The 63209-nt window shown below is 38.1% G+C and overlaps 2 protein-coding genes across 15 annotated transcripts; one reads left to right on the forward strand and one right to left on the reverse strand.

The window, feature by feature from the left end:
* The first annotated feature begins 2066 nt into the window (after positions 1 to 2066).
* LOC105038754 (protein-L-isoaspartate O-methyltransferase) lies at positions 2067 to 16076 on the forward strand. 6 transcript variants are annotated; one of them, XM_019848780.3, is made up of 5 exons: positions 2069 to 2220; positions 6376 to 6499; positions 10941 to 11211; positions 13367 to 13531; positions 15517 to 16076. In XM_019848780.3, the coding sequence occupies exons 2-5, from the start codon at positions 6395 to 6397 to the stop codon at positions 15765 to 15767; spliced, it is 792 nt and encodes a 263-aa protein (XP_019704339.2). In that variant the 5' UTR covers positions 2069 to 2220; positions 6376 to 6394; the 3' UTR covers positions 15768 to 16076. The 6 variants fall into 6 exon arrangements, with proteins under 6 accessions (XP_010912937.2, XP_019704341.2, XP_019704339.2 ...); XM_010914636.3 differs by lacking the exon at positions 2069 to 2220 and adding an exon at positions 2255 to 2390; XM_010914635.4 differs by lacking the exon at positions 6376 to 6499 and having other exon boundaries at positions 2067 to 2390.
* A 6984-nt stretch (positions 16077 to 23060) lies between these two features.
* LOC140850922 (E3 ubiquitin-protein ligase RGLG2-like) lies at positions 23061 to 37775 on the reverse strand. Of its 9 annotated transcripts, none has more exons than XR_012142652.1 (13): positions 37409 to 37775; positions 35859 to 36216; positions 34255 to 34339; positions 34051 to 34191; positions 33844 to 33957; positions 33559 to 33755; positions 27473 to 27552; positions 27101 to 27206; positions 26879 to 27006; positions 26585 to 26768; positions 26114 to 26170; positions 25379 to 26019; positions 23061 to 24955 (listed from the first exon to the last, which is right to left on the reverse strand). XR_012142652.1 is itself a non-coding variant. In XM_073260803.1 (12 exons), the coding sequence occupies exons 2-12, from the start codon at positions 36201 to 36203 to the stop codon at positions 25939 to 25941; spliced, it is 1518 nt and encodes a 505-aa protein (XP_073116904.1). In that variant the 5' UTR covers positions 36204 to 36268; positions 37409 to 37774; the 3' UTR covers positions 25171 to 25938. The 9 variants fall into 9 exon arrangements, 1 of the variants encoding a protein (XP_073116904.1); XR_012142651.1 differs by having other exon boundaries at positions 23061 to 24890; positions 35859 to 36268; positions 37409 to 37774; XR_012142648.1 differs by having other exon boundaries at positions 23061 to 24901; positions 35859 to 36268; positions 37409 to 37774.
* Between the last annotated feature and the right edge of the window lie 25434 nt (positions 37776 to 63209).

Genomic DNA, 63209 nt, shown 5'->3' on the forward strand with positions numbered 1-63209 from the left:
CCCTATGGTTGGAAAAGTCCACAAGGAAATGATTCCTACCAATCTATTTAAGTTCCCGGTCGTAGCTTGAGAGCAAGGAGAAGAGGCCTCTGGCGAGTTGGGTGGTGGAGATTTTCCTATTGTTGGTATGCTGATTTCCTCGTGTATATTTTCTAAATTTATTGTTTGCGATGGAACTTACATGCTCTAATAAACATCAAGTGTTCGACATGGATGTCATTTGCATAATATTTGATATAGATTCTAGTATACTAGATATGAGTGTTGAGGGTAACCGAAAGGAAACATGAGAAGTGTTCCCAAGTCCATGGGTAGCTACCTATACACAGGAGTGTAAAAATATGGACATTGAGAGCAAAATATGTAGTAGTGAGATCTTGATTTTTTTTTTTTTTTGGTAGAAGTGAGATTATGTGGTTAATGACAGCTTATGATGAGCAAGAAACAATATTGGTTGAAACATTGCAGAGCCACCACAAAAGATAGAGCTAGTGTTGGGCTTGCAAGATTAGATTAGAATAGATTTGGTTGTTATTCAATTCTAGATTTTTTTTTCCTTTTTTTTTTTCTTTTTGGTTGTGGTCGGGGTGTTGTTACTCAATTTTAGATTTTTTTTTCCACCTCCCAATAAATATGGATAGGTTTAAATGATTTCAAAATCCCAATCATTCTACTTAAGTCAAAGTCCTTCGCAAGGGTCTGTTGATCAGAAAGGTAACTACCAACTATTTTTGAGTCCTCCTCGACAATTAAGCTATGGGACCTTTAGGACTGTGATCACGTAAGGGCTCCCACGGTTAGATTGGTTGATAGGTAAGAGGGATGGATCAAGGTCAAGAGATGTTGACAGATGATGAGGGAGGCAAAGGTGGAGGATGCTCAATGATGACAGTATAAAAAAAGTATTATAGCAGATGCTGCAAAATATATACTAAAATCAAGCTACTAAAAGCTATTATATTTTTATCCTTAGCTTTTTCTTATCATAGGACCATTGATTTAGCTAAGAAAATTGACACAAAACAAAACCTAATCCCTACTCTCCACTTATTCTAATGACCTAAATCCAGCTCCTTTTTTTAAGTTGACAATATATATATATATATATATATATATATATATATATATATATATATATATATATATATATATATATATATATAAATTAATGACAAATTATAGGAGTATCCTCTTAACTTTAGTCTAATTTTATTTACACCTCTTCGATTTTAAAAATTTCTAATTAATTCTTTAAATTTTCAAAATATTCAAAAATAATCTTATCTTTCACTTATCAATAAATAGTATTGGCTTATCATTTCAATAGATGAAAATATCTTTTGCTTATATAGAAAAGATTATCGATAAAAAAAAGAATGGAGGTAAAAGAAGCCATCATGGAGGGAGAGGATGGAGTCACATATGTTGACATGGAGAGAGTCACATACGTTGACATGGAGAGAGGATTCATAGGTAGGCTTGGAGAAAAAAGATGACTTGACAAGAAAGAGGAGCGGTTAAGGAGGAATGAGAAGAGAGAAAAAGAAGAGTCGCTGCCAAGGAAGGAGCAAAGCTAGAGGGAGCTGTCATAGAAAGGGAGAGCTCATTGGTGGGCTTGGAGGAGAAAGATGATAAAGAAAAGAAGGAAAGAAGAGAAAGAGGAGGGATCGCCCGTAAGGAATGGGAGAAAGTGAATAGAGTCACTGTAAAAGGAAAGGATTTCTGGGTAGATTTGAAGGAGGAGAATGACAATGATAAAAAAGAGATGAGAAGAAAAGAAAGAGAGGACTAGGATAAAGAAGAAGAGACATCGATAATAAAATAAAAAGAGGGCAATCAAAGAGGAAGGAGGGAAAAGGTGAAAATAAGGATAATTTGATCATTTGATAAAATGATGATATGATATTATGGTTATATAATATTTAATAAAATTAAAATAAAAAATATTTTTAAAATTAAAAAAATTAATTTAATATATTTTTTTAAAAATTGAGTGGGTATTGCCGTAATTTATCAAAAAAAAATTAGTTGTGAAGTACCCAAGAGTCACTTATCGACCCACGGCACACGTGCGAATCCCAGCCGACTCGCACGCCCACGCACTCACCGGCGCCGAGCGAGGCGCCCACCCGTCAAGAGGAAAGCCCCAGAAGGTGGGAGCGAGCCGGCGAGCGATGAAGCCCATACCGATTTTAAAGCCAATGCCCTTACTCCCGCTAGGTATTCCCCGCTGCTACTGCTTTCCGCCCTCCTTGCTCCGCCGGTGTTCTCTCTCCGGCTTCTTATTCTCTTCCGCCTCTTCTCCCTTCCCGTCTCTTCCCCCTTCGTGTTCCTCCTTTGAGAAGCTCCTGAGGCCCTGCCCGGGGTTCTACTCTCTCCCAAGAATGGAGGTACTTCGCTTCTTATCGTTTGGTCCTTTGACGCCTTTCCTTCGTGCAAGTTTTCTTTGGTTTTAGATTCGTATTCCGTTTCTTGCTTTCTCTTGGTGTCATTGATTGGAATTCAGGGAGAAAATTGAGATCGTGTTTGTGTAAAAGGCTGGATTTTGGAGATGTTGGACTGGTTCTTGACAAAAGCTTGGTTTTTAATTTGTTGCTAAGGGATTACGAGATTCAAATACGTTAGGGTTATAGGATTTCTTGGCGGGGTGAAAGTTGTAAATTAGCAGAAGCTGAAACTTTTTTGATTAATTATCTTTAATTTGATCTGAAGCCTTTTCTTTCTGATATATGATTGACTATTTACCGCTAACTTGGACACATCGCATCATATATCAATTAGACACATATCATTGACTAAAGATTTTACTATTTTCTAGATACTTTGAATACTTCGATCGAATTTTCCAGAACACCGCTTCTTAATTCTGAACTCTGCAAAAAAAGGACTTCCTTTGCTTCCAACTTCTATTAGTCATAGGTAGCGTTCATTTATTGAATAAAATATTCGTACTGAACACCTCTTTCTTTCTTGCCAATGACTTGACACCTTATTTACAAGTCCTAACTTTCAGGGTTTTTGACTAGTTATTTACTTAATCTGATAGAGTTGATTGTTGACTCAAATAATCGGGCATGATATTTTTGGATGATCTATGGTTGTATGAAAAATTTATCATTTTGTGAGTTAAGACACTGAAATGAAGCATTATATTAATGTTAAAGAATACACTTAATTTACTTATCTTTCAAAATTTTTTATTATTTCTACTTTTGGTAACTTTCATATTTATGAATTTCGTTATTTTTTTTTCAATATTTTTTAGTAAAATTTACTTTAGTGCCCACCGAAGTGTACATGTGGTACCTCTGAATACCACAATAACTTCCTTTTAGAACGTTTGACAAAAGATGGAGAAGTGTCTCATACAGTCATGTTCGACAAAGCATACTACTGGAGCAGGAGCATCCAGTGTGGGCATTCATTGTGAATCCCATGACAACATAGCCTCTTCGTTATAAGTAATGAATAGATTGAGTCTGAAGATGTGAAGCATCCCTGGACATGCAAAATTTGTTCGTTTCAAGAGAAATACTATAGTTATTGCATGACTTTGTTGTTTGTGGAAAAAGACTGTGGAGCCTCTTGTGATGGTACAACTTGCACTCAAACTTTCCTGGAGGAATGAACAAAGTTCCTTTGTCACCTAAGGAATAGTTCCTTGGAAATAAAGACTGCAAATTTGCTTTTTCTGAAGAAGTTTGCTTTAGAGTTTACATGCATGATTATACAAAAGGGTTAATCCTATACTTATTCTAAAGGTACTGATGCAAGAAACTAAAGTTCTTCTCAAATGGCTATTGGAATGGCTTCCTTGTGTTATGTCAATAAATGCTTTTGATATTGTACTAGGTGCAAGTTTCATAGATCTCCCTAACTTCTATAGGAACCTTGAACTTAAAATATATAGCATGAGGAAGCATAAAGATATCTTGAAGGTACTTGTTTATCTGACTTTGGAACCATGTATCCTTGTACATTGCTGCCATAGCTTACATTGAAGAATGACTTCGACGATATGTTGGGATAGCTGTGTCATCAATAATAACCACAGGACATATGTGTTCATCAACAAACTCAAAAACAAGTAACATTTTCCATTAGAATGATTGGAAGAATATTATGCAAGCAAACATAAATTTAGCTTGATATATAGCCTCAAATATGAAAAATGAATAACTGTTGTTTGTGTTTCTGTGTTCATTAATGGCCATCATATTATGCTTACCCTGTCGTGCCATGCCAACTATTGAAACATTTGCAATTGGGAAGTTAACATTCTAAGTCATGCGATGTGTGGAGGTTGTGGACTCTCTATAACACTGGCATTGTCTTATCATATTATGAAAAGAGAAGTTTGGGCGAACCCATTTCTCCTCTAAAATTTATTGATTTCAGTTGGATTGACTAGTACATTCATTAATACATTAAAGATTCCAATTTTTCAACTAGTTTTACTCAAATCAAATATCAAATGGAAAAAATATATTTTGCAAGATAGAGTTCTAAAAATTGAAAACCAGAAACCATCTTGGCTCTTTTGATGTTTTCTTGACCTTTGATTCAGCATTGAACAAAATACTTAGAAAGCCTGCATTGAATTCAGAATTAGCTGGGGGATTTGTTGGGGATGGGCAGTGAAGAGAAGCGTTTGTGGACCATAGCAAATGAAATACATGGAGTTAGGTTAATCAAGATAGACTTAAATGGAAGTACCTGACCTTTAACATATGACAATATCAGTATATTGCACCAATACTCTACTTTAGAGGCTGCTACTATGGAATATAAGTTGACATACTCACATACAGAAAACAGAATAATGCCCTCTTATCATTTTTTTTAAAAATTAATTATTGCATTTTATTCTCGCCAATGTGCAATCACATCCTTATATATTGTACTTTTTGGTCCTTCCGGAGTTAGATGCCCTCAAATGGAATCATATGAGGCAAACTTTATAAGTTAAATTTGATTTCTCTGTTGGAGTTCACAGTAGTTTGTTTATGTTTTTCAAAGATAATTTGGGATAAAGTTTGACTCCAGATTTGATTTTCAATTTTTATGTAGTCAACATGGTGACTCCAATAATATTTTAATAAATTAGTAGGAGTTGCAAAGCGATTATATTCAGGGATATAACAGGATCTTACCTGTAGTTCTGATGAATAACTGACATCAATGAAGAATTGTTTTGATGGATTATTTGTCAAGTAAGTGGACCACAACGCTACAGCACAATTATGTGCACAATTAAGTAGACGCTAACACTGAGAACATATGATGCATGTGAGAACCTTAATGGATGGCTGTGAGATACCACGTTTTTTGAGCTGGATTACAACCTAAAATCATGCTATCCATCTTTTGGATGGTTCCTTTCTCAGAAGTGAATTTCCTGTTTGAAATCCATCAACTACAAACAACGGTATAAGGTCTATCAGTGTTAAAGCCTTTCCATCATTTCATTTTTGTTGGCTTCCTGTCCTTATGAAACCATGCTAGAAGGATGGTCCTCTGTCCAGTTGGAATCTTCTTTTAAGGTTGCTGTCCAGTGTGGTGTGATTTCAGGATTAAGACCTGCACTTCCAGTTTTTCTAACGCATTTCTCTTGTTTCTCTCTCTCAAACCAGGAGGAAGAGGGAAATAAGCTAAGGTGGGTATATATAGCAGACATACATATTTATGATATTCCCTTATAGTTGTGGAAAGCCATTCGACAGCTACTTGCATGTTTGCCTGATAATATACTAGATTGTGCAGTGGATTATGCAATTTTTTATTCTCCAATGATTTTTTTTAAGAGACTTTTTCCGTAAGTTACCGCAATTGAAGGGATCTTATAGTTCGTGTGCAGTAAGTCAACCTCAACGTGAAATTGAGGGTAACTGTGGAGGATTTGTCACATTACTCCATGTAAAAGTCCATTGAGACAATTTATAATGCAGTTATTTTCCTTTTTTATTTTCTCACCGACATCACCATAAATATTAGTGCTATCACTAGTACTTGGACTGGTGTCTGCATTATTTCTGCATCACTGTAATCTTCTTGGTGCAACAGTAAAAACTACCATGGGCAAAATTTTTTGAAATACCCTTTTGAACATTAAACCACTCGAAAATCTTCTGCATGAATGTAAAAGAGACCTACAGGGATTTTCCTGAATTATTTCAGATCTGCATATTGTAATTGGGAAAATTAATGAGTTCATGTGATCCTCTCAGTTGACTTTTGATCAATCTATAGTTGGAACTTTGGAGCTTTCCACCTCAAGGCTTTTTATATTTTAACCTTGATGGATCTTGTAGAGCTGATGCAAATCCATGAATTTTGAAGTCTTTTGTGATATCTTTAATCTACTTTCTGCTGCAGGAAATGATCTAGAACGGAGATGGATGCCAAGATCTTGGTGGCTTTATTGGCAATAGTGTTCCTAAAGTTCTTTTGGGTTGTGCCAATTTGGACTGGAGGAGATTTGAAAAATAAAATATCTTGGGTGAATAAAAATAAGAATAAGCACTCTCTCTTGCAATTCTTTATTATAGACCTTATGCTGGGGTGATTAGAATTGTACTAGTATGTATATTACCATGCCTCATGTCTCTTGAGAAGGTTTAAGAGAAAATAAAAAATCAGACAATAGACTTGCATGACCTTGTACAATAATATCCAGATACTCAATAAAATTTATGCATGATGCATAAAACTGATTTTCATCTTTTGTTGTCTTACCTGTGTGTTGCATTTTTTTCGAATGATAACATTTTTGGATTATTTGTACATTACTCATATTTATTTGGGGATCTATGTAGGACTTGGTGGGTTGAAAATGATCCCATGGTATTACATTACATACTGGACAATGAGTTCTAAACTGATTTCATGTGATTTGAGAATATTTATGCATGGCTTTGTTCGTTGTGGTCAACAATGGATTGATTTTGTGGTTAAGGTTCCTTACATTTGCGATAGGCCTGTTTGAGGATGATGGAAATGAGGAAACATATGATATCAAACCCATAGAAGTGAAAGCAATTTGATGTCAAAGTCCTAGGCTTCATGGCAAAGAAGAAATTTGCTCTCAGATCAGTGACATATATATTGCATTTATTCTCATTGAAATCTTCAGTCTTATTTGAAAGTTATTTTGACATTTACATGAGGGATTGCCATATCTTGGAACATCATATTTTTCAACAAACTCATGTTTTTGTTCTCACAAGTCTTGTAGCACAGAAGTAAACATTATCAAGAATTGGGCCGTCGAAGTTTAGAGCAATGTTTTAGGATGTTCTGTGATGTTTGACCTTTACTCCTGGCTCTACTAAAGGGTATGGCATTGGCTATGATGCCAATCTTAACAGCGTTTCACAGGACTGCCATTCCTGCTTGCTGCTATTGCTGTTGTGGCTAATATTCTATCAGATGGACATGCAAGATTAGTTAATGGAAGAAATGCAGGCTACCACCTCTTATAAACCTTGCTTCAAAACCTTTACAAATTTCTTAAAGTTTTGTTGTTTCCAAGGTTTTAAATGCTGTGGGATGGGGCTGCCCTGGCTTTTTTGTGTAAAGGAGCATCCTGTGTCCTGACACTCCACTTGGTAGATGTCTCATCCAGTCGCATCTTGTCCTGGTTCATTTCCCTACTCGTCCTGTCTTGACATGGCACAATGCCCCATCTGACACTTGGGGTGGTGGGTGCCCCACCACTGACCAGTGTTTGCCTTGGTTGTCTCCAACACATTCTTTTGCCTTGAACAGACTCCTAATGTTTGATTGGAACCTTTTGTTTCATCATTCTCAAGAATTAGTTCCATTAAGAGCTCAACATTGTTTGTGACATCGATATTGTCATGCTAATGATGATGCTTCTGTAATCTTGATGTAACTCTGGCAAAAGGTTACATTTTTTTTGTTTTTAGTGATAGAAATTAGGTTTTGATGAATTTTGGGGCTACCATTGATTTCATTTAGGTGGTGACTACTTTGTGTATTCTGGGGTGAGTGAGATTACAAGTTTCCTGATAACTTTTGTCAGGTGGAATAAGGTAAAATAAGTGGAAGATGAAGATAATGAATAATAAATGGAAGAAAGAAAATGACGATGGATCATGAAAAATGCCTTTTGTTGTTTTGTTGACAAAATAAGCTACTATAGGAAGCTGGTTTCTTTTCTAAGAGTAAAGAAGCTGTCCAACTAAAAATCAGGTTGAAGGAGTCCTAGGACTTGTACCATATGAAGTGGAAGAGACTAAATCCAGAAACTTGTTACAGGAATTAAAAATTTATGTTTAAATCTGGTACTACAAAAGCTGACTGCTTCTGTCATTTATAATGAATTAAAATCAAATTTTTTACAGATGTCTTTGGATGTACACGGTGTATGAAGAAGCTGATTAGTGTGAGGAAAGGAGGCAGCATTCAGTTTTGAACGGATAGATGGTTAACCTTATCATTTTTATTGCATTGACGGTTGACATTAATACCTTTGACCATGGAAAAAGTATTGGCAGGTAATGGTCCAGTGAAAGGTTGACTTACAGAAGGAATCATCTGCACGAGCCTAAAATTGTTAGCCCAGACATTTTTTTGTCTTGCTGGTTGGCCCTTGTTTTAATTTTTGCTACTGTCAGCCAGGTAAAGTTAGAAGGTTTTTTCCAAATGTGTTTGAGGATGAGAAAATAATCAAAAACGAGAAAGATGAGAAATGCAAGACATGGTGGGATTCACTTTATCTTTTTTGGATTTTTATCTTTTCTCTTCTCTTATTTGTGGAAAACAGATCACTTAATGGAAGTAACTGCATTTTTCCAAGATAAATAAAAAGATATCTCTTGATTTATCAAAGGCTGTGCCCTTATTTTATGTTTAGAATCTTGTTAATATAGAAAAAAACACACTTATCATGTTGAAACAAAATTATTTTTATATAAATTTAGATAGTTTACAGTCTTTTCCTTTAAAGCACATGTTTAAGCAGATTAGAACAGATTGTGTTAGATTTTTCTGTTTATTTATTCACTTAGGTTAATATTGTATTTTCTTTAAGAAACATAAATGGAATTGGTGATGCATTTTTTAGTTTAGGTAAGTATGTCTAGTGGCAAGTCATCTAAAATTAAATGCATTTTTTATCATCTATTTTTGTTCAAAACTTTCCAATTTGTCTAAGTTTTATTTTCTTAGAAATCCTTTTGGTATACTATTGATGTGCTGTGCATTACTGTTTCAACTTTCAAGTAACATATACTTACCAGCCCCTGGCAGGTTTGAGCTGGTGATGTGCTTCATGCAAAAATTTGAAGCCTTGCTCTTGACTATTCCAAATATCAGCCTGAAAAGGATACTTAACTAAAAATAATAACAATATATGAAAAATCTTTTCCTGTGTTGAGCTATTAAAACAGCTTGGTGGAACTAATTGTTGTTGGACTGATGATTAATTGTGTCCATTTCTTTCATCCTGTAGTTCAAGTTATTAGCATATTGATGAATCTTTAATCTTTGAAGGAAGCTTTAGGAGTCTCTGAATATTACTAAAGTAAAAGTATTAGTTTGTAGTACAGCTTGCCTGCACAAAATTCTGATGACTGAGCAAGATGCTTATAGATGGAATGCATGCAAAGAAGATCCATGATCAACTATTTATGTACTGTGAGTTCCAGGAAAGTTTGTAAGTGATTAAAGGCTTCATGAAACATTATTGAGGCAGCACCTTTTTCTGTTAGAAGTGATCATTACATGTTATTGCTGTGTTTTCTAGAAAGATGATTGCAAGTTTATTAAGCATACTAACTGTTACAGTGTGGACCCCATGGAAAGCAATTAGGACTTCTGAGAAGAAAAATATTCTCTAAAGGTGGTTTTCTGCATTATTATCCATATATAGGAATGCACCACAATTATGACCAGGTTACATTAAATTTCTTTTTTGCTGTGGATTTAGAAATCACTTGCAGTATGTAATTGTCGATTCACCATCTTGATATAGAATCATCTTTTCTGGTAGCTGGATTTGCTTACCAGACTGTACTGGTAGCAAACTGATACCCAGTACAGGAACCGTACCAAGTGGCAATGTCATGACCTGACCCATACAAATATTATACCAGCATGGTATTAGTATATGTATCTAAATCGCTATATGAACCATGTCTGGTAGATTCCAAACATTTGCCATTACACTACTATTAAATTAGACTAGCTCAGTTCTCTCTTTCAGGATCAACTAACTTTGCCAATTATCTTATTGCCTTTATTCTCCTCAAGCCTTTTGTTATTGGCAAACTTTCATGATATCAAGGTTTTTGGAAAACCTAGATATAAGTCATTGCAGTGGGTGGCCGAGACTTAGATGAACTGAGTTCTCAGCTCGGCTGCTATGGAAGTTTGGCAATTTGGAAGGAACTGAGATTTTTTGAGACCTCAGTCGATATTTTAGGACCAACATATCAAAGTCTCAGCCGATATGGTAAATCCAAGAGTGGTAACTTTATTAAGGCAGTGGTTTTGAAATTTATTAGTCAGTAAATCCATCTTAGAAGTAAAAAAGTTGATTGAAAATTATCAGCCGGTATGTTTATATTATACTGGCCAATATCATGGTAGTTATCAGTTTATACTGGCTGAGATGTTAGAGGTTTAAGTCTATCAGGAATTGCCGACACAAACTTATATCTCAGCTGGGATGAAAACCATGCATGACATTTAAATATGCTATATTAGTTTTTGGTGCTAATCAAGCTAAAACTTGCTATTTCCATTGTGATTTTATTTTTCTCAGTACTTGAGCAATTGATCTAAAAATTTGAGATTTGTATTGAAGCTTATCTACATCTTATATTCCTTTTTTTCCTGCTGAAGATATGAGAGCAGGAATTATTATCATACTTTAAAGATGATCTTCATCATTGCTCATTTTCATGATATTACAGCACTTCTGGACTAGAGGATCAGCTGATAAAAACAATGTTTTGGTGGAGCAATTGAAGCAATATGGTGTAATCAAAACAAAGAAAGTGGCCGAAGTAATGGAGACCATTGACAGGGGATTATTTGTACCTGATGGCAACTCAGCTTATATTGATAGCCCTATGCCAATTGGCTACAATGCAACTATATCTGCTCCTCATATGCATGGAACTTGTCTGGAGCTATTGAAGGAGCACCTCCAACCAGGCATGCATGCTTTAGATGTTGGTTCAGGTGCTTTGTCTCCTCCTTGTATGCTTTCATGACATTATACTTCTATATTTTGTTGGATAGTTAAATAGTTTACTAGTCATTAGACACAACAGGCTATATTTTGAATACATTCTGTTAGTATATGATTACACAGATATTCATTAACAGAAAGGGTCAGGGATTTGACAATGTAGGACTCAAAACTATGGTGTGTTTTAATTTTCTCTAGTGTGAACCGTTCTCTTTATTGGAGTATTCTGTGAACATGTTTTTAAGTTGAGTGCCTACAACCTCCATATTCATTCCTAAGATTTCTGTATATGGCTCCAGTGTCACTCTTACATAGCATATATAGTCTTTCTCAAGTTAACGGAGAGAGCGGGCACATTAAGTTTCATTGAAACTCTGAAACTGAAACCAAAAGTTCCAGTTTTAGCCTGTTCGTGATATGAAAGTGGGGCTGACTCTGGTGCTTTAGCCTAAACTAACTTATGGAACAAAATTTAATGCATATATAGCTTGTGTATCATGATTTTTTGCATTTCATCATTCTTTTAAAATGTAGTGGGGCATTTTTTTTTCCCGACTACAATTGAAATTTGCAAGTTTTGGGAACATTTGGAACTTTAATCTTGGACACCAGAGAGATTAGAGAAAGGTAATTTCTTGTCATGGGCCTGGCTATCCTAAGTGTCACTGACAAATTTGTTATCATATGGTAGATTGTGAATGCTCTAATGACATTTCTTTTTTGTTCAGAAGGTACTTTATTTGTGTTTGAATGCAATCTGATATTTCTCAACCTTTATATTTTTCTTGACTTTATTTTTTTTGAATTTTTATAGGTTTCTGTCAAAATTGCCTAAACTAGAGGGATACTGCTGAAATCATCAAAACTGTGGAAACCAAAACTCATTTCTTCCTGCTGAAAACCATTTTTGACACCCAATCCAATTTCTTAAAACATAGAAATGGACATGCACAATTCATGTGATTAAGGAAAGGAAAAAAGGGGAGGCGTGGCATCTGGGCAGCACGTGTTACACTTGAAGGGCCAAACAAAAAATACATAGTGAACAGGTTTTTTTCCCCTTTCCTGGTGTCATTGGGGCTCTTATGGTTCACCTGCAAAAGGGCAATTCAGCCCCAAAACAAAGCTATGGAAAGCCACTCAGCCAAAGACAAAAATAATTTTGTCTCTTAGGCTTCTCACATTGATATGGAAGAGATATGGTACCATTTCTCTCTTGGATGCTGCAATCACCATTGCTATCAGCTAATTAGTCTATAATGAAATGTTCATGCCCATAGCTATTAGTTGTCATTTATCATCCTTATTTATTTAAAATAGAAAAATTAGAAAAAAAAAAAAAGAGCAGTTTCTCCAGAAGTGTGGCTACAGTGTATGTTGTGACCTTTGACTCTTTCATTGGTATATGAGATGACAGTGATGGTGGCTTTATGGAATGGTGTACTTGTAATGGTTGCAATTTATCTGTACTCTTCCTATTGTGTAACAAGACCTATAATTAGTTAGCTTTCTTGATTTTCTGGTAGGATTGTTGACGTCATTATGGTGCCATATTTAAGGTATTGCTTCTAAGTGGTGATAAATGTATAATGCAATAGTCAATTGGTAAGACCATGCCTCTTGGCTCTTGCAGGGAAGTTAACATTAAAATGTTGTATATGCACCAAAAACTGATCTGAGAGATGAGATTCATGAGCAATTCCATATTACATATGAATATGTCCATACATACAGTGCTTATTTTTGTTTTATAAGGTTTCGAGTTTTGGCTGGAACTGGAAAACCTCATTCTATTAGGTTTTGGTTGTTTTTGGTTGAAAAAAGCTGAACCCATTTAAAAATTGGGTCAGTATCTCTGCCGCTTGGACCGTGGGATTGGATGTTGCTAGCACTTGTCATGGCCTTTAGCAAGACCCCTGCTGCAGTATTTTAAAGAGAATAATGCTAGAGTGACCACATGATACCATCATTTACAACAGTGATAGACTTGTAATAACAATTTTTATTCTTTATTTGGGTGATAACAACCAAAATTACACTTACATAACATTTGCACTTTGTGGGTGATAAGTTCATGTCCTTGCAATATTACTAAACTTTAATGTGATGCATCATTATATATCCTTGCTTGTGACTTTCTTGTAGGGACTGGGTACTTGACAGCATGCTTTGCAATGATGGTTGGACTGCAAGGCCGTGCTGTGGGTGTTGAACACATTCCAGAACTGGTTGCTTCTTCCATTGAGAATGTTAAAAGAAGTGCTGCATCATCATTGCTGAATGGAGGTTCCCTTTCTCTGCATGTTGCTGGTATGTTCTGCTTACTCAAACTATAATTTTATGAGAGATAATACTATTTCTCAACTCTCGAGTTACTAGTTGGTATCCATTTGGTCATACCAGGCATGCAATTTTTTCCTGCTACCTGAGTATTTTCAAACCTAAATTGTCACCAAGCAGGAGATGATAAAAACTCATCTATATGTGTTTAGCTTTCTCAAGTAGAGGACTGTGTATCTTCTGACTTTGAGTGGTCAATAAAGCCTGACAGAGTAAAATCATAATCATAAGAAGTAAAAAGAAATGACATGCATGATAGGAAAGCTGCACTATTTGAAATTTTGACCACGTAAGCTATACTTAAAAAATGCTACGGACATATCAAGAGCTAAAAAGGGGTTTTATATAGACAAGATTTTATTTGTGGAATCTATTCTGTGAGAACAATATAGCACTTTATGAATACAATCGTTTTTCTTAGTTATCCTTGGTGCTTCCCTTAGATCAAAATATTGAATTATGCCACCAACTTATAGCAGCAATTGGGAGGTGAGTGAAGTCTTAAAATCTGTGATCATCCGTAGGGGGTTCTGCACCTGCTTTTTATTTGTTTGTTAGTTTACTCATCAACCTGCTTCCTTAGCATTTTCTTGCAATATTTTTCCTGAAAATTCTGCTTCCATTGGCATCTGAATCCACTTTTGGATTTATTCCTAAATCATTACTGACAGTAATTTGTAACATGAAAGGAAAGTGAAACTGAAACTTGCACTAAATGTGATGTGGGATCTAAGGTTGCCAACAACCCTAGCTGAGATAAGTAGTAACTACCAAGCAGCTCAGACTTGGTGCGGTATAAGAAAGGGTGTTCGAGTCTGAGCTGACCTCAAGCCAAGCTTGGAAAAAATGTTCAAGCTTGGCTTGTTTGTGAACTAAGTGAACTTTTATGAGGTTGTTATCGAGCTGATTCCAAGCTTGGGTCGTTTGTTAACTAAGCTTTGATGAGGTTGTTATTGAGCTGAGCTTGAGCTTCTATTTATTTTTGCAAACCCAAAATGTTCAAGCACAGCTCTTATATGAGTTTAGTTTTGAAGGATGTTTGATTTTGTCTCATTTTCTAGTCGAATGAAATTGATTTATGCCTATTATTAAACCATGGCCTGAGATATTCATAAATAGCTTGGGACATCTGCAGCTCTAGTGGGAAACAGATGTTAGACCGTAAAAGACATTCTTTTAACTGTTTTAGGGGTAAGTGGACATGTTTTCTGTAATGCCATTATAACATTAAATTTACTGCAACAAAACCCTAAAGATAATCAAGAAAAGTCTACTAGCCGCAAAAGGTTTTGGAATTAGAAAATCCTATTTGAGTCTTAATAAGACAGGACATGATCCGGAAGTCATAAAATTTGTGTGGCACAGCATTTATAAACCCTATTTATGATGCATCTCAGTTTTTTATTTTCCAAAAAAATCATGTCTTGTGTTTTCTTCATCCTTCGAATGACCACGTGCATCAATTTGTACAAGAGGCAAAAGAACATGGAAACTTATGGAAGGAGAAAGCAGGACTTGGTGCAAGTAAACAGAAAATGCTTTTAAAGCCTACACCAAAAAAAGGGGTAAAAAACTGTTTCTTATAATTATCATTTTGACATGACTTTTCTACATTAGCGTAAAATTTTAGCTTATGCAATTTCCTTAGTTGGGCGCTCAGCCTTTTATTATGTTGTCTCACTTCAAATTAAAATTAAAAAGAAGAAGAAGAAGAAGAGATAAACACTTATTATAAACCATCGGATCCACTTGCTTGGACCAATATATTACAACCTTGGATCTGTTACTTTGTTGTTGCATTTCTTCAAGTGGAATTCATAGTTTTAGAAGCTCATTCGTGCTCGAAATCTTTAATTTTGTTTTATTTAAAACTTGTGCATTACCAAACCATGTTGATTTAAACAGAGGAGCCTTGACTTGCTTGTAAATTGCTGAACCTATTCCACTGGTTGCAGATGGACGGCAAGGTTGGCCGGAACAGGCACCCTATGATGCCATTCATGTGGGTGCAGCTGCTGAAAAGATTCCTCAACCATTGCTTGACCAGTTGAAACCTGGTGGAAGAATGGTGATTCCTGTGGGGAGCTTCTTCCAGGATTTGCAGGTGGTTGATAAGAAGTTGGATGGCTCCATCAGCATTCGAAGTGAAACATCCGTGCGCTATGTCCCACTGACGAGCCGAGCAGCACAACTACAGGGCTTTTGATGCACAAAGTCCCATCAACTCACAGAAGCTGGTAAAAAAAAAAAATAATAATAATGGGGAGATGAGATGCCAATGCAAAGTATAGTATGTCTTTGTTGAGTCTTTTGTTGTATGGTTCAGAGAGTTATCTGCAGGTTTCATTGTTTCCTCTCATTCATGTGAGTCTGTAATTCTCTCCTTTTATCTTGTCCTTGTAAATGGTCTTGCTATGTTTCACTGTTGGGTTTACTTCATACAATTGTGTTGTTATGATGCTTTGTTAAATCTTCACCACCCTGCATTCATCATGCTCTTGTTAAAAAACCTTCATTCAGGATCTTTATTGGCTTGGAGCCCGGCACATATATGAACAAATGACATCTCTTTCTTATCCCATGTTTTTACATTTGTCTGCAGAAAGAGTATTGATTTCATGGAAACCTACTTGTCCTGGGTATGTTGGGTCAGGATAGGTTTGGTTGGATTGTATAGGTAATTTGAGATCGTAGAAAGATTCGGGAAATTTTTGTTGGTTAGTATTGCATTTTTAGGATTTTGTTTGGGTGGACTTGCATGGATACTGTTTGGGAAGTTATCTTTGGAAGAGAGGCCAGCGGTGGGAGAGAGGAGGGAGAGGGTTTGGCAACTAGTCACAGCGCCCGATCCCTAGGGAGTGAGAGAAAGATCTCTTGCCGTCCAGAGTCTTTATATCAAAACAGGACTTGAAATGAAATATATAAATATCTTGGACTAAATATAGATATGCTTTATTTATTGGTTGATTAGATTAGATTGGGGATCGATTAGAGGCAGGCTTGATGTAGGTTTAAGCTCAATTATAATACTATCCTAGTTGGAATCAGGTTGGGTTTTCCAAGCCGAAGTTCATAAAAACTGGAGCTATTTCGAGTCTGGGGCTGCATTGCAAGTGCAAGCCTATCCGCTTGTTTAGATGCTGTTGCGGTCAATCGCCTCGTCGTCCGATCGTCGGGAAGCGTGTACCTGCAAAAGGAAGTCCGCACTGACCGGAGGCGGCTCCGGCGGGGACCCTCCGACGGTCAAGTCAGAGAGGTGACTGGGCAACAGTGAAATGCAGACAGAGAGCTCTGAGAAAGAGAGAGAGAGGGAGAGGGAGAGGAGCGAGCTTGCGTATGTGGGAGAGACGGGCGGATCGATCCCTTGCACTGTTGCCTTTCCTGGTATATATAGTGGAGCTAGGTATGGCGCCGTCATTAATGGCGCGGACAAGTGAGGAACTGTCAACTCACTGTGGACTGTCAGAGCCGCCGTGAAAATGTCATGTCGCCGTGTAGCCGTCTAATCACCAGGGTTGACCCGGCTCTCGGCGGGACAATGCTCCTAGGTAACCGCGCCGCATGTCCGTGTCAGAGCTGACAAGGTCTGGCGGCTGTACGGCGATCAGAGGAGTCGACCGACCCTAGGTCGGTGGCCAGCTGAGTGGCGTCGGGCCCTCCATTGGTCGGCGAGTGAGTCGGCCATCAGACTTCTCGGTCGGTCGGCCAGTCGGTCGGTCGGCCGGAGTCGGCCGGTCGGTCGGTCGGTTGGCCGTCGGTCGGTCGGCCCCTTCGACCGTAAGTCGGTCGGTCGGTCGGTCGGTCGGCCCGTCGGGGTCGGCCAGTCGGAGTCGTCCGTCGGGGTCGGCCAGTCGGAGTCGGCCAGTCGGTCGGTCGGCCCGTCGGGGTCGGCCAGTCGGAGTCGTCCGTCGGGGTCGGCCAGTCGGAGTTGTCCGTCGGGGTCGGTCGGTTGGCCGTCGGTCGGTCGGCCGGCCAGAGTCGGCCGGTCGGTCGGTCGGCCCGTCGGGGTCGGCCAGTCGGAGTCGTCGGTCGGGGTCGGCCAGTCGGAGTCGGCCAGTCGGTCGGTCGGCCCGTCGGGGTCGGTCAGTCGGAGTCGTCCGTCGGGGTCGGCCAGTCGGAGTCGTCCGTCGGGGTCGGCCAGTCGGAGTCGTCCGTCGGGGTCGGCCAGTCGGAGTCGGCCGTCGGAGTCGGCCAGTCGGAGTCGTCCGTCGGGGTCGGCCAGTGGGTCGGTCGGCCAGTCGGTCGGTCGGCCCCTTCGACCGTAAGTCGGTCGGTCGGCCAGTTGGAGTCGGGGTCGTCGGTCGGTATATCCCAACAGTTGCCCCCCCCACTCCTGAGCCCGATGTCGTGTTGGCTCGCGTGAACACATGGGCGACGACTTCGGACGAAAGGAGTGGTTTTCCATCTTTTCTTGCCCCGACTCTGGCGATCACATCAACGAACGATCCAATATCGGTCGTCCCGACTGTAGGTCGAGCATGCACGTCGGGTCGGAGGTCGGCCAACCTCGAACGTTGCTCGTCGACACGATCATTCCGCAGAATCTGTTGTCGAGTAGCATCCGACGTATTCGGATAGGATAACGATGGCAAGTCGAATATCCATTGTCCAGCCCTTGGTCGGACGTATGCGTCGGGATGTATGATAAACGGTGGCAAGCCGAATATCCTTCGATCGGTCGTGACCAGATCGGTATGTCGCGAATGCGACTGCGGTCGTCTTGGCGTTTTGCCCTTCTTAGTCGAAGCTAAGTCGGCAAGTTAGCCAGCCGCATTAGTCGAAGCCCTTTGCCTTCAGAGGTGGGGGCCATCGATTTCGGCGATCGATGATCCAGCCGTTGATTCGACGATCGACGATCGGCCATGTTGGTCGGAGCCTTTTGCCTTCAGAGGCCGAGGCCGTCGGTTCGACGATCAGTGATCGAGCCGTTGATTCGGCGATCGACGATCGGCCGTGTTGGTCGGAGCCTTTTGCCTTCAGAGGCCGAGGCCATCGATTTCGACGATCGATGATCCAGCCGTTGATTCGGCGATCGACGATCGGCCGTGTTGGTCGGAGCCTTTTGCCTTCAGAGGCCGAGGCCGTCGGTTCGGCGATCAGTGATCGAGCCGTTGATTCGGCGATCGACGATCGGCCGTGTTGGTCGGAGCCTTTTGCCTTCAGAGGCCGAGGCCGTCGATTTCGGCGATCGATGATCCAGCCGTTGATTCGGCGATCGACGATCGGCCGTGTTGGTCGGAGCCTTTTGCCTTCAGAGGCCGAGGCCGTCGGTTCGGCGATCAGTGATCGAGCCGTTGATTCGGCGATCGACGATCGGCCGTGTTGGTCGGAGCCTTTTGCCTTCAGAGGCCGAGGCCGTCGGTTCGGCGATCGATGATCCGGCCGTTGATTCGGCGATCGACGATCGGCCGTGTTGGTCGGAGCCTTTTGCCTTCAGAGGCCGAGGCCGTCGGTTCGGCGATCAGTGATCGAGCCGTTGATTCGGCGATCGACGATCGGCCGTGTTGGTCGAAGCCTTTTGCCTTCAGAGGCCGAGGCCGTCGGTTCGGCGATCAGTGATCGAGCCGTTGATTCGGCGATCGACGATCGGCCGTGTTGGTCGGAGCCTTTTGCCTTCAGAGGCCGAGGCCGTCGATTTCGGCGATCGATGATCCAGCCGTTGATTCGGCGATCGACGATCGGCCGTGTTGGTCGGAGCCTTTTGCCTTCAGAGGCCGAGGCCATCGGTTCGACGATCAGTGATCGAGCCGTTGATTCGGCGATCGACGATCGGCCATCGTAGATTCTCCGCTCCTTCGATCTCTATCAGGATCTGCGCACGAGGAGCGGGGAGAGGGGCGTAGGAGTCATACCTGCGATGCGTCGGTCTCGGACTCCATCGTCAGGGTGACTTTTGGATTCGTCGGGGTGGCGAGACCCGACTATCGGTCGGGAGCCTGCTTGGTTCGGCGGGTTCCCGACCTTTCCTCCGCTTCTCCTTCGGGCCTCTGGGTTCGGCCAAGCGTCGGTCGGACGCTCCTTCGTCCGCGCGCATATGTACTTGTACGCGCGCTCCAGTAATTCGGCGTATGTTCGGGGGAGGGTTTTGTCCAGAGAATAAGTGAATCGGGATGACCTCAGGCCCCGCTTTATGGCTGAGACAGCCATGTCCTCGTTGAGGTCCCGGACCTCAAGCGTGGCCGCGTTGAATCGCGCCACGAAGTGTCAGAGCGTCTCGTTTTCTCCCTGCTTGAGGGAGAAAAGGCTGTCCGACGTTCGCGGCGGCTTTCGACTGGTGCTGAAACGGGCCACGAACGAGTGCTCGAGCTGCGCGAAGGAATGGATACTGTCCGATCGAAGATCGGAGTACCAAGCCCTTGCAGCCTTGCGGAGCGTGGCGGGGAAGCTGATGCAAAAAAGAGCGTCGGTTGCCCCTTGAATCGTCATGAGAGCTTTGTAGCTCTCGAGGTGGTCGACTGGGTCGGTGGAGCCGTCGTATGGCTCCACGTGCGGCATCTTGAACCGACTGGGAATCGGCTCGTCGAGGACCAGTCGGGAGAGTGGTTGGGCGGTCTGGAAGTCGACGTCGTTCGAAGACTTCTGGCCGTCCGTCTGCAATTGGGCGAGTCGACGGTCGATTTCCTCGAACCGTCGCTCGTAGTCGTCCGCTCGTCGATGCTGGGAGACCCCAAGGGTGGAGCCTCCGGAAGATTCTGAAAGGGAGGCCGACGGTGTGCGCGGCCGCTTCTCCTTCCTTGCCCGTTCCAACGGGGAGGGAGAGGGCCGCTGGGACCGTCGGTTGTCGCGCCGTGGTCGTCCCTCCTCCTCTCCGTGGGAGCGCTGTTGGGAGCGCTCGCATGGAGGCGACAGGGGTCGGCGCGGCCGTCGGCGGCTGTTGGAGGCTTTTGACTGCGTCGGTCAGTACGATCATCTGCCGTACGATGGCCGCAATCCGGGCCTCCGTGGTCACTGCAGGGCGCGGAGAGCTAGGCTCTGCCGCCGGTGGTGGTGGAGAGGCCTCTTCCCGGCGGGAAGAGTGCCTGGCCGACCCAGTGACTCTCGATCGTTGAGCTCTTGTCTTTATCATGCTGTTCCCCTACCTGGCGCGCCAATCTGTTGCGGCCAATCGCCTCGTCGCCCGATCGCCGGGAAGCGTGCACCTGCAAAAGGAAGTCCGCACTGACCGGAGGCGGCTCCGGCGGGGACCCTCCGACGGTCAAGTCAGAGAGGTGACTGGGCAACAGTGAAATGCAGACAGAGAGCTCTGAGAAAGAGAGAGAGAGGGAGAGGGAGAGGAGCGAGCTTGCGTATGTGGGAGAGACGGGCGGATCGATCCCTTGCACTGTTGCCTTCCCTGGTATATATAGTGGAGCTAGGTATGGCGCCGTCATTAATGGCGCGGACAAGTGAGGAACTGTCAACTCACTGTGGACTGTCAGAGCCGCCGTGAAAACGTCATGTCGCCGTGTAGCCGTCTAATCACCAGGGTTGACCCGGCTCTCGGCGGGACAATGCCCCTAGGTAACCGCGCCGCATGTCCGTGTCAGAGCTGACAAGGTCTGGCGGCTGTACGGCGATCAGAGGAGTCGACCGACCCTAGGTCGGTGGCCAGCTGAGTGGCGTCGGGCCCCTCCATTGGTCGGCGAGTGAGTCGGCCATCAGACTTCTCGGTCGGTCGGCCAGTCGGTCGGTCGGCCGGAGTCGGCCGGTCGGTCGGTCGGTTGGCCGTCGGTCGGTCGGCCCCTTCGACCGTAAGTCGGTCGGTCGGTCGGTCGGTCGGCCCGTCGGGGTCGGCCAGTCGGAGTCGTCCGTCGGGTCGGCCAGTCGGAGTCGGCCAGTCGGTCGGTCGGCCCGTCGGGGTCGGCCAGTCGGAGTCGTCCGTCGGGGTCGGCCAGTCGGAGTCGTCCGTCGGGGTCGGTCGGTTGGCCGTCGGTCGGTCGGCCGGCCAGAGTCGGCCGGTCGGTCGGTCGGCCCGTCGGGGTCGGCCAGTCGGAGTCGTCGGTCGGGGTCGGCCAGTCGGAGTCGGCCAGTCGGTCGGTCGGCCCGTCGGGGTCGGCCGTCAGTCGGTCGGCCCGTCGGGGTCGGTCAGTCGGAGTCGTCCGTCGGGGTCGACCAGTCGGAGTCGGCCGTCGGAGTCAGCCAGTCGGAGTCGTCCGTCGGGGTCGGCCAGTGGATCGGTCGGCCAGTCGGTCGGTCGGCCCCTTCGACCGTAAGTCGGTCGGTCGGCCAGTTGGAGTCGGGGTCGTCGGTCGGTATATCCCAACAGATGCTTACAACTCAAATTTCACAGCAAGTTGAATTGCTGTTTGAGCTGTAACTTAGGTCGATCTTGTGGCAGGTTGACTCGGGGTGTTCCTTTTTTTTGGTAAATTAGGTTGGCTTGTGGTTTTTTGGGTAAATTAGCTTGACTCGTGGTTGAAAGAGAGGTTGGTAGTGGTGATTTGTTTCTTGTTTTAAAGACTGGGTCCTATATCCAGCTTTCTTTACCGAGACAAGAAACTAAACTCTGAGCAGACTGAACATAGGATAATCAGGGATCAAGATCAACATCTTGCAAAATCGAACATTACAGCCTAGGGTGCAAGGGCTTGTACCATCCATCCAGACCAAAATTTGCTACTAGTAATGGTGATTTTGGTGGCATTTTAATGTGTCATTCTAATATTAAAAGTAATGTGCAAAGTCCTCGGTCATCCTCCAAGAGAACCTTGGGAAAAAGGAAAATAAATCCAAAAGGAAAAATAAAGACTAGCGGTCAGTTTTGAATCTTGAAGCAAGCACGTATAGAGATTGAAAGATTGCACCTCTCCGGTTCATATCTGACCAAGCCTGAAAGCATTCTAACTATTTTTCCTCCTACTAGAATAAGATCTAATAATCTCATATGAAGGTATGTGGCAGCCAACACTTATCCCCCATTGCTAGATGATTGAATTTTCCTTCTTTTTTGAAGAATACAATAATAACATCATCATTAAGGTTTGAATCCTCTGTTTCTTACAAGTGGAAAAGAGGTGCTAACCAAGACAAAGCTAAGACACCAATTTACAGGAAATATATCTGCAAAAAAGCTCAATAAAGAATAATCTCCGTTCCATGCAATCTATGATTGTATTGTTGCTACCTCTGCAGCACCCAAATTTTGGACGACTAAATAAACACACAACACGTTTATTTGTAGAAACTTTATACCTAGAATGTGGACACCTTAAACATGCATCAATTTTTCTTTCTTTATCAACATTTTCCGTGTTCCCCATCCAATCCCAAGTTTTGAGTGCAGGGCACAATACCGGAAGCTCACTCTCTCCTTGAAATCAAGATGATTGCAGACACATAAAGTAATTAAAATATGACACTAATGCATCTACCACCATCCATCAATAGCAGAGATTCCTCCCAACTTTTCCAGTTATGAAGTTTCAGGGAATCCTCTGGTCATGAAATGCTGATTTCAATCATCATCCAGATCATATGATTAACCAGATGAGCCAAATCAAATTGCTGGAGTCCAATCAAATGTTTAAGAGCTCGAGTTCTTCATATCATTCAGCTATGGTTCTCAAATTGCAATCTTTTTACAGCAGTATATCAAAGCCATCAATCAGTGCTGATGAGTCAGTATTTGACAAGCAGCGGCTTGTTCCGAAGTATCAAGGAAAAATGCAAAAATTTCAAAGCTAGCTTAAGAAGCAGCATGTAAGTTAGCATACACGTATCAACCAGGGTTGTCTTCCTGAGGAAGAGACTACTTCCCATGCTACAGGGCATAATCCTTCTCTTCTTATTGTGATTTCTCATGTTTCTTGGCAATATCTGGATCTTTGAACACATCTGGAGACTCGCAAAGACGCAACTTGATAAACAAGGGTGGCAGAACAAGTTCTGGCAGATTAATTATGCTTCCTCAGGATTGGAACTTCCATTTCACAAGCATGTGCTTGTCATTATTTCACTAACAAAGCATAGAACTGATAACACTGTTTTCTTGTCTGCCAAAGGAATTCTGCATCTAGTGTCTCCTTGTAAACATGAGCATTTAAAATTCTTCCAATATTTCTTGAGAATCATTACACAATAAATGAAGATGATTATAAGATATGAGGGGCTTTTTATTCTCTAGGTGGGCCTTTTTGTCTCTGAAGGGCTGATAATCTTAAAGAAAATAACCATGCAAGGAAAAGATCAGCCTTCAAGATATGAACCTTCCACAAAATAGAGATTCCAGATCATCCACAAAAAGTAAGAATAATAAGCCATCATGAGCTTTCTCCAGTCTAGTTTCAAGATCATTAGACCCTTGATTTCGTGCAGCTTTTGAGTGAAGAAAGAATTAGAGTGTATGCAAGTATCACTGTCTATCAGTCTCTCCAATACAAATGTTGCATATTCAGTAAATTCCAATGTTTGCAAAATATCTTTGAGCTGATAAGCAAAATATCTTTGCGCTGATTATTTATCATCCTCATTGGAAATCAAAGAAACAAAGGAATAATCTTATGATAAGGCACATGCCTTGTTCAGAAGTAACATCCAATATCTAAAAATCTTTGTCCCTCTCCAACATTCTCTTTTTGACTCCAGACATAATAGGCATGAAGATTGTCAAAAATCCATGATTATGCAAGCATATCACATTAAACCAAAGTCAGCTTTTCTCTTGACACCAGAGTCAGGCAAACCAGTGTGCCCCACTAGCTTAATTCCTCCTTCAGAAGTTTCTCTGATCTGGTTTCCATTTGCACTAAGCAAAGACAATTCCTTTGTCGCCTGTTTGTACAGCTGCATGATAAAAAGCTGATGTTCCTACTTCCTTTATAAATACCAGGAGGCAAGGGCTCATTGACACCACAATGCTGATAGCTCTTTTGTTGGCATTTAAGTCGAAATAACCTTTGTACTCCTACAACCATTTAATTTGGGTCATTTAAAGCTCCCGCAGCACCTCAGGTTCTGTTATAGCCTACTCATTTGGCTTAAGGGAAGCCCAGTCTCTTTCCAGATGCACAAACCAGAATTTGCTGTCATTCCTTGGACCCAATTTTCCTGAATGACAGTTCTGGATCCCTTCTCTCATATAATGTATGATTAGAATTAATCCATTGGATATATTTCTTCAGCAGTAATAGAGCATGGTTGCACCTGAACACGTTGAATAGATGCCACTATTCAAAGATCCATCCACTCGTGCAAAATATTCTGTTGCCCACACAAATGCATGCTCAGCATTCTGAATTCCTTAAAACCTGATAATTGACAAGTCCAAATCCATCCATCATATAAGCTGTGCCCAGATGAAATGGATGGAACACAGATTGCTCTGAATGGTACAAAATGATGGCAAAAATCCCTGAAGAGAATCTGCAACAGGTTCAGTGATTGGATCCCAATGATCTCACTTGACAAAGCTCTGCACTGTTTGCAAGTAAATGAATGCATGCATAGCAGCTTTAGATTATAAAAAAATGTTGCTTTGTATGAAAACAAATCTAATGTTTGCTTTGGTTTGGGTTGGGGGTGGGAAGGAAATTTAGTGGCTGATCCTCAGGCCAGTGTCTTAATGGTCTTGAAACAAATGATATTGCCTTTTTGTTGGCATATTAGAAATAAGGAAGAAAAGAAGAACCAAATTATCTACAAATGAAGAATGATATATATACAGAAATATAAATCTTGTCTCTTCCATCTCAAGAGAGACTTGAGCCATTCATTAAAGATTTCAAATATACAAGCTAACCTCTAGTTAACAAATATATGATATGACAATGATTAAGTACAAGAACCCAAAGGGTTGAGATTCAAGAATTGAGATGCAAAAGGGTCAGTTACAGTGCTTACCATGGGGACAAGGTTGTTCAGTCTCTGGGATGGCAACCTCCCACTTTAGCTGCATGGCGATGTATTGGAGGATGGCCCCTTCTGAACTGGGTAGGGGTTCAGATTGGTTGGATCCCTGACAGGCCTCTTCTTGGGCCACTTCACCGCAAGCAAATTGGCCTATCAGAGCTGCAGCAGTTCCAGACACCATGAACAAATGCATGCATGCACTCACGCACAACACTGATATATATATATATATACTCAAAACACATGCACACACAAAAACACACGTGTGCCAAACACATATGCAGGCCTTCGTATAGACATCTAAGACAGCAAGATAGAATGTGTGAAAAGAAACAGACACGAGTTACACAAACATGGGCAAGGAAAGGTTTGCAGTTGCCTCCTAAACAGCAAAGACATTGCTCAGCATACTCATAGCTGTCAATCCACTGGACCGACGGAAATCTAGATAATCCACTGGACTGAAAATTATGATTATCCTGAACAAAGTCCATGCTGTTTAAATCGGAACAGCATATCCTCTCCAGTCTCCATACATCAATGCAGTGACCTTAATAGAGCTTTATTCTGGTCTGAATTGGGCTGCGACAGATGGGACAAGTTACAAGATTTGGTCCACAGTCACGGCACGTCTGCATTGGACAGGGCAAAAAATATAAAAATGATGATGATAAGAATAATGAAGATAATAACTGTAGATAATGCTGCAAAATGTCACTACTTCACCTGGTGCCCACAGCCGAAAGCCATGTCTCTGGGGTTTGAAAGGCAGATCGGACAAACCTGCCCAAGATTCATAGCAATGGTTAGCAGAGCTAAAATAACAATATGCACCTGTGCAATTGGACAAAATGAAGGTCTATCCTTGATCAGAAAAAGACAATTGAAGGTTTAACAAGAAATTAATTGCTCATTGCAAGATCTGGAGTCTAGACCAATCTGAATGGAATAAGAAAATGAGTGGAGTCAACATTGAATAAGCCTTAGGTCATGACAAACATTACTACAAAGCACGAAGTAACAGACAAGAATTGTTCTTTTTCAAGAAAAAGGACAGGATAAGATTTGCAAAATATCAGAGTTACAAATTAAAGAGGAATTTGCAAAATTTATGAATTCCGAGGCATTATCGACAACTTTTTAAGAATTCATATGGGAGTAATAAGGAGAGTAGAAAGTAGCTAGAGAACACTGTACCTGAGCTTCCCCAGAAGCACTTGCAGCAGGAGCTGTGGTTTGTGTCGGTTTATATTCAGGATAAGATGGTACACTCTCCCGATAACCCATTGATCCAAAAGTATTTGGTCCAGAGGAAGCTGCACCGAAACTTCCAATAGGTGGTGGAAGAGGGACTCTTTCAGGAGACTTTGCAGCCCGATGACTGCTTGACAACAAGAAGAATAGCAGTAGTTGCATCAATGAATAAGCATTAACAGAAATTAACATAAGATTAAGACTGTTGGATCCTCCTGGGGTTTTTAGTCTCCATACCCTAAGATCCCAAGCTCTATAGTTGCTTTATATTGTGCAGGTATTTCCATCAGTGCTGCAAGCGCAAACTCTGTCTCTTTTCTGCTTTGAGGCATGTTCTTTGACATAATTGCGGTAAAATTCACAAACTAGGAAGACAAACCCAGATTTATCCAGTTACAACTAATTGCATACTTACAAAAAAGTGAGGAAACTGACAGCCATTGTAATTTGTAATCTTACTTGGAAATTGTCAAAAGTTCTAGCAGGAATATTATCATCAAATTCCTTCATCATGTCCCAGGGTCCATCCCCAACTCCAACCAATATAATAGATAATGGAAATTCACTGCAATGTGGTAAGCATGCCACAGAACAGACATACTACAATTAGATAAGTTCAAAGCTAGAATAATACTAATAATTACTTATCTAATTAGCTATAATTTTGCCTTGATAATCTAGTAAAGATTACTCCTGATTAGATTAATTCAATAAAATAAATATATCCAGACATTTTGATCCATCATTTTTTATCTAACTATTCAATCTGGGAAAATCACAGAAAGATTTTATAGAAATTGTAGCATCATCAAGTGATGTGACCAATATTACCTAGCTCTGACAATTGCATCAACTGTCTTCTGTTCTTGGGAGCTTAACTGGCCAAATTCAATATCTACACTTCTTGTAACCTGTTCCAACCAAAACCTCTAAGTATCTAAATAAGATGAATTACCAGCAGAAACTCATCTGACATACAATGTGATATTTTTGAAATTAGAAAAGTGGGAAAAGAATGCATTTATATAAGGATAGTGTAACAAGGCCCGACTATGGAAGGAATGTATGACTATTTTTTGTCCACCTTTCCATTTTCTTTTTAATTTCTCTGTTTCTTGGCAACAGCCACAGCAAAAACTATTGGATATTAACATATAACCATGTTTTTGTTGGGGGGCCGAGAGAAAGCGGGGGGGGGGAGGGGGGGGGGGAGAGAGAGAGAGAGCTAGGTTACAATCCTAGAAGGAGACTCTGAGCTCAAATACGCAGTTTAGAAAAAGGTGGAACCATCTTGAACTGCCCACTTCCGGGTGTACCAAACCATACTAAGGTAGACTAGCACAGTTCTGCCCTCTTTTTCAAGAAATTCAGTGAGGAAGGAGAGAGAGGGAAAAAAAGAGGGAGGGAGGGGGAGAGAGAGAGGGAGGACAGGAGGGAGAGAGAAAGAGAGATAGGGAAGGGGAGAGAGAGAGGCCAAGAGAGACTCTTCCATAACTTAGAGAGAGGACTTTCAAGCCCTCGTTTCATTTCAGAATAGAGGATTCTTTATTATTTTTGCCATTTTTGAACTAAAGTCGGCTTGCTGACTTTAGTTCAAAAACAGCAAAAAAATAATGGTTCACCAAGGGAATGGCACAATACAGACCCATATCATACTTTTCCGGCAGCCAACCTGTATGGGTCTAGGTACCCGTTCAGTAAATCTTGGTTTAGAACATATGATGGGTCATGTAAATTGAGAATCATATTATCAATCATGATCTCCAAAACCTTCAATATAATCTCCAACATTAAAAATACTTAAAAACAGAATCATATGGTTTGATATTTTAAGCTATACAGCAACCGAAAAACAAACTAATTACTTAGCAAACTAAGTTGTCAAAATGCATGATGCACGATGCTTTATCATTGTCTAGGCAGATTTATTACACATGCTAGGACTTGTACAATTGGGAGTCAAGCATGCCAAACTCGTAAACTAGTGTAGCATTTTGTTCTGTCAGTTTCAGTGTTCCTAGGATACATTGTTTAAGCTCATGGTAGACTGATTATCAATTCATTTCCCTTCTGGCATAATTGAGAAGCTTTGTATGATCTGTATACCTTATAATGTTTAAATTGAATTAATTCACAACTCCATAGTCCACATAGTTCTCTTACTTTTTGGTTGTTGACACATTATGAGTATTATAGGAGAAGGCTGGGCCAGGGATAGGCAAATGCAGAATTTTCAATAGACCCTGCCAGGGAAGTCCAATTGGATCATGTTTTTCTTTCTTTTAAAAGACAAAAGAAGCCTTCCATCCAATTTATTGAGGTAATAAATTTTAAAATGGTGCAAGCATGACTTGACACAGGTCATTGGTAACAACTCCCAGCAACTTACCAATGAACCAGTTTACACCCACAACTGCAATTAATGTAGAACCAGGGCCTTTGGCAGATCATTTTTAGCACTAATTGTGAACAATGGAAAATTAGCATCTTAAACAGCTAAGAAATATTGTCCAATTGATTTATGCCAAATACAAGAAATCCTTAACAGTTTTGTTTGATGCAAACCCAATTTAAGTTTATAGTATCACATAATATTCCTAGTTTTCATATAGATACTCAAAAGACTTAAATGCACACTTTTTTAGGGTATTCTGTTTTATTTGGGATGCCTGAAGAGTATGTCTAAAACATCGCAATAATTCAAAATGTTCCATTGCTAGGGGCAAAAACTTACAACCATGAGCATAATCTGTCCTCATAGTATGAAACAGACAGTCTCCAAGATCCACAATCTTGGTGTCGGGTACTGTACCAAACCATACCGATGCCTTACTGATTTGGTACAGTATGGAACGCACCCATACTGAAACAATCCTCCAATCATTTTTCCTCACTTTTTATCTCAGTGTGCCTCACCATGGGTCGGTACACACCTTGGTATGCCTCAGTACAGGGCCTGTATTGATCCACATTTATCAGCTCCCTTCCTATACAATAGGGGGGTGTATGACAATCCATAACAATATCAAACTCACAGTGGATCAGTTGAAACACCTGAATATATACCATAAGCATGCAATAGTATGTCCCCGTAAGGAATTGTGATGGTTGCTAAAAAGAATGGTGATGAGGATGTGAAAGGATCACAAAATAGTATTATAAATGAAATGGTAAATGATCTCAATATATTTACTCATGAAATAGCATGTTAATTTGTCAATTGGTAGTTTAGAAAATTGACTTAGATTTATTGTGTTATTTGTATTTTAAAACCCAGCAGGCCAACCTTATCTTGAGGGCCAGATCAACCCAACAGTCACAAAATATTTTAATACCCTAACACACTGACCCAAATAATTCAACCTTTTGAACTGCTGGGTCAGACCACTGTTCAACCTGCAACTTGTTGATTATATGGAGAGGGAAAAATGAATCTTTTAGCCCTACAACACCACATGTTGGATCTCTGATCACTTGATCTGGATCAGTTTGTTATCACCCCATCTGCTTCTCATTGTCTGTAGGACCCTTTTGCTCTTAACCAACATAGAAAAGATATATCATCACTGCTTTTTCTAAATTTCTTCCACACTTGCTTACCTAAAACATAACACCTCCTGTCTAAATCATCATCTGAACCATGCTGATATTGTTAACATTACTATGCCAAAGAAGAATTAATTGGTTAGGAAGGAGGAGAAAGTTTGTCAAAATTTCCAGTGGCCATTGATAACAAGAGAAGGTCAATTGTCAAAGGTGAGAGCCTATATCTATTGTTACTGCCAGGAGTAGGTTAGATTTTAGATGATGGCATGGCTTTGCAATGGAAATAAGAAAGGGGAAAGATTTCATCTCAAGTTGTCATATAAGGGGTTGACCCAACAAGTCGCCTTACGAGAGGTAGACCCACAATTTGACTATGGCCAACAACGGACCTGTTACTCACCACCAAGGCAGCTCTTTTACCCACCCACAATCAAGGCAGCTCAAGCCAAGTCGATGAGTTTACTATTGAGTATTTTAATGAAGTCAAGAGAACATCAAAACATCTCTTTATGCTGTCTAGGAAAATTAAAGTGATATGCATTAGTTATGTTTAGGGAGTCTTGTAGTTGTGCATAATCTATATGGTAAAGTGAGGAGTTATTTAAAAAAATTGTACATAGGACACAAGTGATAATACCAAATCAAGTTATGAAATGTAATAACCAAGTTCAAGTGTTTATAAGAGATGATCCTCCGCAAGTAAAGCTATGCGATTGGAGAGAAGCCAAACAAAATAAGCACAAAATGAATGATTTGCTATATGATTGGAGAAATATAGGCCAATAGGCTCAGCCTGTACACTATACAGAGCTCAACTTATGATTGTGGAGACTCCTCTATCTTAGGCACTTGATGCTCAAACTTGATACCTTCATTCCAGAACTTGACTTAAAGAAGTTACACAAATACACCAGAATTTTGTTGGAATAAGCCCGGAGGACAAATCTACCTTCACTCTCATAAGACCCCAAGGAAACCTTTGGAGTTTGGACCACTTCAAAACTAATTAAAGAGAGATATAAGAAGAAGATACTTGAGCCACAAGTGTCTAACAGGCTTCAACAGGCTCAAATAATGTAAAATAGATCAGTAGTAAGTCCAGTGTTAGGAATATTCAGTTCATATCAGACCAAAGAGATGATTTCATTCAGTACCAATAGAATCTGAAGCTCAAACGAGTTCCATTATCCACATCCAATAAGCTTTCCAGATCAAAACTCAGATGAGAAAATTATGGACAAAATACTGAAGCTATGTCAGTGTAGTCCAGCCAGTAATCCAACAGCAATCCTACTGTTAATATATAATCTGACAGCAATATTCCTACTATGAGATCATTTGGATGGCAGTATCCTTAATGTCAAATCAGTTTGGACAGCAAAACCCTGCCATCAGCTGCTTCTTTGACTCCCATGCAAGCCAGGAGTCATCTAGCGGCAACTATGATACTGTTAATTCAATCTGATGGCACATAAGCTACCTTTATATAGGTTTTTATGTCCAAGAAGCTCTTAAAGCAGAAGAATTGATTTCTAGAAGTATTATATTGATGTATTTCAAGTCCTAATCCAATTCCAATGGCACCCACAAGTCTAATCAATATAGGGGACCCTAAAAGCTGCAAAAACACCCTTCCTCTATACACTCAAATTTCAATCGTTGAAGTATTTTTTTTTCTTGAGGGCACTTCTTTTTGTGTTTCTCCCGGGGTGGTGGATTTTGTGCAAGCTCTACTGTATTATGAAGAAAGCACTAGTAGATTTTAAAGCAAGCCCTCGAGGATTCCATTGAACATTAATAGCGAGTTGGTAAGTTTTGATTGGATTTCCTACGCACTGCACCTACCAAACTCATAGGGTACAATAAATGTATTAACATCCCTTCCTGCCAAAGTCACTTAGAATTAATAAAATGCCTTTCTTCTTTAGACATCTTAAGTCGAAATATGATGGAATCCACCTTCTGCCTTAATATTTTTAAAACAAAATGCATCCCCTTTTAACTAGACAAAGCTGTCAGCATTACATGCTTACATGTAACAAGCTGTAATGGTTTGGAGAAAACCCATCACTTGATCCAATGTTACCAGGATTGAGGTAGTATTATGATACAAAACCAAACATGCCAAAGATCATGGCAGATGCTGCATGGGAGGATAAAGGTTGTTAGGTGGTGATCTTTCTCATTCATGAAATGAGCATGTAATAACACAGAAGCATACCGCTGTTTGCATGATCCAAAGAACAAAATATAGAAGTAACCATGTGGAACATCGCATAGTAAGTAGCCATGGGAGGTACAGGATGAGAGCCTTTGACAGCAGCACAAGAGATCCTGGGCATGAGTGTTTATATAGATGCAAATTTTTAACAGTAAAGGGACCGAAAAGAGAGGAAAGGAAAGAGAAAAACGAAGAAGAAAATGTCAAGTTAAAGGAGAATATTTAGGGAAGCTTAGATGGATAGTGAACTCAAATAAGGACTCAGATGTGAGGAAGGACAAAGGAGGTGTTATAAGAACACCAGCGTAAGGTCCAAAAACCACAAAAAAGGGTGGAGGGGATTGACCAAAAGAAGAATGAAGAGGCAAGAATTTAAAAATAAAAAATAAAAACACTAAACAAAAAGCAAAATGCCCTTGAGGAAGGAGAAAAAAATGCCCCGACTGAGGTTCCCACTTTGAATATAGTCTAGTTGACATAGAAAGTAACTATTTTTAGGAAAAATAAGTCATCTAACTAATAGATAATATTGCCAAGGAGCCTAAAAAGCATGATGAAGAAGAAGGATAGGAACCTTCTACTAGCAAACAACACTCCAAAGTTGTCTACTAAAGAAGAATACTTAAGAACCAGTCAATTAACTAAAGCCAGTCTAGGTTCTGCATTCATTCACCAATGGGAAAAAAAGATATCTGACATATTTAGCAATTACCATCAGCAATCAGATCAGTGGTTTCTGATGACGGTCAGAGAATAACTTCTGGCAAGATTGCCAGTTTGGTGATGTTGACACTATCACATCAAACTTTGGAGATCTACTTCATTAAAGAAAATCAGCCACAATAAATCTCCATAGCTTTCACAACTGAGGAAGATGATTTTGGAGAGTAACATGATGAATCTTCAATATCTAGTTTGATTCATTTCAGAACTTATTTCTTTCTATTTGTTTTGGTTGAGAAAGAGAGAGAGCCAAAAAAACAATATATCAAAAAAGAGAATTAGTTCTACAAATGCAATGTGCTTAGTCCTGTAAAATAGCATGTGCAGAATACATGTTAAAGTATTTGGTAAATTCAAAATATAAGAAAGTAATACAGAAGTATCTTGAAAACTGTATGCCTGCTCAAAAAATGAAAATGAATATTACCTCAAACAACCATTTGCAATTGCTATAGCAGTCATAATCAACAAAAAACAGTATCATCTCCAATAAAAAGGAACAAACTTTGGACAAAAGGTGATATACCTGCCCATCAGCAATTATCAATAAAACATGGTACTGCCCACCACTCTGCTCCACAATGGTCATAGCCATTTCAACTATTGGAGCAAAGGATGTTGGCCCTGGGAAAAAAAAAAAAAATTAAGTTGCATTTGTTTATAACTTGTCTCCGAAATTCTAGAAATAAAGCAACTGATGTAATATAGTTACCAGCTAATCGTAGATGTGGAACAATTTCTCTGTATCGTGCTAAAGCCTCTGGAAACCCATTACAAGGTCTTTCATCTGGGTAGAAACTGAAGACATCTTGGTCATGTGTTGATGCTGCCAAATAACACAGGTATCCATCTTATCATTAAAACAGAACAGATTTTAAAATTATTATTTTGAGAGTATTAGATCAGATACAAATATTACCATCTCCAAACCCAAAACAAGGGATTAAGTTATCCTCATCAAATGCTGACAAGGTTTGTCCGATGATAGATATTGCTTGTTCATAAGGATTTTTAGTATCACTGATGGAATGCAAGCTGCGGCGGTTGAATGAGTGCTTACCTGCTTATAAAGATAAATCAGATAAATATTATACAACTAACATAAGAAAAGATGGAGCATTACCTGTCCACTCATTGCTCTTTGTGAAATCAATACCGACAATTAGATTTGAAGATTCAAGACCTGATTGTGCAAGAGCCTCAGTAACCTGTAGAGGTGATATAGCAGCAAGCATTGGTCTGATGGAAACAAAATTGCTGATGTAGCATGCTATATTAAACCCCCCGTTAAGATCTTGATTACCTATTTGATGGGCGTAGCACCATCAGACAGTAACAATATTCAGCAAAAAGTTCACAAATCAATGATTTTCTGAGATAGCATACATAATTGAGAGGGAACAAACCCTATGAACCAGCAATTTCTATCCTCGGACAATCCTCCATTGCAGCATTTGCATGATTCACAACCTCATGAATTTTTGTTGCATCATTAAAGTTTTAATCATCAAGTTGTCCCAACTATTTAGGACCAGCTTTATGAAAGAAGCATGATGTAGGGTCTACAACTGCCTAAAGCATTAGAAAATATGGAAAACCTGAAAGATCCCTTGGTGTGATGACTTCCTTCAAAGGAAGTATCTACTTGAGACATGGATCTTCTTGTCGATTATTTTCTTCAGAAATTCTTTCGAAATACAAGAAACTCATCTACTTCTTTTGAATTCAATGAGGGAAAGATTCTTTATCAAATTGATAGTTGTTTAGGCTTTATCTCATCTGTTTTGCTTGCTGGGATTTCATTTTCAAGGTCTGCTTCCAGTTTTTACATATCATAAATATGTCTTCCCTCTTAAAACTGGCATGTAAGATTAAAATCATCTTTTTTAGTTTTTATTTTTGTCACTAACATCATTTATTTTTTAAAAATCATTCAGCCTATGATAGTCTGGTAGAATATATTATTTGATATCTGTGGGACAAAAAGAGCGGAGAAGTATCTCCTTTTATTCTAACAAGTTGTCAATATTTAAATGCTTATGTTTCACAGCTTTTGAAATTGACATTTCTATATGACTAAAGTAGAATATTCCTTGCATTATGCATTATTACATTTGATACATTATATTTACCGCTTTAAGAACTTGACCAAGTCAATGGATTAAACCATCCATGTCAATATAAATTTGGAAGATACAAGCTGAATCCAAGTTATGGGTTTTCAGCGATGGGCCAAAGAAGTTGCATGATATAGTTCCCAGTTTTCAGCTGCAAATTAGTCAGCAAAGTGGAGGGAATAGCTATCTAGGGGAGAAAAATTCCAGAATTAACACAGTACCCACCAGTATCTTGCTTTATGTGAAGTCTAATTATTGATATCATGGGATGTGACATTGTGTGGAATTTAGTTTTTGAATTTTTAATATTAGTCTTTTCCAAGGCTGCTGTCTCTTTCTTATATCTACCACAGCCTAACAAGCCATTGGGTCTTCTTCTTCTTTTGATTTTGCAGTCAGAAAATTAATCTGTGGTATGCCATCTTGTGTACAATATCAGCCCATATGCCAAGCACACAGACCATGCCACAAAGTTCTTCTTGAATTCAGTAAGCATGAGATCAGTAGGAGAAATCATATTGATATTATGATATTTTAGCAAGAAAAGCATCAAATAGCTAACATAAACCAGACATGGTAACTTGGAAAAATATTGGGAAAACAAGTTTACCTGCTCCAACGAATTGTAGTTATCAGCTATCTTCGAGTATCTACGGTCCAACTTGGGATGCGAACTGGTGGCATGTGAGGAAGGATTTTGCAACTGAGGAGGCCGTGGATAAGTCGAAGCTTGTGGTGGGTAGCCCTGAGGAGGGTAACCTCTAGGAGGAGAGTATGGGCGAGTCACAGGGTAACCTTGAGGTGGGTTATCATAGCCGTAATCCCGATATGGAGGCCATTCCCGGGAATGGCTATGATAAGGCTGCTCCTGCGAATAGCTGCTGCGGTCATGATGTGGAGGAGGATGCCTGATATTTCTACTGCCGCCTGTCTCTGTGGATCCTTTGCCTCCCATTAATCCAAAAATCCTACAAACACTCTAAGATTTATGCAGAGAAACCACAACAAAGAGATCCAAATCTGCGAAACAACCACCCACAGCAACAATTCGATTCAGAACCTTGTAGCAAAAGAGAATCCAAGTTTGAAGAGGTTGAAATCAGTTATAAGAGCTCTCAACGAGCAACAACACTGAGAACAAAGAGAAAGCAAGGTGACAGGTAGGCAAGTGACGATGGAGCATTTATATCAGCGCTGAAGGAGGAAAAGAAGACACGGAACGCTGATGGAGCAGCAGCCACCAGTCTCTTCTGGTAGACAGAATTGACCAACAAAAACATTATTTCTTGCAATGGACAATAAATTCAGGGAGAGAATCTTGTTTCCCGCAATAAGTCGGCAAGAAACCATAGAGAAGAAAGCAAGATTAATCAACCACGGCACCTATTAACTAGTCTCTACATATGAAAAGTGGGGACACACCTTCTCTAAGAAAATGAAAGGGGAAGCGTATGGATCAAGTCAGGAAGATCCAAATCCATAAAACAGACATCTAAAGCAACAAATAATTTCGGAATCCGATGGACAAGGAGAACCCAAGGTTGAAACGAGGTCCAAATCAGCTATGGAGGATAAAGCGAATATTTCCGACCTTCAGGTGTTTAAAAGTTAAAAGAAAAAAATCACAGTGCACAGGTTCCCATCACTATAATCTATAAAGGGTCAGATACATACGGCCTTATCCTACTATATGGAGAGATTTTTTTCTATGTTCGAATCCTTAGCACTCAAGTCACAATAAACCAACCTTACCATTGCACGAGGCCTGAATAAAGATCGCAGAGATGACCGAAGGAAGAAACTAATTTTTCCAACCAAAACGTGTAGAAAAAACATCTTCTTGGCAATTACCGGCGTAAAAGAGGATATGCACAAATTAGTTTTTTTTTTTTTTTCGAACTACAGATAAGGTCAAACAGCGTGGCCATGGTCAGATTAGGAAAGCTCTTCCACTCTTAATGTTAATTTCCTCCCTCTAGTTTTACGAAATCTGACTACTTGTCCACGGTTTCTTAGCCGCTGCTTCACTCTTTCCTTTCCAGCGAAGAAATAGAGAGGAATTTCTGCAGAATTTTTTTTTTCTCCAAAAAAACCAAAACCTTCTTTTTCTTCTTTCACAACTAGAAATTAAATAATTCTTAGTGTGGGTTCACACATTACCTTGAGGAAAACACAGTCTTTAGCTCATGCTGCTGCTCAAATAAATGATCTTGTTCTCATCCTTTGTCTCTTCTATCTTCTCTGATCCACTTGCTATCTTTTCTGATTCACGTCGCCATAGAAAAATTCCTATAAACCTTGGAAAATCCTAAATGATTCGAGGGAGGCGGCAAAGGCCATCCAGGATCGGGCAAAGCAGCAGCTTGGAGGTTCGTTAAATACACCGGCAAGATGTTGAGAAGCGGGCGAGATCAGCGAGGGGATGGAGGAAGATCCTCGATGTAACCACGAGCTCCGTTCTGTGGGTTGGTGGGTGATGAGGAACGAGTGGCGGATTTTGCGAAGACCTTTTTCTTTTTTGGAGGTGAATTGCTCGAAGACTTTGCGTGCGGACGAGAGTTTAAGTCTTGTTGGATAAGCGAGCGTGAATCAGGCCTCCAACCGCGAAGTGTTTTTGATTGGACGGACGAATCCGTTGATGGTGGAAGGAAACGCTCATCTTCATCATGTGACTGCCGCCCCCGGAAATTATTGGATATACCCCACGACAGCTCCACTGCAGAAGCGATTATCGGTTAGAACTGCCCTACCACATAGATCGTAGACTATCCAATAAAATCATGCCATATCATTTAATAAGATTAAATAAATTAATAAAAATTAAATTAGATATGATTAACCATAATTAATGATATATTTTTTTTATATTCATATTTTGCAATCAAATAAAAAAGTTTTGAAATTTTGCATCCTCGGATGATATGATAATATTTTATTGGATGGTACAAAATTCATGTGATAAAATAATTCTAGTCAATAATTTCTCTTTCTATAGATTGACGGTGAAAAAGATCTTCTCAATGAATCCACATTAATATTAGATATCACCCAAGCATTAAAACAATACTTACTAGATGAACAATAATTTATCTATATTTTTTGTTCCAGATTTTATTCCTTATATTGTTTTATATTATAACTTTTTAAGTGAATTACTAAGATCTATATTTCTTTTCTACACTATCCTTCATATTTCAAATCTAATTTGCACACCTGTCATGTGCCTCATCTTTGTAATTGTAATCTAATTTTCTCATACTAAACTAGATTTTTCGTCCATACAAAATTGAAAGTGCTGGATGATAAAAGGTATAAGAATAGCCAAAAATGCATTGAATTGAATACTGGTTAGGGGGGAAAAAGAAAAGTTTGCTTGAATTCGTCGCCACCTAGCAAAAGCAACTAGATGCAATAGATATCCTACTTTATATGCTAAACATCAATACTAATATCTAAATATCCAGACTAATTATATATAATTTTATCAAAATAGATAAAATCAAGTATCCCATATTAAATATTATAAAAAAAAATATTTTATGAATTTATCGAATGCATCATTAAATCATCTACCAATTATTTTGAGATCTATGTAGATGGATGAATGATATCATTCAGAGTATTTTGATGCCGCCGCCTGATCTCTCATCAAGATTTTCTTCAATTTTTCATGGATGGCTCCACCGGTACCCCTAAGACCCACTGCACCCATCTCTGCATTATTGATAGTAGCCTCGCCACCCACATGATAGTGATCTATCGTGCTTGTCGAGTTCAAACCTATTATGCTCGAGGGCCAGATGACTAATGACATTATCACCAATGACTAGCTCACCACTACCATCATTATGTTCGAGGGATGTCAAGAACTTTCTCATCTCCTCGAGGCATCCTCAACTTCAAGCTCGTAGACCGCTGTTGCTTGCAATCCTTTTATGACCTGCTCCTTCGGTGTCCTCTCCTCTATAATCATCTAGGTCGATGCTTTTGTCGTCGCCATCGATGCTGTTACTCGCCGCCCCCACTCTCCCTGTGCCACCGAGTTTTGAAATCACAGTATCCACACACGTGCATCTATGATGGCGTCACCCCCATCCTCCAAAACTACCCCATTCCAGTCCTTCAGCAAGCTAGGCTTATTTATTTTTTAATTATTTTATTTGGTGGACATGTGGTGGGTTACTACCGATCCAGTCTAAGTTGGCAGACCAGGTCCACTTGATAATTTTCCACTGCTAGGATCAGGATTCTCCCATATTTCAGCTTGAATCGGAGAAGAATAGTTGAACATCTTTCACTATTTCACCTTGAATGAAAAAACGAGGGATGATTGAACAAGACTAAGATATAATATTAGACAATGTTGCATAATAATTAATATTTTTAAAAAAAAATATATGTGAAATGATCATTTGCACAATGATCAGCAACTTCTGATATTTTCTTAAATAACTAAGGATGCATTTGATTGCACTTTTTGATTTTTAATTTTTAATTTTAAAAAAATATTTTTTTATTTTTTTATTAAATAAAAATAAAAAATAAAAAATATGTTTGATAACTGCGTTATTATAAAGTAAAAAATAATATTTAAAGATGATAGATAAAAAATTTGATGAAAAAGAAGGATTTAGGAAGAGAGAAAGAAAAGATTTAGGAAATAAAGAGTTCGGCGGGAAAGAAGGATTCGGACTCTTTACTTTTTTTTGATTTGATATTTTAGATATACGAAAATAAAAAAATTAAAAAAAATTAAAAAATTATTTTATATATAAAATAATTATTTTAATTATTTTGATTTTGATTTTTCATAATTTTATTAATTATTATTTTTTAATTATTATTTTTATAAAAATAAAAAATTAAAAAATATTTTTTAATTACTAATCAAACGCATCCTAAATGTTTACATTTTTAACAGGCCCATGCCGCCTCTCGATGTACTAACTTGTCATTGCACAGCAACTAAAGCTTCTAAATTGTCGGATATCGATTATCTCGGTGAGTAATTGGGATAGATAAACCGATGTATCCATCTATCTCGATAGACGTGACAAGTAGGGAAATTTGAAGCATCTAAAGATTTTTCTAGATTTGGCTCGATCTTTAATGACTAAGATATTAGTAAAATAATAAATACTTGGCCAACGTGTGTCAAGCTAGGTATCGTACAAGTAACAACCAATCTACTACATAAATACTATATAGATAACGGAAATTATTGGAATTAGCAATGCTAAGCTGGATTCCAAGAGCGAAGTCATTGGAATTCCAAACAACAATTAAGAGAAAGTTAGAAAAAAAGTCACATCATAATGAAGATTCCATTTACCTCAGAGTAATTGCAGAATACTGGTTGGTAAATTTATTTGACTAAGATGCTGAGTACACCCTAACGTTGGAAAGCATTTGGTAAAGTAATTTTTCAGTGGACTATGCTTTCCTATATCAAAAGGATCCTTGTCTAAGTGGGAGGGAGATATGCTTGTTTTTTTGATGGGAGGGAGACCAACATGTTGGTTTGTCAATCAGTCCCTCTCGGAAAGGGACTTGGTTGATATTGCTTCCTCACATGAAAAAAAGATGCTTCTCTCATCATTTTTTGAAATATTTAAAAAAGACTCAGAATGAAGTAGACTCTCCCACATTATGATGTCAATTACTTAGGGATTTTTATATTGAAAAAGATGGAATGTGTCCCAGACTTCCAAGTTTTGAACATGACAATTTATGAGTCTATGTTCAATAATAAAAAAAAATGATTAATTAGTCTATGAAGAAGTTAGCATCTACCGTGCATGTAAGGGGCTTCCTCCTTAAGATGATTTTATTATTATTATTATTATTATTATTTTGATAGGACTTAAGACTTAAGAGGAGATCTTTACGTAATAATAAGTCAAAATTGTTCCTTATCAGAAAGAAAAGAAATACGGTACTTATTTTTTTTTTCAAATAATTAGGCAATACTTAAGATGTATTTGATATAGAGTGATCATCTCAAGATCAAAGATGATGATTCTAAATCATTTTCATTCCTTAAATCACTATTCAATCTGACGATAGAAAACACATTCTCAAATCGGATGTTCAAGATCATCGAAGGATAGTAATCTTAGATTGAATTTTAAAGACAAAAAGAATCCTCAATCTAAAGAAAAAAATATGATATATTAATATACCTAATATATTATATCAATATTGTATAGATTATACAATATTGATATTATATATATGGTATTTATGATAAATATTATATTATATTTTATTTTGTTACTAATTATATTATTATTAACCATAATTTAAATTCTAATAAAAATATATTATTATACTTTATATTTATATAATAAAATTATTTAATATATTCCTTCTATTTAGCTTATTTTTAATCAAAATAAATATTAATGTTAAAATAATTATACATTGTGTATAAATAAAATATTAATTCTATAATAATAATTAATTTATTTTTATAGGATTAATAAATATTTATAATGAAATATATTAATGTTTAACATATTAATAAATATATTAATAATTTATTATAATATATTTCATATGACTAATAAATATATTTCATGAATATATCATGACTAATTTTGGTATTATATAGTTGATAATCTTAGATTTTTAAAGAAAATTAAATAGATTATTCATAAATATTTTAAAATTTTTAATAAATAAAAATAATATATTAAATAATTAAAGGTTATATAATTTTGAAATAAAAATTATAAGAAATCTAAAATTATGTTGATGATTCCATCCGAGACATTCAACGTCATCTCAAGTCATCTAATTATGCAAAAGCTGACGTAGAATAATCTTTTTTGTAGTGAGGGATCAGCATCATCCAAAAAAAAAAAAGAAAAAGAAAATATTTTAAACAGATGATAAAATTTTAAGAATTATTTAATATAGGATTCCATAGTGACTGGTCACAGAAGTATTATTGACCTTGCAACACCAATCGTTAAAGTATAACACCACTCCCTGGGTGGCATGCCACTCATTTCAGTTACTACTAACAAGTCCGATAATTTTATGCAGCCCTGTTGCTCCAGCAACCAGCTGCCACGGACTACCAAGGTAAGCTTTGGGTCTCAGGACCCCAGGCTGTGAAAAAAACCTAACGTTAGCTTAGCGACTTGCAATAGTAGGTCATGGAGTGAACTTTGATGGAAAGAGACCGCCATTATAACACGCACTGTCCAACGTACCACCAAAAGATTTTGACGCATTATTAGCATATCTCATGGTACGAGGCCATTGACCCAAATAGATACGATTTTTCAGATTTTTATTTATTTATTTGTTTTTGTGTGTCTGTGAGGGGCGCCAATACCCTTACGAACTATAATTTTTGTTAATCAGTTTTTGGCATTGCACGATAATGTTTCAGAATCCTGTATCATTAAAGAAGGCTGAGAAGAACCATTATGCCTTGATGGCAACCGGAGAAAGATTCTTCTGTCGTATCAATATAGAAGGAGGAATTATACGCTGCACTATGGTCCAGCATGGAAAAAATAATCATAACTATTTGTTTAATGGCCTGATAAGTATTCGATGAATAGAATCTATTACCGCTAATCTTTTAGTTGACGTCAGATTTAATAAAGAAAAGATATGGATTGGCGCTCGACTGTGATGATTTGATTTATAAAATAAATCTTTGATTGAAATTAATTATGATGATGATTTTTTAATATTTAAATAAAAAAATTAAAAAAATAAAATAAAATAAATATTATCAGAAGAAAAATGATTGTATATCTTGAGGATCATTTGTGAGTCCCTATTTATAGACAGAAATTGATGTGCCATAAGAAGGAAGAAGAATTAGATCATTATTTTTTATTTTATTGAACACAATATATTCATTATCTTCTGTCTTATCTGATGAGATATGTTCGTTATCTTTTTTTTTATCTACTCATGGCAGATTCTCATGCGGATTCTAAGATTTATCTAGTCAATATAAACCAAACAGCAACATCAAATATAATATCTTCCTGAAATGTCAACTTAAGTTGATCTAAAAAATACCTTGGTTCGATCAGGACTAAAATCAGGCTGGATCGAGATTACCTGCACATCAGCTTCAATCGAGGCAAAATTTTTCTCCCTATATCATATGCCTTCCTACTCTTATATCTGAGCTAGAATTAGGTCGAATGAAGGGAGTATATCAGATCAGTTCTCTCGGCTCTGTAAGCGACATGTGTCATGCCGAAGCTTTGATCGATCTTTTGTTTAGATCAGTGAAACACATTTTCTTTTATTTTGCTGTTTATACCTTCTTGTGCATTAAATTATTTTACTAATCTTAGAGATATTCCTCATAGTCCGATCCTTTGGAACGATCTTGTTAGCTTTAAGTAGTAGCCGATGCTAATCTTGATTCAGACATCCGATGCATGGAGATTGTAGCATCATTTTAAATAAGCTGTACTCGGATAACCGACCTAACATTTCTTAGATCAGATAGCATAGGTCAAGGTGTTCAGGAACCTCCTTTGGGCGGGCTCTTGAAGGTAGTATATTCTTTAGCTTGGCTCATCCTCGGAGTGGCTTTAAGTATCTTTGTGTGATTGTTCTTTCAAAGATCTTCAATCAGATTGGCATTGCTCATGCAATAAGCTTTCGAGAATCTCTTTAGGAGTTCTTTCCACCATTGGTTTCGTAGCTCAGCTCATCTTAGGATGAGGAGCTACTTTAGATCGGATCGGCATTACTGATGTTTTGAGCTTCCAAAAATTCACTTATGGTGTTACCCTTCGTCCCTTGGATGGTCAAAATTTTTATCTCAGCTCATCTTATGGACGAAGAGATTTTTAAAGATCCTCTTATAGGATTACCCCTTATTTTTTGATTGTCCGAGGTTTTCAGCTTATATCGACATTTTAAGACTACAAGGGTCCTCTTATAGGGTCATCCCTTCTTAAATCGGTCAAGGCTTTCAGCTCAACTCATCTTGGGACAAGGGGCTTCTTGCTCTTGATTATTTGAGGTCTTTAGTCTGAATCGATGCTTTAGGGCTTCGAAGGTCCTTTTATATATGGGGTTATCCCTCGCTTCTCAAACGGTTAAGGCTTTCAGCTCAACTCGTCTCATGACGAGGGGCTTCTTACTCTTGGTTGTCCGAGATCTTCGATTGATCGATACTTTAGGACTTCGAGAATCCTCATATGGGATTATCTCTCGCTTCTCGAACAGTCAAGTACCGTCATTAATATTATTAGCGATGAAACATCATCACCAATAAGTTATCAAAAAAAAGTTTGACACTGAAAACTATTATTAGCGATGGTGAAAAAAGTCATTACTAATAAAGTATTACCGACAATAATTAGTAATGGCAAATCCATCACTTATAATAATTTTTAGGTTCTTTTCTAATTTAAATTTAAAAAATTTTAAAATATATTAACAACTGCTTTAGTTTGTCGCTAATAAGCTGTAGCCGTCGCTAATCGTTAGCGATAGATTTAGCCTTCACTAATAATAGATTTTTTAAAAAAAATTAGCAAATATATTTACTTAAACATGCTATAATTAAATTAACAACTATATATTTATAGATACTATAACAACTACCAATTAACTATCACCATAATAAATAAAAAATTAATATTATATAAAAAGTATGAATTATTCAATTGTACAAAATAACATTGTTCAAAAATCAAACTAAATATATTACGTCAAAACTAAAAATAATCAATGAAGATTTTCCTCCTTCTCCTGTATGTCGTTTATAGCAACAGGTGGATGAGAGCCGAATATCCCAACATACTGTAACAAAAAAATAAAATATTATTAATAATTTAAAACTAAATTAATTGAAACCATAAAACTAAAATAATAGGTGTGCCTTAAGCCAAAACTTTTATGGAAGGATATATTTTGATATACTTCTTCGATTCTCGAACGGATTATTTCTATATATTTCTTTCAATGATACGGAGCTATAGATACTTTTAGTCAGTCCATCAGATGGTTAGATTGAATTTTGACCCCTTGAATATCTCCTCCCTCCCACTTGAAGTCGAAACCAGTACGAAGAGGTATATTTCGATATCCTCTTTCGATTCTCGAACGTATTATTTTTATATATTTTATTCAATAATACGGAGCTATAGACACCTCCGATCCATCTATCGGATGGTTAAATTGAATTTTAATCCTCTGGATACCTGCTTCCTCCGCTTGAAGCCTAAATCAGTATGGAGGGTATATTTTCATATACTCCTCTGATTCTCGAACGAATTATTTCTATATATTTCATTCAATGATACAGATGTATCTATACCTTTGGTGCATCCATCGGATAGGTAGATTGACTTTTAACCCCTCGATCTCCTTCTTCGACTCAAGCCTAACTATATGAAGCTTCTAAATATAAAAATTTAAAATAAATAAAAAAAATTATTAATACTGCTTGACTAACTTGTTGTGATGGCTGTGACAATAAGCTCAGCTGATTGCATAGATGCGGATCTCAAATATCTCAACAAGCATCTTACGGATGGCGTCCCAAAAGCTCTAAGATCGCTGGCAAAAAATTAAGCCTCTGCACGACATCCTCAATATATGCATCTCCCCATGTCTGGTCATCGAGGCATGAGAGGAGGACATCAAAGACTAGCGAGCTGCTGGAGGGTCGAAGCTATGTCTGAACCATATGATCCAGCTTTTACTCATTCTTCTAGTGACCCTGAGCCATCCTTCGAGATCAAGGAGGGATTGAGAGGATAAGTCCTCATCATACTGCATTACGACGTACTCTGCGTAATCTGTCTGTACAGTTTGAAAATTCATTGGTACTATTATATATATCAGTATATATAAAAAATTAATAAATAATATTTTAAGTTACCGCATCCGTCTGGACCTAAAATCTAAGTAATCATCGATCCTCCTAGACTGGTGTGTGGTCTCCCACAACTGCAGCTACTTTGGTACAAGACCCAACTGCTGTATTTACAATAAGTAAATAATAAAATTAAGTTAATAAAAATATATATATGATCAACTAAACAAAGATTAATATAAGTTTAGAATTTTTATCAATCTATCTGTTATAACATGTGTGCCAACGGAGTCGTCGGTGTGCTTGATTGGATCCTACTAAGTGATTCAATTCTATCAGGCCCTCTGCTGTCTACCAGAGTAGTCTTCACTAGTCCATTGGTCACAGAGGGCCTCCCATACGTTCCTCCGCATCCAATGATCTATGAAAGAATTTCAGTCTGATGGTGACTCAGAATTGGAGACTTAATAGCAGACTGCTTGAGGTTGTACAGCCCATCTCGAAGCCTACGTGTGGCGACCTCCTCGAAGGTCCGATAGGCAGCCTTCTCATCCTAAGGAGTCTTGAATCCATAGTATTCCTGCAAGTAGAAGCAAGCATGTATTAATAAATAGAATACAAACATATCGTGAATTTAAAAATTAAATACTTTGACTTACTAGGAAATCTCCCATGCAACGTCATGAGCCTCCAACGGTCAACTGGAGAACTCATTCACCGATCCGACATCAATCATCGGATGATCTCGATAATCACATGGGACACTCCAGACTCCCTAAATATCCTGCAAAATTAATTTTGAATAATAAATATTGATTCTATATAAAATGGCTAAACTTTAAATATATTCCTCAAAGATCTAGTACTTACCAGTGGCTCTAAATATGGACGAGCTTTCTACCTCCAATCGAGTCGGAGGTACTACGAGTCAGAGAGATCTTCTACCATGGCACTGAGGTTGAGAGCTGGTCACTACTCCATATAATTGTGGGATCAATGGTGACCCCACGTCGTCCAAATATGAGAGTAGCAAAATATTATAAAAAATATTATATTAGATAATAAAGGATAAAATAACCTAAAAAGAATTTCTAAAGTGTTAGAATTTATCGAGTGATGGGGTGCCGTAGAACTATACGAGTTGGCCCCATGAGAGCTTGTCCTCTGGAGCTCTCTCCTCGATAAGCACGACTCCATCTTTAGAAGTAGTCATCCTATAATCTCTGAAATAAAAATAAATAGATTCACGGATAAATTATACAATTATGGCAAACAATACAAGAATTAAAATGATGTAGGGCAAGTATGAAAAGTAAATAAAACAAGTACACCATAAAGCAAAAAAAAAACTAGATGTTATACTGTTTCGAGCTTGAGGTCGACTCCAATTTCTCAAGGGTTGACTCCATTGCTCAGGAGTCGACTCCATTTGCATGCCAATCTTCTCCAGCATACTAGAGTCGACTCTTTTTTCCTTAGAGACATCTTTTTCCTTTTTAAACTTAAAATATTCTTTTTTTAGCTATTTCATAATAATTGACCATCATATTAAACTCGTCTTCAAGTTTAATAATTCTGACATAACTGATAATATAGTGTGTGTTTCACATCCTGACTACAGTGATTCATCAGCATCTATCAGCATATGATAGAAATCACCACTGTCAACTTCTAAATTGTCTCCACATTTCAATTAAATTCAGGACCAACCAATCTATAATTATGTCTACCATTCTATCTATATCTCTATCTTGCTCATTTCTAACCTTGCAATTGTCTCCCATGTCTCCAATACAGGTATCAATGCTTATAGTTGGACATAAATTCACTCCTATATAAAAGCGACGGTATTTAGCCATCATAATAATTAATTTTTTTATTATGAATTGATATCTGACCGATCTGCAGGTGGTTGGTGATTAGCATTGGTGGGAACCTTGGTTGGCCTTGAGCTAGTGGTGTAGGAGTGGCATGACAAATTTCTTTACATAGTGCTATGTTGATAAAATGCTTGCTCCTTGTTGTAAATGGGATTGCATTCTTTCTCAGTGCCAATCTGTTGCCATTAGTTTTTTGGTTGATACCGACTTGACTGGAGAAGAGATGTGGGTAGGCATTCGGTTGTGGTGACTTGGTTTACAAAACAAGTCCCTAATTGGAGTTTTTCGATGGAGACTCTCCGACATTCAAGTCAAAAAATTAAAAAATAAAAAAAAGAAGTATATTGTTGGAAGAGAAGTGATTGCATACTTGAGGATCTCTTGTGAGCCTAATTTATAGGTAAAGGTTGAGATGTCATGAGGAGAAAAAAAAATCCAACCATTTGTGATAGTTCATTATCTCCTATTTTATCTAACGAGATATATTTGTTATTTCTGTCTTATCTAGCAAGATATGTTTGTTATTTTTTTTCTTATCTACTCATGATAGATTATTTTGCAGATTCTGAAATTTTTTCAACTGATATGGATCAGACAACAACATTAAATATAATATTTTTCTGAAATATTAGTTTAGATCGGTCTTGAAAATATCTCGAATCGATTAGGACTAAAATCAAATTGGACCAAGATTACCTGCATGTTGGTTTCAATCGGGGTAAAATTTTTCTCTTCGCATCATAGCCTATTAGAATGAGCAGCTATGATTGGATATGTGTACAGCTGCATGGTGATGAAGTGAGGATATAGTTTCTCGTTAAAAATGGTATCATTAAAATAAGACCGAGAAGAACCATTATTGTCTTGGTACAACCGAAGAAAGCGACCCATCTTAGCAGATTCTTTCATCGCGTTAATTTAGAAGTCCATATCGCTCTCATCCTCCTAGCGTTCTCTCAATGGAGCCATGAAAGCTGCATTGTGCAAATAAGTGAAGGCATTGACTAGTTGATAAACATTGAACACCACTATCACTACGTGGTCCCACAAACAAATCATGACTATATACTCCAATAAAGAATAGACTATGGATCTATATTTTTTTCTTTTTATTAAAGACTAATAATGTAGGTAGCAGGTACAAAAGGGGCCTGGAAAGACTTGGAGATGAGAACCGTCTACCACGCGAGCTGGCTGCCCGCAATCCACGCAACATGGGCCACGAATCTCAATCATGTGGATGAGGCATCACAGTCCAAGATGACACGGGATTCCACTTGGAGTCTGGATCCACCATTGAGGTGACGCGTGTTTTGCACGACATCCCATCATGAAAATGGATGGCTGTCATGGTATGTCCCTCTGCCTGCCAAACACGATGCATCATAAGAAATATCATCGTGCATTTGACGGCTATCCTTGTCTGTGATGGAATGTCACGGTGGCTTTGGAGACCGTAAGCTCTCATGTCTCCACGGTGTATAACACGCACCGCAGAGGACCTCCGCTTTCCGGATTCATGCAGGTGTGCATGCATTACAACTTCCAACGTCAAAAATTAATAATATTTAAATCTAACCATTTTTTAGAATAAGTAAATAAATAAAATTTTAACTTACGCTCTCTACAGTGTAAATATATAAACTTGATATATGTAGTTAGAAGATTACCAAAATATATAAATTTTAGTTTATAATTTTTTTAAATAGCATATATCACATCTAATAATTTGAATTTTTAATTTGAATGGGGATGAAATATTAATTTTTTTTTTTTCTAATAAAATTATGGAGTACATATCAAGCCTCACAACTAGATGTTGTTTTATATTATATTTTTGTCAACATGTATATTCATTATCTTTTTTTCGATAAAATAGGGAGGTTTGCCATCCGCATAGTTTATTAGTGTATTAAGTATCATGCGTACGTGGCCGCATTATGATTCCACAAACGATGAGAACTTGTCATCGTAGTCATATCAAAAGTGGCTTTAAGTAAGATATATAGTGACTTGAGTAGGGTATACAGAAGGGTCCGATTTTAGCTTTTCGAAAGCAAAAAGCTCCTCGGCAACCCAAGGATAAGAAAACAAACAAGTGTAGCATCAATTGTTGTCTTTTGTAACAGAGGTAAGCGACATTTTTAGCCTAATGGATTGAGTCAACTCCTCAATGACTTTGCTATATTTTTCAGAGCTTATGGAGTTCCAACTTGCGAGATAGAAAGTTGCTTGTTGGGCTACCATAGTAGGTGATGTTGCCTCCCAATTGAAGATCCTTTTCTTTCCATATGCTCCAACATATGAATGCCACTAAACAATCCCATGCAACCCTTTTGGGCTTATCTCTTTGTTTGTTTCTTCATTCACTCCAAAGGCCATTGATTGTCTGTGGAATCAGTGATAGCTGACCTATGGAACAAAGTATGGACCATACCAAGCTTGCGAATGCATAGGTCATGAACAAGTGATTAGTAGATTCTTCTGCCTCTGCACACATGATGCATCATGTTGTTTCAAGCCTCTTCTTCTTCTTCAAAACTCCTACTGTGTGGGCTTTGTTATGATAAATTAATCAGTTAAAAAACTTGATTTTTTTTTGCAGGAGTAATTTCTGTAGTATCTTTGCTATAGAAGAAGTTATCCCCCCATTGCTAAGGAATAGGTAATAGGTCTTGACCGTAAACTTGTTGGAGGACCACCACTTCCATTCTATCGTATCAGCTTCCGATGAGAGTATTACTGGGTTGAGAAGATCCAATGTCTTGGGATTCCTGTCTACCTCGTTGGGTTGGGATCAAGATGTTTGTATTTCCATTGCTTACTTTGTTGAGGAAGTCAGAGAATGAGATAGATTGGTCTTTAGAGAGGTGAAAAAATGTTAGAAAGCTATGCTTGAGAGCCTCTCTGGTTAATCATGTTATCGTGCTAGAATGATACTTCCTACCCTGATCCCACTTTGAAGGACACACTGAAGAAGAATCAGCTACCTACTTTGGCAATTCCTCTCTACAAGTGAAAAGCATTCCTTAGCCTTCGGGTTGAGCTTTGGCTTGGAGAATGGTTTAGCAAATAGATATTTCTGATGAGTTTTCTCCAAGGCTGATGTTGCTTATGAAAATATCTCCACCACCATTTTGTAAGGAGGCATAGATTTTTCATCCAGAGATTGATATGATTTCAGCTTACTAGATTGTAGGTGCCATTAGGCTTATTGTTATATATATTGTTCTAAAATTACTCTTTACTTGTTTATCTCCCGTGACAGTTTAGAATTCTTATTTGGGTGAATCTCTATTTCGAGGAGATTATTTTTTTTTTTTTAAAGGAGACCGCGGCATCCTTCTTTTTTAGGAGTGGGTTCGAGTGCACGGTGGTGGTTCCTGATGTTCCTGTGCGGGCTTGCTTCCTGGCTTTCTCCCGCAGGTGTTCTTGTGCGGGCTTGCTCCTTGGTTTTCTCCCGCTGGTGTTCTTTCTGGCTTTCTCCCATTGGTGTTCTACCTGTCTTCTTCCTTCTCGGTTTCACGGATGCCCTGTGCTGATGACCGAACGCTTCTTCGGTTGGTAAGGAGGTATTCATCTTGATTTTTTGTCGAAGATTGAGAAAGATATCTTCACCTCAGGTATTATCTTACCTTGATCTATTGCCGAGGCTGAGATTGGTAGATCCGATTGGATCTTGGTTGCGTTCTATTCGATACTCTGTTGCCTTCTTGTTGGTTTCGGTTAAAGGTATTTTATACCTCATATTGTACCTATTTTTCGGGACGATTTATAGTGGATTGCTCCTCCTCCCCGTAGATGTAGGCCTCTTGTGCCGAACCACGTAAATCTTGGTTTCTTTGTCTTTATTTATTTATGTCTGCAATGTGTTTGGTGAATTGTCTCAAAGAGATTAGATTTTAGATCAAAACCTAGGTCGATCCAATCCGGTGCACGTGACCTCAACAATTGGTATCAGAGCACTTGGATGGCTGGTGACAAGAAATAAAATTTTTCAATGGCTAATGATCCGGCGTCTGTCTCTCACTCCACCACCATCAGGCATGAAGTGGCCGTCTTTGATGGCACGGGAGACTTTTCACTATGGAAGGTAAGGATGAAATATTTGTTGGTTAAAGAAGGTGTTGCAAAAGCTCTTAAGGGTATGGATTCAATCCCTGGAGATAATGAGGCTGCTAAAGAAGAAATTAACGATAAGTCCTAGGAACCTTGTTTTCAGGTTTAAGTGATAAAGTCCTACGCAATGTTGTGAAACTAGATACAGCCAAAAGTGTATGAGAAAAACTAGACAGTTTATACATGACAAAATCCCTGACTAATAGATTATATTTGAGGAAAAAATTACACACATTTCGTATGACAGAAGGAACTTCACTTAAGGATCACTTGGATGAGTATAATAAGCTCCTGCTTGATCTAGTGAATGTTGGTGTCGATGTAGATGAAGAAGATAAGATTTTGATTCTAATTTACTCTTTGTCTAAGTCCTTTGAACATATTACCACTACCATACTTTATGGAAGAGAAATAATAAGTCTTGAAGAAGTAGAAGCTACCTTGTTATCCAATGAACTTAGATTAAAAGTACAGCTTCAGCATCAGGTTCAGACTCCAGCTCAAGGTCTTACTGTTAGAGGTAGAGATGAACAGAAAAAAGGGGGACAGGGTAGAAGTAAGTCTAAAAATAGATCAAAGTCTAGGCCCAAAAGATCAAGTATTTGTCACTATTGAAAAGGCAGGCCACTGGAAATCTGAATGTAGACTTCTACAATCTAAAAGGGAAAAGGAACAAAAAGATAAAAGAACAATCTCTGATACAGCATCAATTGCAGTTTCTTCAGGAAGTCATAGTAGTATACCAGATGATGCAGTATTTACAGCTGTCTGCAGTGTTAGTCATGCTGACACTTGGATCGTGGATTCTGGAGCATCCTTCCACATGACACCTCACAAAGAATGGTTCTCTTCCTTTAGATCTTGTGAAGGTGGTACTGTTCTTCTTGGAGATGATGGTATCTGTAATATAGAAGGTATTGGAATGATACAAATTAAATCTAATTCAAATACCATGGTGATATTGGATGATGTCAGATATGTTTCTAAATTAAAAAAGAACCTTCTCTTAATACATGCCTTTGATAGAGCAGGATATGAGGGTAGATGGGGTAGAGGATCTATAACTATCAATAAAGGGGTATTAACTTTATTGAAAGGTAAATTAAGTGGCACCCTTTACTACCTGGATGGCAGTACAGTTGTTGGTCAGGTATCAGCAGTACAATCTTCTCTTGAGCAGTTGACACATTTATGGCACCAGAGACTATGACACATTTCAGACAGAGGTCTACAGGAGCTGAGCAGACGTGGTCTGCTGAGTGGTCAGAAGATTGGTGCATTTGGATTCTGTGAGCACTGCATATTTGGAAAACAACACAGAGTTAGCTTCACTACAAGCATGCATAAGACAACTGGTATATTAGACTATATTCATTCTGACCTATGGGGACTGCCCTAATTACATCCAAGGGTAGATCAAGATATATACTTACTTTCATTGATGATTACTCCTGAAAAGTCTGGATATACACCATTAAAAATAAGAGTGATGTATTTGAAACATTCAAATGGTGGAAGTCTATGGTCGAGAGGCAAACTGAAAGGAAGGTGAAAACTTTTCGGACTGATAATGGTTTAGAATTTTGTTCTACAGAATTTGATAACTTTTGTAAGTCAGAAGACATTATTAGATATAGAACAACAGTGGATACACCTCAACAGAATGGTGTGGCAGAATGCATGAACCGAACACTATTAGAGAGAGTCAGATCTATGCTATCTAGTTCTGGATTAAGTAGAGATTTTTGGACAGAGACCGCTCACACAGCCTGCTATATTATAAACCGATCTCCAGCATCAGCATTAAGCATGAAGACTCCGGAAGAGATGTGGACAGGAAGACCTGCAGACTATTCAATGCTCAGAATCTTTGGGTGTTCAGCTTATGCACATGTAAGAGATGGAAAGTTGAAACCTCAGGCTAAAAAGTGCATATTTATTGGATATGCATATGGGGTAAAGGGCTATAGATTATGGTGCATAGAGCCTGGATCTCAAGGATTTCTAGTCAGCAGGGATGTGACATTTCATGAGACAGCCACTGCTTCAAGGCAGCTACAGCCTAATTCTTCTCAAAGTGATCAGGATTGGGGTCAGCAGGATAGGACTGTTGTAGATATTGATCAGACTGTTAAATCACAGTAGCAGCAGTCAAGTGAAGATACTTACAATGAACAACAACAACAGATAGATGCACAGATTCAGACTCAGGAGGGGGTGACATTACAAGATCAGGATCAGATTGATAGTATTGCCACTCAAAGACCTAGGCGTCAGATCAGAGCACCTCAAAGGTATGGCTTTGAGGATTCTGCTTGTGCTGAGTTAGTCTATTATGCTCTGAGTGTTGCAGACACCATTGGTGATGAGCCGACCACATATCAGGAGGCTATTAGTAGTTCACGGGTTGATAAATGGACCATGGCTATGGTTGAAAAACTTCAGTCTCTAGAAAAGAATCAGACTTGGAAGTTAGTCAAATTACCAAAAGGTGAGAAGGCAATTGGCTGCAAATGGATCTTCAAAAGGAAAAAAGGAGCCACTCCTCAAGATTTTAGATATAAGGCCAGTTAGTAGCAAAGGGATACAGTCAATGGGAGGGTATTGATTACAAGGAGGTATTTTCTCCTGTAGTCAAACACTCTTCTATCCGTGTATTACTTGCTTTTGTTGTTTCTCAAAATTTGGAGTTGGAACAACTAGATGTTAAGACATCTTTTCTTCACGTGATTTAGAGGAACAAATCTATATGCAACAACCACCTGGATTTGAGGTTTCAAATAAAGAAGATCATGTAAGCTTACTCAAGAGATCATTATATGGTCTCAAGCAGTCTCCAAGATAGTGGTACCATAAATTTGACAGATTTATGGTCGACCATGGATACAGTAGATCTCCATATGACAGTTGTGTGTATCACCAGCAGCTTTCAGATGGATCCTTTTGTTATTTATTATTATATGTGGATGATATGTTAATTGCAGCCAAGGACATGTCAATCATCCAGAAACTGAAAGCCGAGCTCAGTACTGCATTTGATATGAAGGACCTTGGACCGGCAAAGAAGATACTTGAGATGGAGATTATTCGTGACAGGCAGTCAGGTAGATTTTTCCTTACTCAGCATAGTTATATTGAAAATGTCTTGGACAGATTTGGTATGTCTACAGTTAAGCCTGTCACTACCCCCTTTGACAGTCATTTTAGACTTTCTGCCAGAGACTCTCCTCAGACTGAGGATGATGAGAGATATATGTCTAGAGTGCCATATGCGAGCGTAGTTGGCAGCATCATGTACGCGATGGTCTGCACTCGACCTGATATTTCACAGGCAATAAGCGTTGTAAGCAAATACATGGATAAGCCTGGAAAGGCTCACTGGTCAGCTGTGAAATGGATACTTAGATATCTAAAAGGCACTTCTAAATTGGGATTGATATTTACTGCACAGAGTAATTGCATAGTTACAAGATTTTGTGATTTAGATTATGCTTATGACTTGGACAGGAGAAGATCTTTGACCGGATATGTGTTTACTCTTTCTGGATGTGCAGTCAGTTGGAAGGCTACTTTGTAGTCTACAGTTGCTTTATCTACCACTGAAGCAGAATATATGTATTGACAGAGGCAGCAAAGGAAGCTATTTGGCTAAAAAAGTTGGTACAGGATTTGGGTCTCGAACAGGATTGTTTAGACATTCATTGTGACAGTTAGAGTGCTTTGCACCTTGCCAGAGACCAGATGTATCACGAATGAACAAAATATGTAGATGTCAGGTATCACTTCATCAGAGATCTGGTAGAGAAAGGTGATGTCAGGCTTCAGAAAATTTACACTGCCCATAATCCGGCTGACATGTTCACTAAACCAATCCCTGCAATTAAGTTCAGGAATTTTCTGAACTTGATTAGTATAAGCATTTGGTAATGCCCTGCGGGGCTTGTGGTGAGGAGGAGGTTATAAAAGTTTTTTTTTTTAAATCCACATCTGATATAAAAGGTATAATATTTATCGTAAGGAGGAGGATTGTTATATATATTGCTCCAAAATTACTCTTTACTTGTTTATCTCCCGTGATAGTTTAGAATTCTTATTCGAGTGAATCTCTATTTCAAGGAGATTTTTTTTTTTTTTTTAAAGGAGGCCGCGGCATCCTTCTTTTTTAGGAGTGGGTTCGAGTGTGCGGTGGTGGTTCCTGGTGTTCTGTGTGGGCTTGCTTCCTGGCTTTCTCCTGCAGGTGTTCTTATGCGGGCTTGCTCCTTGGTTTTCTCCCACTGGTGTTCTTCCTGGCTTTCTCCCGTTGGTGTTCTGTTGGTGTTCTACCTGTCTTCTTCCTTCTCGGTTTCACGGATGCCCTGTGCTGATGACCGAACGCTTCTTCGATTAGTAAGGAGGTATTCATCTTGATTTTTTGTTGAGGATTGAGAAAGGTATCTTCACCTCAGGTATTATCTTATCTTGATCTATTGCCGAGGCTGAGATTGGTAGATCCGATTGGATCTTGGTTGCCTTCTATTCGATACTCTGTTGCCTTCTTGTTGGTTTCGGTTAAAGGTATTTTATACCTCATATTGTATCTATTTTTCGGGACAGATTTATAGTGGATTGCTCCTCCTCCCCGTGGATGTAGGCCTCTTGTGCCGAACCACGTAAATCTTGGTTTCTTTGTCTTTGTTTATTTATGCCTGCAATTGTTTGGTGAATTGTCTCAAAGAGATTAGACTTTAGATCAAAAGCCTAGGTCATCCAATCCGGTGCGCGTGACCTCAACACTTATCATTATTATTCCATAGGAAAATTCTTCTCTTTCTATCGATTCTTTTAATAACTTCCGCTGGTAGAAGCATCGAGGACATCCAGCAAGTCGGTATTGAACTTAAAGCAGCATTTACCAAAGTTAGCTAGCCAGCCAGCATGAGTATTTTTTCTTTCTAGGCTGCTAGTTTTTTTAGTTATTTTGTCTTCTAAGAAATGCCAGTCTGAGACCCTGGGCTTATGGTGGTGCAGTGGAAATCCCAAATATTTGAGTGGAAAGTTGGATTCCAAGCAGCCCATAAGGGAGGCAAAACCTTTGCTTGCTTCTTTACTTAAACCAACTCTAACCATTGTGCTTTTCTCAAAGTTAATCTTGAGACCAGTGAGTAGTTCAAAGGAGTAAATAATAAACTTTAGATGAGATGCATATTCTTTGTCTGTATTGCAAAAAATCAGAGTGTCATTGGCAAACTGAAGACAATGAATGTTTCTGATTTTTTCAATGGGACCGATGCCTTTGATGAAGTTATTTGATGTAGCTCTTGATAATATTTGATTCAGTATATCAACCACGAGAATGAAGAGCTGAGGGGAGAGCAGGTCTCCTTGCTTGAAACCCTTTTGTGCCATGAGCCATCTAGTAGGTTCGTCGTTGACAAGAGGAGCTAATTTACTATTCTGTAGAATAGTTAGGATCTAATTGTACTAGAGAGGTCTGAAGCCTCTCGCCACAAGAAGCTCATATAAAAATTCTCAGTCCATATTATCAAAAGTTTTTTCGAAGTCAAGCTTCAGAACTAGGCCCTTGTGATTGTGTTTTTTAGTGTAGAAGATGATTTTAGTTGCCAAGAGATAACGATCATTGATTTGCCTTCTTTGCATGCATACTGTTTGAGACTGGGAGATTAGAGCATCGATGAATCTAGATAAACGGATGGAGAGTACCTTTGAAAAAATTTTTAGTACTCTGTTGATGAGGCTTATGGGTCTATAGTCCTTAACATTATTGCAATCTTCCTTCTTTAGAATAAGAGCAATATATGAATAGTTCAATCTAGGAACATCCTTTTGATTGAGAAAGACGGAATCAAAGAGTCTGCATATATCTGATTTAGGAGTGTTTCAATAATGTTGATAAAAACTAGCTGGAAAGCCATTTGGGTTGGGGGTTTTATTGCTGGCCATGCTGAATAGAGCTTTCTTTATCTCTTTCGCTATGAAGGGATTTTCTAGATTTGAAAGGTCTACTTGGTCACCCTGAAACAATAAGTCCCAATTTGCCTGGATGCTAGGATGTGGCTCCGATTTGAAAAGATCAGTGTAGTGCTTGTAGAAAGCTTCTTTTATGTCATTTTGTTTGGTTAAGGTCTTCCCTTGGTGTTCAATCTGGTGAATATATTTTTTCCTTCTCCCGGTGCAAGTCTAGAGGTAGAAAAATTTTGCATTTCGGTCTCCGTGATAGAGCCATTGAATTCGTAATCTCTGTCGCCATAGAATTTCTTCCTATTCTAGAATTGTCTCTAGTTGGCCCTTGAGAAGCTCATGTTCCTGCTTTTTACTTTCATTTAAGTTCCTTGTTTCCTCTTCTATGTCAAGTTCTTGTATCCTATCCTTGATGCTTTTTTTTTTCACTATTATGTTTCCGTGTTGACATTGATTCCATCTCTTGAGTTTAGCTCTAAGAAAGCTGAGCTTGGAGACAATGCTTGATGCCATGTCTTTAGCACCTGGAGCATCTAACCACCAAGAGTGTATTAGTTCATCAAAGTCAAGAGATACGTATCAAAAGTTCTCAAATCATACTGGTTTTCTACGAGGGAGATTACAACTACTTTGTAGGAATATTGGGCAGTGATCTGAAGTGATTTTTGTGAAAGGCAAAATCATCGAGCTTGAAAATTCTGAGATCCATTTGTGGAGGTGAGACATCGGTCTAACTTTGCCATGGATGGTGTGTCTTTATGGTTAGACCAAGTGTATCTTCACTAATTGAGATGGATCTCTATAAGTTTCATTTTGTTGACAAACGACTTAAACTCTCTTGATGCACGAGTGCTGCAAGTAGCACCTTTCCTTTTCTGAGCAAAATGGGTTAAGTTGAAATCTCTGACGATGATCCAAGGACCTAGCCATCATGATCTAATCTCGAGAGCTCATTTAGAAAGGAGGGTCTCAGCTGATGATCGTTTGGACCGTAAACATTTGTGAGGAGCCATCTGAATAGGCTCTGGTGGCAGGTGAAGGAATGGATGGTGCTTAAAGAGAAAGATCCCATATGAAAAATGCTGCCATTAACTTTCGATACATCCCAACTAGTTAGAATGTCACCAGATGATATGTCTGCTTTGACAGCCCCCCATGAGTCAAATTTCCTTCCGCATATCGATGTCATCAGCTTGTTACTTATCATCTCTAACTTTGTTTCTTGTAGGCACATAATTATGCATTTTGCCTAAGTGATTGTTTCCTTTATAGGCCGCCTCTTTGAGGCCTTCCCTAGACCCCTCACATTCCAAAAATGTAAAGATATTTCATCAATAGGCAAAAAAATGTAGCTGCCCGAGGTAAAGGGCTCAGGAGAGGAAACCATGCATTCATTAAGTATCAAAATGATCCTCTTGATATACCATAAAAGTATCAGTATGGGGCAAAAAGCATCCATCTTGTAACCAAAACAACGATTAATAGGTAATGAAGTCTTATTCATGAGGAAACCGTAACAGTAGTCGTAGGGATGAGAGTAAGCTGATGCTTCGTTCCTATTCTTTGACATCAAGCATTTTCGGCCACAGCAAGCTAACTCCATACTTTTTAGTTTTTTTTTCATGCTTTCACCATTATCTGTTGTGAGTAGACCGCACTTCATTCCCAAAGCATTCACTGCGCTTATGGTCAGCAAGTTGAGCAAATGTATATCCTCTTGACCTACCTCTACTTCGGTGAGTCCAATAATCAGTCTCATTAGTTAGATCCAAATCATAATCTAATTAGAAAGTTTTTTTTCATGATTTTATCATAACCAAATAATTAGACTTATTTTCACAATAATGTCAAATCAATTTTTCTCATAACCAACATACTCATTTACATGTCATAAATTTTCACATTTTATTTTAGAGAATAAAAGAATATTTTTGCCTTCAAAAATTCATGTAACATAAAGGAACTATTATATTTAAAATTTACAACATGTCAGAATAACACTATGCTTGATCTGAATTTTTGAGTTTCATAAAATACATACTTTCCAAACTTTTGATTTTTCTAAATGCTAATTTTTTTTATACAATTTATATTGAAAAATATCAAAAATATGTTAAGTAAAATCTTAGAGATAGATGGAACTTACAGACAATCGAATCAAAGATGGCATGAGACTCGATCCCGAGATCCGATGCTCTAAAGACTCCGATCAAATAAATTAGCAAGGTTGTTAGCCTTTCATTGAGGAAAATGGGATGAAAAAGGAAAAGAATCTAAATTTGACCTGGTCTAGGTCAAGGTTTGGATCAATCTAAACTCAATCGGGTTGGGGATTTGACTAATAAGGTCGGTTCGAGGTGTTGAATCCATCTTCATCTCTTTCTTTCTCTATCTCTCTCTCTCTCTCTCTGCCTCTCTCTTTTCTTTCCTTTCTCTTTCTCTTTCTCTTTCATTCTCATCTCTTCCCTCTCTTTCTCTCTCTCTCTCTTCTCTCTCTCTTCTCTTCTCTTTCTCTCTCTCCATTTTTCTCTTTGACTGAAATAGAGCCTCCCATGGCTCTTGAAAATTGAGGAAGGAGGGGTGGTGGCCCAACATGGGTGTAATCGGGATAGCTGAAGGGAAAAGGGAGTGGTGGCACGGTCGGCAGCAGCTAAGGATGGTGGTCTAGCCATGCACAAGGGAGCTGAAAAAGGGAAAAGGGGTGTTGCCCCTTACTACCAAGGCAGCGGCAATTCAGGCCAAATGATGGAAAGGGAGGGGGAAGGGCTTACTGATGATAGTGGCAGTGGATCACAACCATCGGTAGAGACTTTTGGTGATAAAAGTAGCATAAATTCGGATAGAAAATAGGGAGATTACTCAATTTCGAGGAGAGATGGGCTTTAGGGGGGCGAAGCTGGGCTACAATGGCTTAGTGATTATCGACGGTGAGGAAGAAAGGAGAAGAAGGTAGAGAGGGGTTTGGTGATGGCTTGCTTGTAGGGATATTGGGGGGTTTAAATAGAACTCGATTGTGGAAGGATAAGGCTAACCTAACACCGGCTGTTCGTCGGTTGCACCGGCCTCTGACCGATTGTACTAGCCTAGGGATCTTGCATCAACCACCGTTGGATGGCTTTATCACCTGAAGATGGAGATTGGCAGGGGATCGATACTCTTTTATTCCAATTTCAAATTTGTTTCAAAATTTCAGGTTGAAGTTGGCAATGGGTTTGTTGACTTCAATTCAAACGAGCTCAGATGGGCCAGCTATCACATCCTCCCTTCAAAAAAATTTTGTCTTCATAATTGACATACCTAGATCATGAAAAATCTGAGGATATTTGGCTTACATCTTTTCCTCGAGTTCCCATATTGCTTTTCACTTTGTATGGTTACTCCACTATATCTTAACAAAGAAAATAGTGCGTCATCTCAACACTTGATCCTTTCGATCAACAATTCTTACTGCACTACAAAAGAAGAGAGTTTTTGCGATGAATTTATTTGCGATGAAAATATTTTCGTCAGCAATAAGATTATTTACAATAAAAAATTAAATTCATCACTAATAATAAAATATTTATCACAAAAAATATTTTTCATCGTAAATAGCTTTATATTTATGATGAAAAATTTTTTCATCATAAACACTTATTATTTGTGATGATTATTTTTATCATAAATAATAAAATATTTATTTTAATTTTAAATTTTTAAATATTCATGATGAAAATAGTTTCATCATAAATAATATTAGTATTTGTAATGAAAACTCATTTTTCATCGTAAATACCAATTATTTATGATAAAAAAATTTTATCGCTAATATTTAAAAAAATAAAAAATTTTAAAAATTTAAAAATTATAGATTATTTGTGATGAAAATATTACATCATAAATAATAAAATATTTACCATGAAAACTAAACTTTCATCGTAAATATTTTATTATTTATGATAAAAATTTTTCATCATTAATATTTAAAAAATTAAAAAAATTTAAAAATCTCAAAATTATAGATTATTTATGATGAAAATATAACATCATAAATAATTGAGTATTGGTGATGCAAAGTCATTTTCCATCTTAAATAGTAATTATTTATGATGAAAATTTTATCAGTAATATTTTAAAAAAATAAAAAATTTTAAAAATTTAAAAATTATAAATTATTTATGATAAATATATTACATTATAAATAATGAAGTATTTATGATGAAAACTAATTTTTCATAGTAAATACTATATTATTTATAATAAAATTTTTTATCACTAATATTTGAAAAAAAATAAAAAATTTTAAAAATTTAAAAATTATAAATTATTTATGATGAAAATATTACATCATAAATAATTGAGTATTGATAATGCAACATCTTTTTTTATAGTAAATAGTCATTATTTATGATGAAAAATTTTCTTCACTAATATTTGAAAAGAAATAAAAATTTAAAAATTTTAAAAATATAGATTATTTATGATAAAAATATTATGTCATAAATAATTAAGTATTTACAATGAAAACTAATATTCCATTGTAAATACTATATTATTTATGATAAAATTTTTTTATCGCTAATATTTGAAAAAAATAAAAAAATTTAAAAATTATAAATTATTTATGTTAAAAATATTACGTTATAAATAATGAAGTATTTGCAATGAAAACTAGCTTTTCATCACAAATACTATATAATTTATGATGAAAATTTTTTATTGCTAATATTTAAAAAAATAAAAAATAAAAAATATAGATTATTTATGATAAAAATATTACATCATAAATAATTGAGTGTTGGTGACGCAAATTCTTTTTCCATCACAGATAGTCATTATTTATGATGAAAAATTTTCATCGTTAATATTAAAAAAATAAAAAATTTAAAAAATTTAAAAATTATAAATTATTTATGATGAAAATATTACGTCATAAATAATTAAATATTTATGATAAAAATAAGATATCTGTCAAAATATAAGAACACAATCAAAATTTAATTCACGTGTAATAAAGATTGTTAGTTAATACCTGCAATATATTAGCAGAAAAATGATTTTCATCCGACAGTATATGATAATGTATTGATCTGTTAGTCTCTTGAATGGAAATAAAATATAGATAAATTGATAAAAAATATTTTAAAAATTAGATAAAACTAGATTATATAAATACTTAAAATTATAGATTATTTATGATAAAATTTTT

Source organism: Elaeis guineensis, chromosome 1 (assembly GCF_000442705.2).
Source record: "Elaeis guineensis isolate ETL-2024a chromosome 1, EG11, whole genome shotgun sequence".
NCBI lineage: Eukaryota > Viridiplantae > Streptophyta > Magnoliopsida > Arecales > Arecaceae > Elaeis > Elaeis guineensis.

Coding starts and splice junctions, on each gene's coding strand:
- LOC105038754 (XM_010914635.4), top strand. CDS start 2,175: ATGAAGCCCATACCGATTTTAAAGCCAATGCCCTTACTCCCGCTAGGT. Junction 11,212..13,366: donor TGCTTTAGATGTTGGTTCAG/GTGCTTTGTCTC, acceptor ACTTTCTTGTAG/GGACTGGGTACTTGACAGCA. Junction 13,532..15,516: donor CCTTTCTCTGCATGTTGCTG/GTATGTTCTGCT, acceptor CACTGGTTGCAG/ATGGACGGCAAGGTTGGCCG.
- LOC140850922 (XM_073260803.1), bottom strand. CDS start 36,203: ATGGGAGGCAAAGGATCCACAGAGACAGGCGGCAGTAGAAATATCAGG. Junction 34,340..35,858: donor ACTACAATTCGTTGGAGCAG/GTAAACTTGTTT, acceptor TCACCTCTACAG/GTTACTGAGGCTCTTGCACA. Junction 34,192..34,254: donor AAAGAGCAATGAGTGGACAG/GTAATGCTCCAT, acceptor CTTTATAAGCAG/GTAAGCACTCATTCAACCGC.